Source organism: Myxine glutinosa, chromosome 12, assembly GCF_964187855.1.
Source record: "Myxine glutinosa chromosome 12, kmMyxGlut1.1, whole genome shotgun sequence".
Classification (NCBI taxonomy): Eukaryota; Metazoa; Chordata; class Myxini; order Myxiniformes; family Myxinidae; genus Myxine; species Myxine glutinosa.
The window spans coordinates 60,552,593-60,624,681 of NC_136272.1; the positions used below are offsets into that span (position 1 = coordinate 60,552,593).

Consider the following 72,089-nt stretch of genomic DNA (forward strand, 5'->3'; position numbering starts at 1 on the left):
CACCCACGGAAATGAGTGACCCAAATCAAGCTGGAGAAGATGTTCTCCAAAAGTATCCATAGTACTGTTGTTAGCAGCATGTAATCAATATTCCTGCAGATTTTTCCTTTCAGTGGCAGGCAGTGGCACAATGCTCACCTCTGACCCTGTATCCACAAGAAAACTAATTCCGCTCGTACAATACACAAATAAAAGAAGGTGACTGACGTATGGCCCAGGTGAACTCTTCGCCACTAGTTGTGGATCTCGTCATTTCCCTGCGGCCGGTACGAGCATGGTGCTCTACACTGACAATAATTAGAACCAAAGGTCACGAGGTACCAACACCTATCAGGAGTGTTCATGGAAGGTTCATCAACATCATCAATTCATCAACTTGTGGCCCTGAATGTATTTCTCACATCTCCCCTTCCTGTTCAGGCTGGAGTTCCCCAAGGCAGTGTTCTGGGCCCTGTGCTTTTTCTGGTCTTCATCAATGATCTCTCTGACTCTCTTGAAAATCCTCTCTATCTCTTTGCTGATGACTCCACTTTCTGCCACTCATTCCTCATCCCTCAGATCGGCAGTCTGCAGCCTCCTCATTCTCTGCAGACATGGACAAAATCACAGACTGGTCAAACAAGTGGAACATGTCTTTCAATCCTGACAAATCTCACACTCTTACTATGTCTCTCCGAAAAGAGCAACTGGACAACCCTCCCATCTACTTTCTGAACAATCCTCTCCATGAAGTTCTGTCACTCAAGCTTTTGGATCTCACTATCTGCCATGATCTTTCCTGGGAAAACCACATTTCCGAGCTGGCCTCCAAAGCCAGTCGCCGACTGGGCATCCTCCGTCGTGCGAAGTCCTTCCTTGGCACACCTGAGCTCCTCACCACATACAAGGCTTTCATCCGCAGCTCAATGGAATACTGCTCTCCCCTCTGGGCTGGTGCTCCTGCCTCACACCTAGCTCGTCTTCACGCTGTTGAAACCAAAGCTTTCAGAATCATTGGAATCGCCTGCGATGAAGCTAAATCTGAGGGCCTTTCACTCACTCACTGCAGGCAGGTTGGTGGTCTTTCTGTCTTCTACCGACTCCTATCCGGCCTAGCCCCCCAGCTCTATCTGTGCTCTGTCCCCCAAATATTCCTACATGTCGCACAAGATCTGCCAGTAACCCTCTCCTGGTGAAATTGCCAAAATCATGACTCTCTGCTCACCTTCACTCCTTCATTCCTCTTTACTCTCACCTCTGGAACAAACTCCCTCACTCTCTTCAATCCCACTCCTCCCTCCAGGTCTTTAAAACAGCTGTTCACCAGCATCTTTTGTCTTCCCCCATCCAAAACCTTGATCTCTTCTACCCCCGTTAATTCACCCCAAATCCACTTTTTTTTTTTTTGAAATACCGACTTTTTGCTTTCCTGGAAGTTCCAGCAGTGTCCATGTGTTTTATACTTCCCTCCCTCCCCCCACCTTTCCATGCCTCCTCCCCCAAGCCCTCTCCCTCCCACAGATCTCCCGATGTCCCTGTTCTCTGCTGTTGTACTTGTGTGCTTCCCTCTCTCTCCCCATCTTGTCTCCCGCTCCCTTTTTTGTATGTTTTGTGTGTGTGTTTTTTTGTGATTGATGTTAGCTCTTACACGAGCCTCGATCTTGTATACAAAAAAAAAGAAAAAAAAAAGAAGTTAAATCGAATGGTAGCTCAAGGTACGGCATCTCTCTGTCCCTACAAGGGGTACACAAGATGGGTATGACTGGCGTTGCACAACATAGAGCTCCAGGACGGGCTCCTAAAGGTCTGCCATTCTAGATTGTAGCTGTGTGACGTGCTGTGTTGGAGGTGTCACATTAACCTCGGCCTGTGTAACGGTGTCAATGAGATGATCAGCCAGATCCGCAGCAGCAGGTAATACCAGCTCTGCGTTAGCTGCAAGTCTCATGCAGACGTGTGGGAGTAAATGTTGCAAGAACAACTTGCCGTCACCAAGAAGCTGCTGCATATGACGCAGTAGTTGTGTGGGTCTCCAATCTCCAAAATCTTCGGTTGTAAGGAGTTGTGGAAAGCAGTGGTGCTCAGTGGTCATGTGCTTTATGTACCCTCTTTCTTGATCTATCTGTCTTGGGAGAAGTGAATTCTTGCAGAAAATTTTCTGGAAGGTTCAATTGGCTGTGCCTGGATGGGTTTGAGGGTAGAGGAGTAGCAGCTGAAACCCGAATCCTCTCCAGGTTCCTCCTGATGACTCCATCTTTGCTCTTTACTTCTTCTGGTTCCTTCTGATGACTCCAATGCAGTATTTGGTGCAGTCTTCAAAATCGTATACGGGTTGTTCATTGGAGGTTGTATTAAAATATATGTCACCTCCAGGCTCCATCGCATGTTCTGGTGACAAGGATCCAGCGATGCATTTGAACCGTGCCAACTCGGTAGTAATGTTCCAGGTGTTGAATTGCATTCTGACTTGTGTAAACCACTGCTATGGCTCACTTGGCCAGAATGGTGGCAGCTTGATCGGAATCGCTGCCCCAGACGAAGCTGGTCGAGCAACTGGGATGGGCACCGCTGGTTGGTCGTTCCCGGTGACTGGCTGCACGCTTGGAACTCCTTGCTTCTCCGTTTGGATTACGTCGTGGTCACCAATTTCGTGTTGGAGAAAAGACGTTCAGATATTCAGATTCCCAGTTAATTCTCTCTATTCAAAAAGCAGCCATAATAACCCACTCGTCCTTCCGGCTAACCCGGAACCGGAAGTCATTCGATAAACCAGAACTCAAGCACATTTACAAACAGTATAATAAAATCAAAGGTAAAATGATAACGCTGAAGCACGGTGCTACGCGCGCTTACTTGCTATCAAGGAGGAAGCGGACAACGCGGTTAAAACAAAAGTGTCTTTATTGACAAGAGGTTTACTGTAGCACTGGCGCGCTCTGGGCTGCGCGCCCGGTGGATATCCTGAGGCCACGCCTGCCCCTCGGGCGTGGCCGCCGCCCACTTGGTGCGCAGAATGATGTCACCACGCCAGTGGGCTTTCGTGTCTGCCACACGCGCCCCCCCCCAGAATTCCCGCGCACCTGGAGGGCCAGTTTGCGGGGCAAACGGATGACCCGGCCGAAGCGCCCTCTGGCGACCGGCGGCGTCCGGGGTGCAGGGACGCCAGCTGGGATGCCCCTGGCTGTACCCGGGATGGGTGCCGGACCGGGGGGCGGCGTGCCGGCGGTGCTGGGCGGTACCAGGGGTCCGCCCGCCGGGGGGCGGCCCCGGCGCGGGGGCCGAGCCACCGGCGGTGGGTGGTCCACGTCGAGGTGGGCCGGCTTGAGTCGATCCACCGAGACGCGGTCGGGAGTACCGCCGATGTCCAAGGTGAAGTATTTCACCCCGGTCTCCAGCACGCGGAAAGGCCCGTCGTACGGGGGCCGCAGTGGTGTCCGGTGGACGTCGTGCCGGACGAAGATATACTCCGCGGTGCGAAGCTCCGGGGCGACTTGTGTGGGTGGGTGTCCGTGGTGCGCCGTCGGCACCGGGGCGAACCTCCGGGCGGTCTCCTGCAGTGCGGAGCGCTCCTGCGCCGCGGACCAAGGTGCCGTGGGGTCGGGGAGGAACTCGCCCGGCACCCGCAGCGGTTGTCCAAAGACCAACTCCGCCGCAGATGCGCGTCCGGAGGCCCAGCAGGACCCAGGGGAGCCTGTCGACCCAGCCGCCGTCGAGGAGGGTGGCCCGGAGCGCGGCCTTCAATGAGCGGTTGAACCGCTCGCACAGGCCGTTGGCCTGGGGGTGGTAGGCCGTGGTTCAGTGCAGCTGGACCCCGAGCCCCCACGCGACCGTGGCCCAGAGCTCCGAGGTGAACTGGGGGCTGCGGTCGGACGAGATGTCCGAGGGGGCGCCGAACCGGGCGACCCAGGTGGCGATGAACACTTGCGCGACGTCCGCCGCCGTCGTCGCCGCCAAAGGCACGGCCTCCGGCCACTGGGTGGTGCGGTCCACCATGGTAAGGACATGGGTGAAACCCCGCGAGGGGGGCAGAGGTCCCACCAGGTCCACGTGCACGTGGTCGAACCTACGTGCCGGCACCATAAACGGGGCCAATGGGGCCTGGGTATGCCGGTGCACCTTCGCGCGCTGGCACGCGAGGCACGTCCTGGTCCAGCCGTGGACGGCCTTCCGGAGGCCATGCCAGACAAACTTGTCGGCGACCAACCTCTGGGAGGCCTTCGTGCCCGGGTGGGACAGGCCCTGGATGGCATCAAAAACCTGGCGCTGCCAGCCCGCGGGCACGATGGGGCGAGGCCGCCCGAGGGAGACGTCACACAAGAGGGCCGTGCCCGCGCCGTCGAATGGCACACCGGTGACGCGGAGGCCCGTGACGGTGGTCCGCAAGGCCTGGACACCGGGGTCGGCGGCCTGGTCCGCCGCCATCCGGGCATAGTCGATGCCAAGGTGGACCGCGTGGGCGACGGACCGGGAAAGGCAATCCGCCACCGGGTTGTCCTTTCCCGCGACGTGCCGGATGTCCGTCGTGTATTCGGACACGGCTGAGAGGTGACGCTGCTGCCGGGCCGACCACGGCTCAGTGACCTTGCCCATCGCGAAGACCAGCGGCTTGTGGTCGACGAAGGCCGTGAACACACGGCCCTCGAGCAGATGGCGGAAGTGCCTGACCGCCAGGTGAAGCCCGAGCAACTCGCAGTCGAAGGTACTGTAACGGCGTTCGGGCGGGCGAAGCTGCCGTCTGAAGAACGCCAGCGGTTGCCAAGCACCACGCACCCATTGCTCGTGCACCGCGCCCACCGCGTAGTCCGAGGCATCGGTGGTGAGGGCGATCGGTGCATCGGGCGCCGGGTGCGCGAGCATGGTGGCGTTAGCCAAGGCGAGCTTCGCGCCCGCGAACGCCGCGTCCATCTGCTTGGTCCAGGTAATGTCACCTTTGCCCGGCTTCCCTCGGAGGGCCTCGTGGAGGGGCCGCAGGAGCTGAGCAATGCGGGGCAGGAACCGATGGTAAAAGTTCACCATGCCCAGGAACTCCTGGAGCCCCTTGATCGTGCGGGGGCGCGGAAACCCCTTCACCGCCTCCACCTTGGCCGGTAGGGGGACGGCCCCGTGCCTCGTGACGCGGTGCCCCAAAAAGTCGATGTCGGCGACGCCGAACCGGCACTTAGCGGGGTTCACGATGAGGCCATGCTGGCCCAGACGTTCGAAGAGCGTGCGGAGATGGTGAAGGTGCTCTTCGCGGGACGCACTGGCGACGAGGATGTCGTCCAGGTAGACGTATATAAAATCCAAGTCGCGCAAGACGCTGTCCATAAGTCGCTGGAACGCCTGAGCCGCAATTTTCAAACCGAAGGGCATCCGAAGAAATTCGAAAAGCCCGAACGGCATGATGACCGCCGTCTTCGGGATGTCCTCCGGCCTGACGGGGACCTGATGGTAGCCGCGTATGAGGTCCACCTTCGAAAAGAAGGACATGCCCGCCAACCGGGCGGAGAAGTCCTGGATGTGGGGGACGGGGTAGCGGTCGGGGGTGGTGGCGTCGTTGAGGCGCCGGTAGTCCCCGCACGGTCGCCATCCCCCGCCGGGCTTTGGCACGATGTGAAGTGGCGACGCCCAAGCACTCTCGGAGCGCCACACGATGCCGAGCCGCTCCAGCGTAGCGAACTCCGCTTTAGCTACGGCGAGCTTCGTCGGCTCGAGGCGGCGTGCCCGGGCGTAGACCGGTGGCCCGGCGGTGGGGATGTGGTGTTCCACTCCATGCTTGACGGCCCCCGCCGAGAAGGTGGGCCGCGTGAGGGCCGGGAAACCCGCATGGAGGCGGGTTAATTCGTTCGCTGCCGGAAGTGTACAGATGAACCTGGCCTGAACCGAACCGCTCAGCAAGCCGCTCGGCGAGCCGCTCGATGAGCCGCTCAACGAGGCGGGCAGCACGCACGCGAGTGAGCTGAACGTCTCAGCCTGGACAAGCCTTCTGTGCTTTACGTCGACCAACAGGCCATTGGCACAGAGGAAGTCCACGCCGAGCAGTGCCATAGGCACGTTGGCAGTGACGAACGACCACCGGAAAACCTGCCCTCCGAACCGCAGAGAAAGGCAGCGTTTTCGGTACGTGCGAATGGACGTACCGTTGGCGGCAAGCAGCGTGGGGCCCCGGCCCGCGAACTGCTTGTCGGACGTATCGGCGGGAACGACACTCACCTGCGCTCCCGTGTCGTACAGGTAACGGCGCCCGGATAAGGTGTCCGTGATGAACAGTAGGCTGTTTGCACGGCCGGCGCTCAGTGCCACTACTGAGGGCCGGCCCGGGCGTTTCCCGACCCGCCGAATGAGCACGGCGGGCGACATTGCCGAGCCTTGTGGCCGAACTGCGCGTGGAAAAAACACCAGGTTTGTGGCGAAGGCGGCGGAGGCCGCGGTTTTCTCCGCGGCGGCTGCGGTGGGCGGGGCGTGGCGGCGGACACGAAATGCGCATCAGTCTCGAGATCCACGAGGTGTGGTGCATCAGCATCAGGGTCAGCATCAGCATCAGCATCAGCCCCGATAGCCGCGACGGCCGCGCCAAAACTCGCCTGGGTGTCCAAAGCCGCGAAGAACCTGTCGGCCTCTGCAGCGAGAGCCCGGGGTTCCATCGTCGCAGAACCAGCCAACGCGAGGCGGACTCGTGCCGGCAGCTGGCGTCGAAACAACGCCCGGAATAGAGCGTCCGGGGTTTCGTCGCCCAACAACGACAGCATATGGTCCATGCGGACCGACGGTCGCGTGTCACCGAGCTCGGGGAGGTCCAGGAGGCGGTCGGCCCGAGCGTCCACCGTGAGCCCGAACGTGGTGAGGAGGAGACGCTTGATCGCCTCGTACCTGCCGTCGGCCGGTGGGTTCCTCAGGACCGACACGACGCGGCCGGCCGTGCTGGGCCTGAGGGAAGCGACCACGTGGCAGTACCTGGTCTCGTCCACCGTGATGTCTCGAAGTCGGAACTGGGCTTCCGCCTGCAGGAACCATACTTCAGCTTGCGTCTCCCAGAACTCATGGAGTTTGATCGTAACCGCGTTGTTTGCCATTGCGATGGCGTATTCGGTCGGTCAGCGACGGCTGATCCAACGTCGGAGGGTCACCAAATGAAGCGCGGTGCTACGCGCGCTTACTTGCTACCAAGGAGGAAGCGGACAACGCGGTTAAAACAAAAGTGTCTTTATTGACAAGAGGTCACTGTAGCACTGGCGCGCTCCGGGCTGCGTGCCCAGTGTATATCCTGAGGCCACGCCTACCCCTCGGGCATGGCCGCCGCCCACTTGGTGCACGGAATGATGTCACCACGCCAGTGGGCTTTCGTGTCCGCCACACCGCCACAAGAATACCCATTCCACCCTAACCACCCATACCACACGTAACATCCCCATCGAAGTTTATAAGCAGGAGCAGGACAAGACCATAAAGACCATACACGGACATGATAATGCAAACTGTTCCGGGGGTGAAGCAAAAGGATTTGAACACGTGATCTTGTTCTCCACGCATCATTTGCTCTTGGAGCACATTAATCGTTATGGAATCCATTGATATTGATCCATGGCATTGGTGATTAGGAGGTTTTGTTGGAGCACGTTAATCGTCATGGAATCCATTGATATTGATCCATGGCATTGGTGATTAGGAGGTTTTGTTGGAGCACGTTAATCGTCATGGAATCCATCGATATTGATCCATGGCATTGGTGATTAGGAGGTTTTGTTGGAGCACGTTAATCGTCATGGAATCCATTGATATTGATCCATGGCATTGGTGATTAGGAGGTTTTGTTGGAGCACGTTAATCGTCATGAAATCCATTGATATTGATCCATGGCATTGGTGATTAGGAGGTTTTGTTGGAGCACGTTAATCGTTATGGAATCCATTGATATTGATCCATGGCATTGGTGATTAGGAGGTTTTGTTGGAGCACGTTAATCGTCATGAAATCCATTGATATTGATCCATGGCATTGGTGATTAGGAGGTTTTGTTGGAGCACGTTAATCGTTATGGAATCCATTGATATTGATCCATGGCATTGGTGATTAGGAGGTTTTGTTGGAGCACGTTAATCGTTATGGAATCCATCGATATTGATCCATGGTATTGGTGATTAGGAGGTTTTGTTGGAGCACGTTAATCGTTATGGAATCCATTGATATTGATCCATGGCATTGGTGATTAGGTTTTGTTGGAGCACGTTAATCGTCATGGAATCCATTGATATTGATCCATGGCATTGGTGATTAGGAGGTTTTGTTGGAGCACGTTAATCGTTATGGAATCCATTGATATTGATCCATGGCATTGGTGATTAGGAGGTTTTGTTGGAGCACGTTAATCGTTATGGAATCCATTGATATTGATCCATGGCATTGGTGATTAGTAGGTTTTGAAGGGCCAACCGACGTTTTCCATTTATTTACTCTTTTATATAATCAGAATGACCAGCTCAATCGTTACGAGGGATCCATGGCACTCAGATTGGCAAAGGTATTCGCCGTAACAGGCGGAAAATTCTGGGAACACGTTTGGGAAAACCGAGGCGTTATTGCCACGCCCCCAAAAGGGGCAGGCACCTGCTGCCAATGGCAACGGGCAAGCCGAACACGCCCCCACCCACCTAGCGCCGTTCAAGTTTGTTTTTACTTTTTACCTTTTGGGCCCGTGGCTGCATTATCTGCCTCGAATACAAAATGTGGCAAAGACATTTGCACATTCAGTCCGTCATTGCATGTATGATTAATACGATGAATCATTGTATATATATGTGTGTGTGTGTGTGTGTGTGTGTGTATATATATATATATATATATATGTGTGTGTGTGTGTGTGTGTGTGTGTGTATGTATATATATATATGTGTGTGTGTGTGTGTATGTATATATGTGTGTGTGTGTGTGTGTGTGTGTGTGTGTGTGTGTGTGTGTGTGTGTGTGTGTGTGTGTGTGTGTGTGTGTGTATATATATATATATGACCATGTTTGAAGTAAAAGTAAAAAAGAATTGAATTGTTGAACATCAAAAGGTTGATACAGCTCGACTGTACTCGTAAATGCGAACTTGCCATGTTTTCCCACAGCTCGACTGTACTCGTAAATGCGAACTTGCCATGTTTTCCCACAGCGCAACTGTACTTGTAAATTCACACTTGCCATGTTTTCCCACAGCTCTACTGTACTTGTAAATGCAAACTTGCCATGTTTTCCCACAGCGCTACTGTACTTGTAAATTCACACTTGCCATGTTTTCCCACAGCTCTACTGTACTTGTAAATGCAAACTTGCCATGTTTTCCCACAGCGCTACTGTACTTGTAAATTCACACTTGCCATGTTTTCCCACAGCTCGACTGTACTCGTAAATGCGAACTTGCCATGTTTTCCCACAGCGCTACTGTACTTGTAAATTCACACTTGCCATGTTTTCCCACAGCTCTACTGTACTTGTAAATGCAAACTTGCCATGTTTTCCCACAGCGCTACTGTACTTGTAAATTCACACTTGCCATGTTTTCCCACAGCTCGACTGTACTTGTAAATGCAAACTTGCCATGTTTTCCCACAGCGCTACTGTACTTGTAAATGCGAACTTGCCATGTTTTCCCACAGCTCTACTGTACTAGTAAATGCAAACTTGCCATGTTTTCCCACAGCTCGACTGTACTTGTAAATGCAAACTTGCCATGTTTTCCCACAGCGCTACTGTACTAGTAAATGCGAACTTGCCATGTTTTCCCACAGCTCTACTGTACTAGTAAATGCGAACTTGCCATGTTTTCCCACAGCGCTACTGTACTTGTAAATGCGAACTTGCCATGTTTTCCCACAGCTCTACTGTACTAGTAAATGCAAACTTGCCATGTTTTCCCACAGCGCTACTGTACTTGTAAATGCGAACTTGCCATGTTTTCCCACAGCTCTACTGTACTAGTAAATGCGAACTTGCCATGTTTTCCCACAGCTCTACTGTACTAGTAAATGCGAACTTGCCATGTTTTCCCACAGCGCTACTGTACTTGTAAATGCGAAGTTGCTATGTTTTCCCACAGCGCTACTGTACTAGTAAATGCGAACTTGCCATGTTTTCCCACAGCTCTACTGTACTAGTAAATGCGAACTTGCCATGTTTTCCCACAGCGCTACTGTACTTGTAAATGCGAACTTGCCATGTTTTCCCACAGCTCTACTGTACTAGTAAATGCAAACTTGCCATGTTTTCCCACAGCTCGACTGTACTTGTAAATGCAAACTTGCCATGTTTTCCCACAGCTCTACTGTACTAGTAAATGCAAACTTGCCATGTTTTCCCACAGCTCGACTGTACTCGTAAATGCGAACTTGCCATGTTTTCCCACAGCTCTACTGTACTAGTAAATGCAAACTTGCCATGTTTTCCCACAGCTCTACTGTACTAGTAAATGCAAACTTGCCATGTTTTCCCACAGCTCGACTGCACTTGTAAATTCACACTTGCCATGTTTTCCCACAGCTCTACTGTACTTGTAAATGCGAACTTGCCATGTTTTCCCACAGCTCTACTGTACTTGTAAATGCGAACTTGCTATGTTTCCCACAGCTCTACTGTACTTGGAAATGCAAACTTGCCATGTTTTCCCATAGCTCTACTGTACTTGTAAATGCAAACTTGGCATGTTTTCCCACAGCCCCACTGTACTTGTACATGCAAACTTGCCATGTTTTCCCACAGCCCCACTGTACTTGTAAATCCAAACTTGCCATGTTTTCCCACAGCTCTACTGTACTTCTAAATGCGAACTTGCAATGTTTTCCCACAGCTTTTCTGTACCTGTAAATTCATACTTGCCATGTTTTCCCACAGATCTACTGCACTTGTAAATGCGAACTTGCCATGTTTTCCCACAGCGCTACTGTACTTGTAAATGCAAACTTGCCATGTTTTCCCACAGCTCTACTGTACTTGTAAAGTCACACTTGCCATGTTTTCCCACAGCTCTACTGTACTTGCAAATGCAAACCTGCGATGTTTTCCCACAGCTCTACTGTACTTGTGAATGCAAACTTGCTATGTTTTCCCACAGATCTACTGTACTTGTAAATGCGAACTTGCCATGTTTTCCCACAGCACTACTGTACTTGTAAATGCAAACTTGCCATGTTTTCCCACAGCTCTACTGTACTTGTAAAGTCACACTTGCGATGTTTTCCCACAGCTCTACTGTACTTGTAAATGCAAACCTGCTATGTTTTCCCACAGCTCTACTGTACTTGTAAATGCGAACTTGCTATGTTTTCCCACAGCTCTACTGTACTTGTAAATGCAAACTTGCCATGTTTTCCCACAGCTCCACTGCACTTGTAAATTCACACTTGCTATGTTTTCCCACAGCTCTACTGTACTTGTAAATGCGAACTTGCGATGTTTTCCCTCAGCTCGACTGCACTTGTAAATGCGAACTTGCTATGTTTTCCCACAGCCCGACTGTACTTGTAAATGCGAACGTGCCATGTTTTCCCGCAGCTCTACTGTACTTGTAAATGCGAACTTGCTATGTTTTCCCGCAGCTCTACTGTACTTGTAAATGCGAACTTGCCATGTTTTCCCACAGCTCTACTGTGCTTGTAAATGCGAACTTGCTATGTTTTCCCACAGCACTACTGTACTTGTAAATGCGAAGTTGCTATGTTTTCCCACAGCTCTACTGTACTTGTAAATGCGAACTTGCCATGTTTTCCCACAGCTCTACTGTGCTTGTAAATGCGAACTTGCTATGTTTTCCCACAGCGCTACTGTACTTGTAAATGCGAACTTGCTATGTTTTCCCACAGCGCTACTGTACTTGTAAATGCGAACTTGCCATGTTTTCCCACAGCTCTACTGTACTTGTAAATGTGAACTTGCTATGTTTTCCCACAGCTCTACTGTACTTGTAAATGCGAACTTGCTATGTTTTCCCACAGCTCTACTGTACTTGTAAATTCACACTTGCCATGTTTTCCCACAACCGTACTGTACTTGTACATGCGAACTTGCCATGTTTTCCCACAGCTCTACTGTACTTGTAAATGCGAATTTGCCACGTTTTCCCACAGCTCGACTGTACTTGTAAATGCAAACTTGCCATGTTTTCCCACAGCTCGAATGTACTTGTAAATGCAAACTTGCCACGTTTTCCCACAGCTCGACTGTACTTGTAAATGCAAACTTGCCATGTTTTCCCACAGCTCTACTGTACTCGTAAATGCGAACTTGCCATGTTTTCCCACAGCTCTACTGTACCTGTAAATGCGAACTTGCTATGTTTTCCCACACCTTCACTGTACTTGTAAATGCGAACTTGCTATGTTTTCCCACAGCTCGACTGTACTTGTAAATGCGAACTTGCTATGTTTTCCCACAGCTCTACTGTACTTGTAAATGCAAACCTGCTATGTTTTCCCACAGCTCTACTGTACTTGTAGATGCAAACTTGCCATGTTTTCCCACAGCTCTACTGTACTCGTAAATGCGAACTTGACATGTTTTCCCACAGCTTCACTGTACTTGTAAATGCGAACTTGCTATGTTTTCCCACAGCTCTACTGTACTTGTAAATGCGAACTTGCCATGTTTTCCCACAGCTCCACTGCACCTGTAAATTCACACTTGCTATGTTTTCCCACAGCCCTACTGTACTTGTAAATGCGAACTTGCTATGTTTTCCCACAGCTCTACTGTACTTGTAAATGCGAACTTGCTATGTTTTCCCACAGCTCGACTGTACTTGTAAATGCGAACTTGCTATGTTTTCCAACAGCTCTTATGTACTTGTAAATGCGAACTTGCCATGTTTTCCCACAGCTCGACCGTACTTGTAAATGCGAACTTGCCATGTTTTCCCACAGCTCGACCGTACTTGTAAATGCGAACTTGCTATGTTTTCCCACAGCTCTACTGTACTTGTAAATTTACACTTGCCATGTTTTCCCACAGCTCTACTGTAATTGTAAATGCGAACTTGCTATGTTTTCCCACAGCTTTTGTGTACCTGTAAATTTACACTTGCCATGTTTTCCAACAGCTCTACTGTACCTGTAAATTTACACTTGCCATGTTTTCCCACAGCTCTACTGTACTTGTAAATGCGAACTTGCTATATTTTCCCACAGCTCTACTGTACTTGTAAATGCAAACCTGCTATGTTTTCCCACAGCTCTACTGTACTTGTAAATGCAAACCTGCTATGTTTTCCCACAGCTCTACTGTACTTGTAAATGCAAACCTGCTATGTTTTCCCACAGCTCTACTGTACTTGTAAATGCAAACTTGCTATGTTTTCCCACAGCGCTACTGTACTTGTAAATTCACACTTGCCATGTTTTCCCACAGCTCGACTGTACTCGTAAATGCGAACTTGCCATGTTTTCCCACAGCTCGACTGTACTCGTAAATGCGAACTTGCCATGTTTTCCCACAGCGCAACTGTACTTGTAAATTCACACTTGCCATGTTTTCCCACAGCTCTACTGTACTTGTAAATGCAAACTTGCCATGTTTTCCCACAGCGCTACTGTACTTGTAAATTCACACTTGCTATGTTTTCCCACAGCTCTACTGTACTTGTAAATGCAAACTTGCCATGTTTTCCCACAGCGCTACTGTACTTGTAAATTCACACTTGCCATGTTTTCCCACAGCTCTACTGTACTTGTAAATGCAAACTTGCCATGTTTTCCCACAGCGCTACTGTACTTGTAAATTCACACTTGCCATGTTTTCCCACAGCTCGACTGTACTCGTAAATGCGAACTTGCCATGTTTTCCCACAGCTCGACTGTACTTGTAAATGCAAACTTGCCATGTTTTCCCACAGCGCTACTGTACTTGTAAATGCGAACTTGCCATGTTTTCCCACAGCTCTACTGTACTAGTAAATGCAAACTTGCCATGTTTTCCCACAGCTCGACTGTACTTGTAAATGCAAACTTGCCATATTTTCCCACAGCTCGACTGTACTCGTAAATGCGAACTTGCCATGTTTTCCCACAGCTCCACTGCACTTGTAAATTCACACTTGCCATGTTTTCCCACAGCTCTACTGTACTTGTAAATGCGAACTTGCCATGTTTTCCCACAGCTCTACTGTACTTGTAAATGCGAACTTGCTATGTTTCCCACAGCTCTACTGTACTTGGAAATGCAAACTTGCCATGTTTTCCCACAGCTCTACTGTACTTGTAAATGCAAACTTGGCATGTTTTCCCACAGCCCCACTGTACTTGTACATGCAAACTTGCCATGTTTTCCCACAGCCCCACTGTACTTGTAAATCCAAACTTGCCATGTTTTCCCACAGCTCTACTGTACTTCTAAATGCGAACTTGCAATGTTTTCCCACAGCTTTTCTGTACCTGTAAATTCATACTTGCCATGTTTTCACACAGATCTACTGTACTTGTAAATGCGAACTTGCCATGTTTTCCCACAGTGCTACTGTACTTGTAAATGCAAACTTGCCATGTTTTCCCACAGCTCTACTGTACTTGTAAAGTCACACTTGCCATGTTTTCCCACAGCTCTACTGTACTTGTAAATGCAAACCTGCGATGTTTTCCCACAGCTCTACTGTACTTGTGAATGCAAACTTGCTATGTTTTCCCACAGATCTACTGTACTTGTAAATGCGAACTTGCCATGTTTTCCCACAGCACTACTGTACTTGTAAATGCAAACTTGCCATGTTTTCCCACAGCTCTACTGTACTTGTAAAGTCACACTTGCGATGTTTTCCCACAGCTCTACTGTACTTGTAAATGCAAACCTGCTATGTTTTCCCACAGCTCTACTGTACTTGTAAATGCGAACTTGCTATGTTTTCCCACAGCTCTACTGTACTTGTAAATGCAAACTTGCCATGTTTTCCCACAGCTCCACTGCACTTGTAAATTCACACTTGCTATGTTTTCCCACAGCTCTACTGTACTTGTAAATGCGAACTTGCGATGTTTTCCCTCAGCTCGACTGCACTTGTAAATGCGAACTTGCTATGTTTTCCCACAGCCCGACTGTACTTGTAAATGCGAACGTGCCATGTTTTCCCGCAGCTCTACTGTACTTGTAAATGCGAACTTGCTATGTTTTCCCGCAGCTCTACTGTACTTGTAAATGCGAACTTGCCATGTTTTCCCACAGCTCTACTGTGCTTGTAAATGCGAACTTGCTATGTTTTCCCACAGCGCTACTGTACTTGTAAATGCGAAGTTGCTATGTTTTCCCACAGCTCTACTGTACTTGTAAATGCGAACTTGCCATGTTTTCCCACAGCTCTACTGTGCTTGTAAATGCGAACTTGCTATGTTTTCCCACAGCGCTACTGTACTTGTAAATGCGAACTTGCTATGTTTTCCCACAGCGCTACTGTACTTGTAAATGCGAACTTGCCATGTTTTCCCACAGCTCTACTGTACTTGTAAATGTGAACTTGCTATGTTTTCCCACAGCTCTACTGTACTTGTAAATGCGAACTTGCTATGTTTTCCCACAGCTCTACTGTACTTGTAAATTCACACTTGCCATGTTTTCCCACAACCGTACTGTACTTGTACATGCGAACTTGCCATGTTTTCCCACAGCTCTACTGTACTTGTAAATGCGAATTTGCCACGTTTTCCCACAGCTCGACTGTACTTGTAAATGCAAACTTGCCATGTTTTCCCACAGCTCGAATGTACTTGCAAATGCAAACTTGCCACGTTTTCCCACAGCTCTACTGTACTTGTAAATGCAAACTTGGCATGTTTTCCCACAGCCCCACTGTACTTGTACATGCAAACTTGCCATGTTTTCCCACAGCCCCACTGTACTTGTAAATCCAAACTTGCCATGTTTTCCCACAGCTCTACTGTACTTCTAAATGCGAACTTGCAATGTTTTCCCACAGCTTTTCTGTACCTGTAAATTCATACTTGCCATGTTTTCCCACAGATCTACTGTACTTGTAAATGCGAACTTGCCATGTTTTCCCACAGCGCTACTGTACTTGTAAATGCAAACTTGCCATGTTTTCCCACAGCTCTACTGTACTTGTAAAGTCACACTTGCCATGTTTTCCCACAGCTCTACTGTACTTGTAAATGCAAACCTGCGATGTTTTCCCACAGCTCTACTGTACTTGTGAATGCAAACTTGCTATGTTTTCCCACAGATCTACTGTACTTGTAAATGCGAACTTGCCATGTTTTCCCACAGCACTACTGTACTTGTAAATGCAAACTTGCCATGTTTTCCCACAGCTCTACTGTACTTGTAAAGTCACACTTGCGATGTTTTCCCACAGCTCTACTGTACTTGTAAATGCAAACCTGCTATGTTTTCCCACAGCTCTACTGTACTTGTAAATGCGAACTTGCTATGTTTTCCCACAGCTCTACTGTACTTGTAAATGCAAACTTGCCATGTTTTCCCACAGCTCCACTGCACTTGTAAATTCACACTTGCTATGTTTTCCCACAGCTCTACTGTACTTGTAAATGCGAACTTGCAATGTTTTCCCTCAGCTCGACTGCACTTGTAAATGCGAACTTGCTATGTTTTCCCACAGCCCGACTGTACTTGTAAATGCGAACGTGCCATGTTTTCCCGCAGCTCTACTGTACTTGTAAATGCGAACTTGCTATGTTTTCCCGCAGCTCTACTGTACTTGTAAATGCGAACTTGCCATGTTTTCCCACAGCTCTACTGTGCTTGTAAATGCGAACTTGCTATGTTTTCCCACAGCGCTACTGTACTTGTAAATGCGAAGTTGCTATGTTTTCCCACAGCTCTACTGTACTTGTAAATGCGAACTTGCCATGTTTTCCCACAGCTCTACTGTGCTTGTAAATGCGAACTTGCTATGTTTTCCCACAGCGCTACTGTACTTGTAAATGCGAACTTGCTATGTTTTCCCACAGCGCTACTGTACTTGTAAATGCGAACTTGCCATGTTTTCCCACAGCTCTACTGTACTTGTAAATGTGAACTTGCTATGTTTTCCCACAGCTCTACTGTACTTGTAAATGCGAACTTGCTATGTTTTCCCACAGCTCTACTGTACTTGTAAATTCACACTTGCCATGTTTTCCCACAACCGTACTGTACTTGTACATGCGAACTTGCCATGTTTTCCCACAGCTCTACTGTACTTGTAAATGCGAATTTGCCACGTTTTCCCACAGCTCGACTGTACTTGTAAATGCAAACTTGCCATGTTTTCCCACAGCTCGAATGTACTTGCAAATGCAAACTTGCCACGTTTTCCCACAGCTCGACTGTACTCGTAAATGCAAGCTTGCCATGTTTTCGCACAGCTCTACTGTACTTGTAAATGCAAGCTTGCCATGTTTTCCCACAGCTCTACTGTACTTGTAAATGCGAACTTGCTATGTTTTCCCACAGCTCTACTGTACTTGTAAATGCGAACTTGCCATGTTTTCCCACAGCTCCACTGCACCTGTAAATTCACACTTGCTATGTTTTCCCACAGCCCTACTGTACTTGTAAATGCGAACTTGCTATGTTTTCCCACAGCTCTACTGTACTTGTAAATGCGAACTTGCTATGTTTTCCCACAGCTCGACCGTACTTGTAAATGCGAACTTGCTATGTTTTCCAACAGCTCTTATGTACTTGTAAATGCGAACTTGCCATGTTTTCCCACAGCTCGACCGTACTTGTAAATGCGAACTTGCTATGTTTTCCCACAGCTCGACTGTACTTGTAAATGCGAACTTGCCATGTTTTCCCACAGCTCGACCGTACTTGTAAATGCGAACTTGCTATGTTTTCCCACAGCTCTACTGTACTTGTAAATTTACACTTGCCATGTTTTCCCACAGCTCTACTGTAATTGTAAATGCGAACTTGCTATGTTTTCCCACAGCTTTTGTGTACCTGTAAATTTACACTTGCCATGTTTTCCAACAGCTCTACTGTACCTGTAAATTTACACTTGCCATGTTTTCCCACAGCTCTACTGTACTTGTAAATGCGAACTTGCTATATTTTCCCACAGCTCTACTGTACTTGTAAATTTACACTTGCCATGTTTTCCCACAGCTCTACTGTACTTGTAAATGCAAACTTGCCATGTTTTCCCACAGTCCTACTGCACTTGTAAATGCAAACCTATGTTTTCCCACAGCTCTACTGTACTTGTAAATGCAAACCTGCTATGTTTTCCCACAGCTCTACTGTACTTGTAAATGCAAACCTGCTATGTTTTCCCACAGCTCTACTGTACTTGTAAATGCAAACTTGCTATGTTTTCCCACAGCGCTACTGTACTTGTAAATGCAAGCTTGCCATGTTTTCCCACAGCTCTACTGTACTTGTAAATGCAAGCTTGCCATGTTTTCCCACAGCTCTACTGTACTTGGAAATGCGAACTTGCCATGTTTTCCCACAGCTCTACTGTACTTGGAAATGCGAACTTGCTATGTTTTCCCACAGCGCTACTGTACTTGTAAATGCAAGCTTGCCATGTTTTCCCACAGCTCTACTGTACTTGGAAATGCGAACTTGCTATGTTTTCCCACAGCTTTTGTGTACCTGTAAATTTACACTTGCCATGTTTTCCAACAGCTCTACTGTACCTGTAAATTTACACTTGCCATGTTTTCCCACAGCTCTACTGTACTTGTAAATGCGAACTTGCTATATTTTCCCACAGCTCTACTGTACTTGTAAATTTACACTTGCCATGTTTTCCCACAGCTCTACTGTACTTGTAAATGCAAACTTGCCATGTTTTCCCACAGTCCTACTGCACTTGTAAATGCAAACCTATGTTTTCCCACAGCTCTACTGTACTTGTAAATGCAAACCTGCGATGTTTTCCCACAGCTCTACTGTACTTGTAAATGCAAACCTGCTATGTTTTCCCACAGCTCTACTGTACTTGTAAATGCAAACTTGCTATGTTTTCCCACAGCGCTACTGTACTTGTAAATGCAAGCTTGCCATGTTTTCCCACAGCTCTACTGTACTTGTAAATGCAAGCTTGCCATGTTTTCCCACAGCTCTACTGTACTTGGAAATGCGAACTTGCCATGTTTTCCCACAGCTCTACTGTACTTGGAAATGCGAACTTGCCATGTTTTCCCACAGCTCTACTGTACTTGGAAATGCGAACTTGCCATGTTTTCCCACAGCTCTACTGTACTTGGAAATGCGAACTTGCCATGTTTTCCCACAGTCCTACTGCACTTGTAAATGCAAACCTATGTTTTCCCACAGCTCTACTGTACTTGTAAATGCAAACCTGCTATGTTTTCCCACAGCACATGGGGGTACAAAAGGTTGGATGACGTCATAATCAAATGAAAACACAAGTCTCGTGCCTTTGTTTTTGAACGGGAAGTATTTTAATACAAAATAGTGTTAAAAACATTAAGAACTCGGACCTTAAACGGACAGATCAGTGCAAGCGCTTTTTAATAATATTATAATATACGGAAGGCTTGGATAAAAGAACAATTGGAAGCGTTTGCTCTGCGTTACACACAGCAATCCTCTAACACATGAGTGCCTGGAAAAGGAGACGCGAACATGGAATCATAAGTCGCCATTCATGCGAAGCTGGCAGCTTTGTGACGTGCGCTTGCCAAGGAGGCGCCATTTCAGTGACTAGTGCCCATCTCCAGCCCAACAAAGGCAAACACCAGAGGGGGTTGGGGTAAACCCCCCCAAACGATGTATAGCCCGGGTTAAACCCCCCCCCCAAACGATGTGTTCAGCACACGAGGTTACCTAGCCCGGGTTAAACCCCCCCAAACGATGTGTTCAGCACACGAGGTTACCTAGCCCGGGTTAAATCCCCCCAAACGATGTGTTCAGCACACGAGGTTACCTAGCCCGGGTTAAACCCCCCCAAACGATGTGTTCAGCACACGAGGTTACCTAGCCCGAGGCAAACCCCCCCAAACGATGTGTCAGCACACGAGGTTACCTAGCCCGGGGTAACTCCCCCCCCCCCAAATGTTGTGTTGAGCACACGAGGTTACCTAGCCCGAGGCAAACCCCCCCAAACGATGTGTCAGCACACGAGGTTACCTAGCCCGGGGTAACCCCCCCCCCCCCCCCAAAATGTTGTGTTGAGCACACGAGGTTACCTAGCCCGAGGTAAACCCCCCCGAATGATGTGTTCAGCACACGAGGTTACCTAGCCCAAGATAAGCACAAAATATGTACGAAGCGTCGACGATTAAATTATTATTCCGTAGGCTGTGCCGATTATTTGCTTTGCCAATGGTTCCCACTTAACCCAGGCCCGATAACCTCTGGATAAAAGTGCGTGGACATGTCGGACAAATGTCAGACAAACTTAAACTTTGCGAACATCCACGATCCATACGAAGTACGCCATTCCGCTTAAAACGTGCGGTACCACCAATAAATAGTAACTCGTCCCAAAAATAGCTCGTAACCCCGTGCAGCGATGGGATGAATTTGTATGTGTGAACTTTATTCTGATGGGACATAGAGTGAGTGCGCCATTGTGACACTAACTTAGGTACAGTGCGCGAGACACTGGCGATGTGCAAAGCCACGCCCCCACCACCTAGTCCCCACCCACCTTGTAACGACGTTACGCCTCCTCGATTTACGCTGCACCCCCAACCACTCCTATAGGGGCATCAATCAAAGTCCCCATGTCTCCCCCAACTACGTGTGCCACAATCTCTCCTATAGGGGCATCAATCAAGGTCCCCATCTCTCCCCCAACTACGTGTGCCCCAATCTCTCCTATAGGGGCATCAATCAAAGTCCCCATCTCTCCCCCAACGACGTGTGCCCCAATCTCTCCTATAGGGGCATCAATAAAAGTCCCCATCTCTCCCCCAACCACGTGTGCCCCAATCTCTCCTATAGGGGCATCAATCAAGGTCCCCATCTCTCCCCCAACGACGTGTGCCCCAATCTCTCCTATAGGGGCATCAATAAAAGTCCCCATCTCTCCCCCAACCACGTGTGCCCCAATCTCTCCTATAGGGGCATTAATCAAAGTCCCCATCTCTCCCCCAACTACGTGTGCCCCAATCTCTCCTATAGGGGCATCAATCAAAGTCCCCATCTCTCCCCCCAACCACGTGTGCCCCAATCTCTCCTATAGGGGCATTAATCAAAGTCCCCATCTCTCCCCCCCAACCCCAGCTCCCTCCTATTGCCCAGCTTGGTCTCGCTTCACCTACCAACGTACAACACACATTCACCATGCAACAAATCGAACGAATGTTCATTGATAAAAGCTCTATGCAAATATCAAAGTTTGACAAACAAAATAAATAGCAAAATAAGTTAGACGTCGCCCTTGTAATGCCGAAGCGACATGTACGTACGACTGAATGGCTCGACATGTGATTGGCTAAAGCCTCAGTGATTCCAATCAGTGAGATTCAAAGCCGTTCGTGTTCCTTGTGCTGAGTAAAAGGATTCTTCATGGGATTGCAGTAAAAGGGCCGATGCAGCAGCTTCTTCCATGTACAAGCGACTTATTTTGTCTAAAATATATACTTTGGGTTTAACAAAAGCGATTAAATGTTTGTCTTTTCACAACACGAAGTAACAAGGTATCCTCGATGAACACCTGGAAGAGAACCTTTGCTTTCAGAATGGCAAATCAAACAGCAGCTGAACGGACGTAAAGTAAAAGGTGGAACATTTGTGTGTAAAGTAAAAGGTGGAACATTTGTGTGTAAAGTAAAAGGTGGAACATTTGTGTGTAAAGTAAAAGGTGGAACATTTGTGTGTAAAGTAAAAGGTGGAACATTTGCGTGTAAAGTAAAAGGTGGAACATTTGCGTGTAAAGTAAAAGGTGGAACATTTGTGTGTAAAGTAAAAGGTGGAACATTTGTGTGTAAAGTAAAAGGTGGAACATTTGTGTGTAAAGTAAAAGGTGGAACATTTGTGTGTAAAGTAAAAGGTGGAACTTTTGTGTGTAAAGTAAAAGGTGGAACATTTGTGTGTAAAGTAAAAGGTGGAACATTGGTGTGTAACGTAAAAGGTGGAACATTTGTGTGTAAAGTAAAAGGTGGAACGTTTGTGTGTAAAGTAAAAGGTGGAACATTTGTGTGTAAATTAAAAGGTGGAACATTGGTGTGTAACGTAAAAGGTGGAACATTTGTGTGTAACGTAAAAGGTGGAACATTGGTGTGTAACGTAAAAGGTGGAACATTTGTGTGTAACGTAAAAGGTGGAACATTTGTGTGTAACGTAAAAGGTGGAACATTGGTGTGTAACGTAAAAGGTGGAACATTTGTGTGTAACGTAAAAGGTGGAACATTTGTATGTAAAGTAAAAGGTGGAACATTTGTGTGTAAAGTAAAACGTGGACATTTGTGTGTAAAGTAAAAGGTGGAACATTTGTGTGTAAAGTAAAAGGTGGAACATTTGTGTGTAAAGTAAAAGGTGGAACATTTGTGTGTAAAGTAAAAGGTGGAACATTTGTGTGTAAAGTAAAAGGTGGAACATTTGTGTGTAAAGTAAAAGGTGGAACATTTGTGTGCAAAGTAAAAGGTGGAACATTTGTGTGTAAAGTAAAAGGTGGAACATTTGTGTGTAAAGTAAAAGGTGGAACATTTGTGTGTAAAGTAAAAGGTGGAACATTTGTGTGTAAAGTAAAAGGTGGAACATTTGTGTGTAAAGTAAAAGGTGGAACATTTGTGTGTAAAGTAAAAGGTGGAACATTTGTGTGTAAAGTAAAAGGTGGAACATTTGTGTGTAAAGTAAAAGGTGGAGCATATGTGTGTAAAGTAAAAGGTGGAACATTTATGTATAAAGTGAAAGGTGGAACATTTGTGTGTAAAGTAATAGGTGGAACATTTGTGTGTAAAGTAAAATGTGGAACATTTGTGTATAAAGTAAAAGGTGGAACATTTGTGTGTAAAGTAAAAGGTGGAACATTTGTGTGTAAAGTTAAAGGTGGAACATTTGTGTGTAAAGTAAAAGGTGGAACATTTGTATGTAAAGTAAAAGGTGGAACATTTGTGTATAAAGTAAAAGGTGGAACATTTGTGTGTAAAGTAAAAGGTTGATCATTTGTGTATAAAGTAAAAGGTGGAACATTTGTGTGTAAAGTAAAAGGTGGAACATTTGTATGTAAAGTAAAAGGTGGAACATTTGTGTGTAAAGTAAAAGGTTGATCATTTGTGTATAAAGTAAAAGGTGGAACATTTGTGTGTAAAGTAAAAGGTGGAACATTTGTATGTAAAGTAAAAGGTGGAACATTTGTATTATACTCTTAAGAAAGTTCGTTTTTGGAGGGGACTGCTTTGGTAATACTGTTCGCTCAATTTCATTCACACGTCTGCTTATCTCTTTAAATAAATACGCTGGTGATACGTTCCCTACATCCAATTCCATCACATCCCAAACGTTTACAATGTGCTGTCTGTCGGAAGAGCGAGATCAACCTGTTAAAATTCTCTCACGTCCAACAAAGAAAAATCATCCATAATAAGCTATTCGTACAAAACTATTTTTCACATTTCTCATCGTTGTGACGTAAAGGCCGGCGTGTCTGCAAGGTTCATACTCAAGGCACTCTTCTACAAACATTTTCTCCATTGGTACAATAAAATAAATTGTATTGTATTATGCATTTCCTTTGTGCCCATGTCTGGCATTGTTCATTTGCAAGGTAAGAGTAACATGCGAGGAAGGGAAGATAGAGAGAGAGACAGAGAGAGAAAGAGAGAGACAGAGAGAGAAAGACAGAGACAGAGAGAGAAAGACAGAGACAGAGAGAGAAAGACAGAGACAGAGAGAGAAAGACAGAGACAGAGAGAGAAAGACAGAGACAGAGAGAGAAAGACAGAGACAGAGAGAGAAAGACAGAGACAGAGAGAGAAAGACAGAGACAGAGAGAGAAAGACAGAGACAGAGACAGAAAGACAGAGACAGAAAGACAGAGACAGAAAGACAGAGACAGAAAGACAGACAGAGACAGAGAAAGACAGAGACAGAGAAAGACAGAGAGAGAGAGAGACACAGACACAGACACAGACACAGAGAGAGAAAGAGAAAGAGAAAGAGAAAGAGAAAGAGAGAGAGAAAGAAACAGATACAAAGAGACAGAGGAATATTAGGGGTACGGTGAAAACCATCAAGTAGTCTTAGAAACAAGTTTAGGTTTGGTGCTATCATCTGTACCACTTTTTGGAATAATGTATGTGACATTTTGGAATTTACGTGCCCACAAGCACCTGCATGATATGATCCAAGTCACTTAGCTCCTGCTTGGTACATGCCTGTGATGAACCGCCCTCAGCAAGGCACGGAGGAAAGGCCTCAGGAGTTACAGGCTTGCTGCTGATCAAGATTGTTGATGACAAAGGGTCAAAGTCATACATGGATGTGTCAATATCTGAAAATACACTGTCGAGAGTCAGGTCTGACAGGAAACCCGCCATGTCTGCAGTCACTTCCAGGCCGCAAGCCTCACTCACCCGGATGCACGGCAGGCCACTCTTTCCCTCAATACCGGGCCACAGGCCTGCCGAGAGGCTTTCGGATACTCGGGTTGGTACTACAGACCCGATTCCACGGCCAGCCGCCAACGGCGCTCTCTCGTCCGGAATCCTACCGGCTAACGCTAGACCCTCCATGCTTGCCTCAAGAACCGAAGAAGGTGTAAGAGCTGGGCTTGCCAAGAGTGGCTGTGTGTCTTCCGTGACCGCTACGTCATTGCCAAGGTCTGGCCCGCTTGGGCCCTGCGTTGCCCGCAGGGTGTTGCGTACAAGAACCGAGAGACGGAGAGAAGGGTCAGGAGATGAACGCAGGGCATGGAGCTTTGCCACGGAAAGGGCAATGACCATTTCACGGTTAAGAGATTCACCAGCTTCGCAGACAATGGTTCCATCGTCCAGCCGTGTCCAGGCATCCCCACCTCGCAACGAGTCAGGCTCTTCAAACCACAAGCCTTCCGAGGGTTCCTCACACTCGCTGAGCTTGCGCTTCACACCTTTTCCCAACATATATACAGGAACTGCAGGACACGCATACATACAATTAGCCATCTTTTCTTTTCTTTTTTTCCCAAAAAAAATTCAAAATTAAATCACAGAATATGAAATAAAACATCGTCATGCCACAACTATCTTTTGCACACTGGAGCTGCAACAACCATAAATGCATGAAAGAAACCTTCATGGGATAACCTGCGACACCAGGATCCAGCGTTATGCATTTACAGTGGACCGGTATCACAATCTACAGGATTGCGCTTGCAAGAAAAAAAAAACGACTCCAAAATAACCCTCACTACCAAGGTCGCAAACCATTGGAGACACGGAAAGAGAGCATTTCATGTCAAACCGACTACCCGAAACACAACACAGCCAGTCAAAAATAACTTACTGTGTCTGGAGACAGTGTTCTCTGATAATAGGAAACCCACGAAAACAATGACAAGCAAAACATGAGCAATCGGATTTACAAACAGGCAAATACGGCACCTTCGGATCTGCTTTCACCAACAACAAACGAGAGAACTTGTACATGGAGGTGGTAGCTGTGAAGGAAGGAAACTCAATGGAAGAACGTCAGTTAACAACGGGTTGCAAGCAGGCATGCAGGCAGGGAAGCAAGAGAAGTCTCAGCGTGGCATGCGGTAAACAGCTCCAACATTCCGGCAAAAGAGAGAGAGAGAGAGAGAGAGAGAGAGAGAGAGAGAGAGAGAGAGAGAGAGAGAGAGAGAGAGAGAGAGAGAGAGAGAGAGAGAGCACGTTGGGCCTTTTTTTTTTTTTGTTAAACACACGCATGCATGGTGGTGGCTGAAGCTCAGAGGCTGGGGCTGTGGTGGGCTCCTCGTATGCTGGCTGAGCGGCGCAGATTTATGTGCAACCTAATATGCGGCAGCGGCATGCCTTCAGCTGCTTGCCGTGGGGAGAGAGAAGAAGGAGGGAGGGATAGCTGATAGAGCGAAGGAGAAAAAAGGAAAGCAAACACAGAAAAACAAACAACTACCTTTTTATCCTAAGGAGTATAAATGGCAGCAACTTCATAAGATGGTATTTTGGATTCCCAATTTACCAAACTGATTTTGATACTTTTTATGAATGAAGTGCTGCAAATGTTTTCTCAAAACACCGATAATTCAATCACACTGATTGTGATCTGTACTCCGGACAAAACAAGAAGTGGACTCTGGATGAGGAAAAAAAAAAAAAAAAAAATCACACTAAGACAGACAAACACACCAAGCAAACTGGAATGTTGCTTGCTTATCAAATAATGGCAGCTGTACTATTTATCCTTACATTATGATCGAAGGTAACCCTCAACTGGTGGCTCCCAAAGTCAGGTACTTATCCTGCCGCCCAATACAAACGCAAGGTGTGTGCACCCATCGTGTGGTGTCGGCATCTCCATGGAACCTGTGGTAGGCAATGTAAAAGCAGAGAGGTAGAGGGGTTGCAAAAGGTAAGTCTCGTGTTGGTATGGCCAAGAGAAGGAGAAAGTGTACCGGAAAGGGACAGGGGGTGAAAGATGCCAGCAGAAGGTGGTTTTTTTCATGCACCGTGCCAATGTTCTGCACCCATGTTAATCTGTGCCTCGGTCATGCTACGAGCGAAAGACCCTCGGCAGAGGAGTGACGTCATTGCAAGAGTAATTTTGAAGTCACAGCCACAATTGAATGCGCCCTCGTCAATATAATCAATAATTTCTACCAAGACTTCTTGTCAGTTCAATAATAACCACTCCAATTCTGTTTCCTTGTATTCCTTGGGTTTTAGAACATTTTTGGTCATTACCCGGTCCTAAAGTCCTGGTGTTGGCTTAGCGGTTAGGGTGCCGGCTTGGGATCCTAGGATCCTGGGTTTGAATCCCGGTCGATCGCTGAATTAACGCCAGGGGGGTTGACTCAGCCTGTCATCCTTCCGAGGTCCGCAAATTGAGTACCAGTTCACTGGTAATTCCCCGTGTGTCGCAGGGGGCGACTAACAGGGTTGGCGGCAGGAAGGGCATCCGGCCATAAAACATTGCTTCAAAAAGGGGACCACGGTGCCCAAAAAAGGCCAACCCCTGCCCTGCGGGGAAAAATGGCCTCTAAAGGTGGTTACCCGGTCCTAAAGTGGTCATTTTTTTTTTATAACTATGGAACATGCTCTATTTTTGAGAGTTTCAAGTACATAGTACAGAGGACTCTTCTTCTTTTTGGGGGGGGGGGGGGTGGCGTTTAAGGAGATTTTGGGCAGCACTTCCTTCTCACAGATTTTAAGTGCCCATCCTGAGTTGCTCTGAAAGCATTAAAATTCAACCACAATATATGTCTGGGCTATCGTCACATCACATATATACCGGGCTGGCAGGATGGCCTAGAGGTGACCACACTCGTCTGTAAGGTGTATAGGCTGGGTTCGAATCTCGGCCTAGCTATAAACTGCCATCCCGGTGCTTCACAGGCAGGGTGATGGTGTCCCATCTGCCAGAATTAGGTGGTGGACATTCGAGATTCCATGGTATTTTTGCGAAGAGTAGGCGAGCTATTGCCGGCACCACAATAGCGACCACGAAGCACCCACTTTAGCAGGAGCATCAAAATGACCAGATTTCTCACAGAGTCTCTTGTTTTTCAGGAGAAACAAGTTTTTCACTCTGTCCCACACAGGGTGCTCACAATTCCTTGGTGTAAATGAGTAATACCCTCAAGTATGGGATTTACAGCCAAAAAGATAGTGTTTAATATGATGTTCAATTTAGGGGGGGAATGTGACCCCTGACCACTGATAAGAGCAGTTAGAATAAACCCAGTGGATGTGTGATTATATGAAAGACACCAAAGAGGTTTACCTTCATATATACCTTGATCACATTGTCCACATCATTTAATTAAAGAAAGAAAAGTTACAACTTCTCCCAGTGAGATCTCGTCTTGTGCTCATTTAGTGAAGTAATTGGTCCTGATGAAGTGTCCCACTTGATTGTGGTCACTTTAAAACCCAATCAGTAATGTCCAGCAGTGTTCACACAGTAAGGTAGCGATATTTAATTGTGTGGTCATCATACACTTGGTGGTTCAGGAGCAGGTACACATCCTTGGAATGTGCGTGCGGTTAACCTTTTAATGTAGATGGCATTTCCGCAAATTAAAAGGGTAAGACATGGTTGATTGCCATGGCGAGCAATTTCCTGAGTAGGCAAATGAAGATTAACGTAGTTGCCAAAGCAATGCGATGTCAAAAAGCATCCAAAAGACTGGAATGTAATGATCAAATTTAAACGAAAAACCAAAATAAGTATTTCACTTAAAATGCTGATGGGAAACCAGTCGGCACACAAGTTGTTCCCGACAAACTCCGCCAAAACGAGGTAAGTGCTTTGTTTGAAAGTGCTCCACTCGATGCATGTCCATAGACTTATTGATAAAGCAGAGATTTCAACAGCCTTTGGTCCCTTGTCTTAAAGCCATGTGTGACTTAATGGTGCGACAGGTGTGCACGTGCACAAATATATACATACATAGACACACACACACATACAGTACAATCAGTACACACACACACACACACACACACACACACACACACACACACACACACACACACACACACACACACACACACACACTATTTTAAACAAAGGAGCACACTGATCCTAATTATGCCGACACATCACCTCCAAAATAGGAAGTGCTCGTGTGGGACGAAAATCTTTGCAGACAGATTTAACACCCCTAGGGTCACAAATAAATGAAAGCAGAGATGTCGATCCAGATCTCGCTCTTGTTTGAGCCGATCATGAAAACATGCTGCAAAATAGTTTATTCGTGATCATACCAAGCTCGTTACTAAACGCAGATTGGTTTTATAACGATACACATGACGGCATAACTTATCACACAGAATAATTTATGCACATGATGTCAGTGTCATGTCATGGGGTCAGTGTGCTCCGTCGTCAAATTATTATTCCTGACTGGTGATCAGAAGGGCAGGGACAATGTGTTTGTGGCAGACGACATTTGTTACCAACAGGTCGTCCAGCAAGTGCTGTGGTGCGGCTCGGTCTGTGCCCTGTTGGGTTAGCGGGCTCAATCTGTGTGTGTACACACAGTCGTGGCCAAAAATATTGGCACCCTTGCACTTTTTTTCAAATAACTCCCAATTTTCTCTAAATATAAGTTGGAATTGACAAAAGTATTTGGTCTCCACAATTCTTTATTTCACTGTTAATATGACAGAACCTTTGTTTTAGATTCATAACTTAACATATACTTTTATATCAGAAAATAAAAATAAATGGCAAAATTATTGACACCCTAGACTTAATATTTGGTAGCACAGACTTAATATTTGGTAGCACAGACTTTGGACAAAATAACTACAGTCAAGCGCTTCCTATAGCCACGAATGAGCTTCCTCCACCTCTCTACTGACAGTTTGGCCCATTCTTCATGTGCAAACTGCTCCAGTTCTCCCAGATTTGAAGGGTACCTTCCCCCAACTGCTGTTTTCAGATCTCCCCACAGGTGTTCAATGGGATTTGGATCTGGACTCATTGCTGGCCACTTCAGAACAGTCCAGCGTTTTGTCTTGAACCATTCCTGGGTGCTTTTTGAAGTGTGTTTGGGGTCATTGTCCTGCTGCAAGACCCATCACCTCCGACGGAGAAATAATCGTTATGATCTCATGAGTTGATTAAGCTAATTTACGACAAATAATCCAGAAGAATTCACAGTTTCTAAACGCACGCCATTTTAAGGTATATAGAGCAGTTTGATATGTCCTTCCATGGCATGGCATTCAAATTACAAAAGAATAACAAAACACAATGATAACATTGTAACAAAGCATATCTATCTATAATTCCAGTAATCTCTGTACGTTTGTACGTCTGTACGTTTGTTTGTCTGTGACCGCTGTTTCTCGACAACCACGGGTCCGATATACTTTTAACTTGCCAGGTATATTGCTGGGGACCCGAGGATGTGCCTTTTCAAGGTTTCATATTAATCGGACAATTACTTACCGAGCTATGTCCAAAAAACGATTCAACCAATCAGAGAGCAGCGAACGATCGCGTGTGCCGAACGTGGAGGACACACTCTGCCTCGGATGGCACATTTGAGAGCGTATTCATTTATTTCACGTTTGCAAACTATGTTGGCGTTAAACTATGTTTTAAAACTAATAAAACCGAATTTGCGATTCATTCGCTTTCCTGCGCGTTTGTGCACGCGATGGCGATTTCTTTACCAAACTCCGGAAGCCGTTCGCTTTGGACCAAACCATTGCATGTAAATAGAGGGGGGGGGGGATTGTCACCGTACTCGCAAGTTGTTCGCTTTGGACCAAACCATTTCATGTAAATAGAGGGGGGGGATATAATTTTAGATATAGATATAGTACGGGCAATGCCCTAGTATTAATTAATAATAACAAGCATTCTGAGTATTGCGCTGCAATACATGTCCCCTACCGGCAGTCTGTCTTCCGGAAAACTGTTGGGGAAATTACCCAGGGTTATTTACCCACAGGTTCTGAATCGTTCCCAATCGCTAATTACCTCAGGACGGGCTCACCTGTGATTCGCACTTGGGACTTCGATTTATACACCTTGCAGACAGGTCAGCAGAAGCACGAGAAAATAAGTTGTTGATAAAGAACCTTTCGAGTCGCTAAATATCAGTAATTTATTATATTTTCCGGTTCACGATCATTGATCGGTGTATATATATGTTGCTGGGCTTGGCTCCGCCCCTCCCGAAAGCGCGCGCTGTGTCACGCTGTTGACGTCCGCAGAGGAGGCTGAGGGCGTGCGGTGCGGCTTGAGGTAAACTCTAGAATAAACAAGAGATATCCATTAAAAAAAAACATTTTCGTTTAATTAACGATATCTGCCAAACCACGTGCCCTATCGCAAATTCCAAAAGGACATTTTAGTAGACTGACGTGCTGAACAGATCTGTGAAGTTTCCCCTCGATTGGATCAAACATGAGGGAGGAGCTAGGTTTTAAAGGTTCATGCTTAAAAACGTCATAACTCTGAAACCACGTGACGCATGACGTCATGCTCGCTGAGTTTTTTGTTCGTCATGGGTATGCGATTCTACCTGCAAAGTTTGTCCTCGTTCTGTTCAGCCGTTGCAGAGAAAAAGGGGTTTTCGTGTTTTCACGAAAAACAATATGGCGGCCGAACCACGTGACCTGTGACGTCATAATTACCATTAAAATATTCTACAGACAGAGTCCCCCCTACGGTGAAAAGGTGATCTCAATCGGTCCTATTATTGCAGAGAAAATCTTTTTTAAAGGAAATTAAAACTTAAAATGGCACTGAGTTAAGGATCATCAGAATTATCAGAATTCCCAAAGTTCAAAGTGCCATAACGTTGTCAAAAATGATCGAAACGTCGTGAAGTTCGAACTTGATCTGTAACTTATCATGAGGAAACGATGTGCCAAGTTTGAAATCATTAGCATTAAGAGTTTAGAAAAAAGGTCCGGAAAACTGTTCTTTGCGTGACGGACGGACTGACTGACGTTGGGACGGCGTGCAAACCTATAGTCCTCTCTGGTGTACACCGGTAGGGGACTAATAATATTAACAACAACAACAAGCATTCTGAGTATTGCGCTGCAATACATGTCCCCTACCAAAGTTCAAAGTGCCATAACTTTATCAAGAATGATCGAATATGCAAATTTATGCAAGGTTGATGCTGGTTTTCAAACTTGGTCTGAGGTATGCTGAGACACGTGTGTCATGCCTCACCTCATTGATAAGCCCGCAAGGTCGCTCCATGGAGCAGCCTGCATGTATTGCACTGTGTGAATTATATAATTAGCAACTTACGGTCTGAGGTACTAGCGATTCAAGAGATATACATTAAAAAAAAAAAAATTCGTTTAATTAACGATATCTGCAAAACCACGTGCCCTATCGCGAATTCCAAAAGGACATTTTAGTAGACTGACATGCTGAACAGACCTGTGAAGTTTCCCCTCGATTGGATCAAAAATGAGGGAGGAGCTTGGTTTTAAAGGTTCATGCTTAAAAACGTCATAACTCTGAAACCATGTGACGCATGACGCCATGCTCACTGACTTTTTTGTTCGTCATGGGTATGCGATTGTGCCTGCAGAGTTTGGCCTCGATCTCTTCAGCCGTTGCAGAGAAAAAGCGGTTTTTGTGTTTTCACGAAACACAATATGGCGGCCGAACCACGTGACTTGTGACGTCATAATTACCATGAAAGTATTCTACAGACCGAGTCCCTCCTACGGTGAAAATTTGATCTCAATCGGTCCAATTATTGCAGAGAAATAGTTTTTTTAAAGGAAATTAAAACTTAAAATGGCACTGAGTTAAGGATCATCAGAATTATCAGAATTCCCAAAGTTCAAAGTGCCATAACTTTTTCAAAAATGATCGAAACGTCGTGAAGTTCGAAATTGATCTGTAACTTATCATGAGGAAACCATGTACCAAGTTTGAAATCATTAGCATTAAGAGTTTAGAAAAAAAAGTCCGGAAAAAGTGTTCTTTGCGTGACGGACTGACGGAGGGACGGCGTGAAAACCTATAGTCCCCTCTGGTGTACATCGGTAGGGGACTAATAATATTAGTATAATTTGGGAATAACAATAATGAATGTATTAATTGTTTTAGTGTTCCGCTCATCCCTCTCCTCCACGGCTGCAGAAACCCTCATCCACGCCTTCATCACCTCCCGTCTGGACTACTGCAATAGCCTCCTCTATGGTTCACCCTCAACAATCACCAATAAACTCCAATACATTCAGAACTCCGCTGCCCGTCTACTCACCCATTCCCGGACCCGTGACCACATCACCCCCGTCCTTTACAAGCTTCACTGGCTCCCCATCTCCCAGAGAATCCAGTACAAAATCCTCCTCTTGACCTACAAAGCCCCCCATAACCTGGCCCCATCCTACCTGGCTGACCTCTCCAGACACTCCCACCCGCAACCTCCACTCTGCCAGTACCAACCTCCTGACCCCCCCCCCCCCCAATCCGGACCAAATTCAGATCCTGGGGGGACAGGGCCTTCTCCATCGCTGCTCCCACCCTCTGGAACTCACTACGTCACACCATCAGAGACTCCTCCTCACTCACCACATTCAAAACATCACTCAAGACCCACCTGTTCAGCACTGCATTCAACATTCAACCCACAGCATTTAACCCCTGACTATCACTTCTCCTTCTCCCTCCTTTTGCTTTAAATATTTCCCTATTGATTCTTGTATTTTTGCAATTGTTGTTTTCATGTTTTGTTATGCATTATGTTTTGCACTCTGTCAAAGCGCCTTTGGGCTTCATGAAAAGCGCTATACAAAATAAATGAATTATTATTATTATTATTAATCCCCCAACCCCTGGCCCAAGCACATCTGGACTTGGTGAAAGGTAAGCTAACACTCAAGCACTACAGCAGGCAGGTATGCTACAAGGCTGTGAATGCCAATGAAAATTTGGTCCAATGGACCAACTAGTCCTTTTTAAATGCCGAGCATCAAGCAAGGAAGCAGCCTGTACCATTTATACTTTGGTATGACTTGGCTGGGATTTGAACCACCGACCGTGTTTTTCACCGTACCCCCAATGTTCCTCTCTGTCTCTGTCTATCTGTCTCTCTGTCTGTCTCTGTCTCTGTCTCTCTCTCTCTCTCTAACTCCCCACCCCTCTTCCTGTTCATCCCTTCCCGTGCTTGTTGTGTCCAATAGTTGCCCCATTGCTCCTCTGTCAATTTGCTTCCTTTTACTCTCTGTTGTCACACTCTTCCAAGAACCAAGATTTTGTATACAAACAGATAAATAAATACTTATGAATTGTGGGTTCAAAACCTTACACAAAAGAGTTTTGAATGAAGACAATCTCTCCAGCAGAGTCCATGTAAGTAAAATGAATAAAAACACCATTTTCAAAGTAGAAAAGAGTAAACAACACAAGTCCTCTTTTGAAAATATCAATGGAAGATAATGTTAGTGATGTACAAAAAGGTGATGTTTACATCAAAGAAACGGCGATCTCATTTCACTGCACACAACTCCACGCATTTGAGCAGGGTACTAAGCATTTTGTAGCAGTCAAATAACTTTCCATCATTCAGGAAAAGTCGGGTGCAAAGTAGAGGTCAACCATCTGGCATCTATATGCCTTTACCTACATTTCTTCACCTCCTTCCCAAAAGCTCTACCAGATGTAAGAGGAAATGATAGACATTGATACCTATTCAAAACCTCACCAGGATCTGCATATAACATTTTGAGTATCCTTCGACAAACTTTAGAAAAAGATTTTCATCGTCACTGACAGAGATCACTTGCATCAGTTCAACTATGGATTGTAGTGAGGCAGCCAACATCAGCTATCGTTCCAATACATGGCATCTCTTTGTTACAAGCAAACAAACAAGCTAGGCCCCTTCTATATGGTCCAGGTCATGTCGCCGAGTCGTTGACATTTATGCCATAGCTGTTTTAGTGTCAAAAAAGGAGAAACAAAATGGTGGCCAAGACGAGCCATTTGAAAGGAATTGGTGTCCATTTCCCCCTTAAACGATCTTGTGTTTCTCGTCATCATGGCGTCGTTATGTAGGTTTTCTTGGTCTGTCCTGACATTCGTACACACTGGAAGGTATGCAGTCAAAAATTGTAGTACTGTATGATACATATCACATTATTTTATGAAAAATAACTTTAGAAATATGGCGGACCAGGTAATGCCACATTTAGCCAGTTATCCCGTTTCATCGTGTTCAGTTATTACCTCCGCCACAAAGGTGGATGGAGGTTATGTTTTCACCTTGTCTGTCTGTCTGTCCGTTTGCGGATATGAGGAGCATTTAATTTTTGATGTGATTCTTCACCACTTGGAGATATGGCCAAAAACGCTACATAGCAGGATATCTCAAAAAGTTATGGATGGATTTGGACGAAACCTGTTTGACACGTTGTGTGTGTGTGACAAGGAAGAATCGATTCCATTTTGGTGAAGATCGGGATCCAGCTAGTAGAATTTTAAAAGTGATTATTCACCATTGAGTGATATGGCCAACCAGGCGCGGGTGTGCTCTTTACTGAGTGCCGTTCTAGTTCATTCATTTATTGTCTTCCAACATGGTATTTATAAATTCAATGCAGGTACCGGTACATTCAAATGTCATGACGATTGTTTTTATCTTTTACAGAAGTCTACATGTCTACCTGACTGATGGACAACCATGGAACTTGTTGCTGTATTGAAACGTAAACGGAAAGCATCTTTCCCATCTGAAAATGTCTGTGAGAAAAGGTCCCGCAGATGACAAACTATACTATGGAAGGGTACAGAAGAGGGAAAGCAACGAGTTTGACATGGCATCGTTGAACGCATACGATTAGGAGACATGTAGTCAACAGACCTTTTGCAGAAGCGAGCAGAACTGACTGACGAGGACTGGTCCGAGGGTACGTTTGTATGGCACATATCATGTTATGGGAATTTCAGCACAGAAACTAGACTTGAATGATTGCGTCAGCAATCAAATACAGATTCAGCACAAGCTGGAGATTCAGCCACTGAACAGGACCAAGCAGCAGTGAGACAATCAAGATCATCTTCCATGTTACTGACGACTCAAACCACACCTGGAGGTTAGCCTGGGCAGAGCTACATTGTGGATAAATGTGCTCATGAAAGTCAGTGGTGGCACCAATTTGGGCATCACTGCTCAGCATTTGCAGACACCTGTGCCCACTTTGGACATCAAGGGCAGCTGTCATCATACCGACGACCTGGCCAGTCTGCTGCACCTGTGTACGTGACACTTCACGTTGCATTTCCTGCACCTGCAGCCAACGATGCTCATAGGAATAGAGAGTGGGAGAGGGATAGCACACACCTCTACCACTTTAATTCCTTCTCTGTGCAGGTTTTTCCCTTCATTGGCACCAGCTCACCTGCTCACCACCCATTTGTACCTATACAGCCATCGCACAATGCACAATGCTTAGCGAGTATGCCAACTAAGGGAAGAGATTCATCGAAAGCGACGACTCACCACCATCATCATCGTCATCATCATCATCATCATGTTCTGCCAGAACCCTGAAAAAAAAATGGTATGTGAAATGTGTCTATGCTCAGCATGCCCCAGAATACTCGATCTTGCAGTAAATGATGTCATTATGTGGGTCAGTTTGGCAGGAGTTGTTGGAGACCTCTGTGCAGCAGAAGGTAAATATCACTTGGAGTGGTGGGTTTGCTTTCAGCGAGGCATTGAAAACCTCCAATGAACCAACAATGACAACCTTATTGACATTTGCTTGGGTGAGATGTGTTCTGATATGGTGCAAGAACAATCCCAGGGACATGTGTATTATATGTCATACGTGTGGCATCTGTATCAGGATATGTGTGTCACAGTAGTGGGCAAGCTATCCGTCCAAAGTATTTATCAAGAAGACAGAGCTTCTATGATGACGTGAAGAAGATCATCGGCCTCAGGTGCAGCACTGTTCATCCACTGGACTCAAAGCCATTCCTGCTGTACCCAAGTGACCTGAAGAACATGGCACTGACCACTGTAGAACATGACCACTGTAGAGGGTCCCTCTGGCAGACTCTGATAGCTCATCCACCACATCAGATGAAACATGTCCCAATGTCGCTTTACAGGACATAACGCTGCAAGAGATTGGGAATACTGCTCTGCAATTGCGCGTATATTTACAAGATGCACGGGGGCATGATGCAAGGTGGCATGGGATTGACAATGACCATGTCGCAGAGATAATACCAAACAGCCTCTGTCTGTCTTTGAGTGTTCTATTCGGAGGGAATGTCGTAGTAGAGGCATGGGATGAGCAAGAAACGACTGACGACTTACAAATTAAGATCTGCAGCATTACCCAAGATATTATCAAACAGCATCTAAGAGCAGAAAACTTGCACCGAAGCACATTGCAGCCATTCCATGTCAAATCATCAAAGAATCTGCCGTCATCTCTCAGATTTTTGTAAAACTTTGGGAACCAATTGGGACCCATGAAAAACGGCAAGAACTCAAATATTTTTGCTAACAGCCTCTTAATTAGTGAGATACAGACTAACGAACTTTGGACTAATTAGCGCAACGTCGCGAATTCAAATGGCCATATCTCTAAAAGTATAACACCTAGAGAGCTGGTTTTGGTGTCATTTTAAAGGTATTTTCATGCCCTATGAATTTGTCTGGGCAACATTTTCCTACCTCCAACCACAAAAAAGTTATCACAAAATATAAACTTCAATTGTGAATCCCCAAAAAATGTATCCTTCAAATTTCCTCAAATTCATCCCAGAGGTACCTTATGATGTCGAGAAGCTTCCACATAAATTTTGTGATGGGCACTCCAATAGTTTCTGAGATATGAGCAATAATGTACATGTACGTATGGCATATAGGTTCGAAAATCAGCATTTGTAATGTATTATACAATCAATAAGTGAGTTCAAGTACACAGTGTTCACTAACCTGACTTAGGTTCACTAACCAGTGTCACCGATTTTCTTGGTTTTGGATTTCACATATTTATCTGCAGCAAGTCTCTTTTTTGGAATAGGTGATTCTCCAATCAATCCCAAAGACTCATTCAGTGTATTCAGTTCCATTTCAGGAGAATGAAATTCAAACTCCCCTGAACTGCCTGGTATTGGTGATTCACCTCCACCATCATTGTCCTCACTACTGCTAATAGCGCTGCTGGTCACTGGTAATGGTATTTCACTCTGAGTCTCTACCACACCTGGTTGTCTTTTTGCCAGTTTTTTACGACACTGGGTACAGATTTTCTGTGCACTTTGCAGTTTGAGGCTTGGATGAGCGGCTATGGCTTTTTGGCTAACAGCTCTCAAGCCAGACGACTTTGGTTTTTCATGAGCTCCAAAGGGATTGCAGCAGGATTTCTGCTTCAAGATGAACTTTTCCTTGGCAGTCGTCATTTTTCTGCAGCTCCTTCAGAAGTGAACTGCCAATTTCTGTTGGTGGCAGGCCTAAGCATTACACTAAGCCAACTTGGACTTTCCCTGGGGATCTTAGACTGTGAAAGTTGCATCACCTCGACTTACCCACATGGGAAATCCCAGTTGGAATTCCCCAGATGAGAATTCCCCTCAGGCCCAGTTGAAAATGAAAGTATATGATACTTCAAAGCAATTGATGGTTGTTCCCTGTGTTCCCTGTCATGGCTAGGTTAGAATGATTGTATAATACATTACAAATGCTGATTTTCGAACCTATATGCCATACGTACATGTACATTATTGCTCATATCTCAGAAACTATTGGAGTGCCCATCACAAAACTTATGTGGAAGCTTCTTGACATCATAAGGTACATCTGGGATGAATTTGAGGAAATTTGAAGGATACATTTTTTTTGGATTCACGATTGAAGTTTATATTTTGTGATAACTTTTTTGTGATTGGAGGTAGGAAAATGTTGCCCAGACAAATTTATAGGGCATGAAAATACCTTTAAAATGACACCAAAACCAGCTCTCTAGGTGTTATACTTTTAGAGATATGGCCATTTGAATTCGCGACATCGCGCTAAATTAGTCCAAAGTTCGTTAACCTGTATCTCACTAATTAAGAGGCTGTTAGCAAAAATATTTGAGTTCTAGCTGTTTTTCATGGGTCCCAATTGGTTCCCAAAGTTTTACAAAAATCTGAGAGATGACGGCAGATTCTTTGATGATTTGACATGGAATGACCCATTGGTCTTTGTGTACTTGGTCACTGCATCAGGCTACTCGCTCAGAGAATTTGGTGAACCTGACTCTGCCTGCTGTGCAGGTCTGTGTTGAGCTTGTAATTTGCGGCTGCAAGAAGAAATGCAAAACTGCTACCTGCAAATGTTCAAAATCACAGAAAATATGCATCCCTGCCTGTGGAAGCGATGCAGAAGAATGCTGCAATCCTGCAGCAAATTGTTAATACACCTTGAAGTGGTACACAGAGACTCAAAAACGGGCAATATGATGGATGAGAACATTCTTACCGAGACATTTTTGCAAATGTGTGATCTATTACGTAGTTATTTTGGCATCACAGGTCATTATTTACAATTAAAACATGGTTAGATTGTAACTATGATGTTGGATTATGAATCCTTGACCCTTAAAACATATTGTTACATTTGTGGGGGTAGGGATACTTTAGTCCAGGTAGATTTGTATAGGTAGGTACTCCGAATGTCGTGTAGAAACCTTGATGTAATAAGTACTTGTGTAGACCGTGTGTTCGGATTAAGCTTGTATATTTGTCCCCATCGCGAGGGGGCGGCATGTTAACTATCGCCGACGATTCTCCCCCTTTCTTCATGTTCTGGACCTCAATGCGTACGACAGTGTGCCGAGACCTTTCTGGGGATTGTGAGAGAAATGCCAGTGGGATCCGTTCAGGTAAGCTCTCTTCAGCATCCTCATCCTCATCCTCATCCTCCTTCCACCCCCCGCCCCCCCTCCCCCCATGTGTATTGACTCCGCCACATTTGATGAACACCTTGGAGTAACGGCTTGTTCGGCTATCTGTTCCTTGGAAATATTTTAATTGCCAGGAACGCGACAATATAGAGCGACACCAAGATCAGCAAAATCGTTCAAGTAGTTACGACTCAACAACTCTTTCTTCTTCGCAATGGATCAAAATGATGGCGGCCATTTTGAATGACATCATTTATACCATATATGGTGATGTGGGACAGTGTCAACCACCCAGGTGTTGATTCTGACCATATAATCGTCACATCTGGACAGTTAGCTTGCTTGTAACGAAGAGATGCCATTTAACCAAGATTGCATAATAGGCCACCATAAAACGAGACGGACAATTCCGGCCACCTTCGGGGGCGGAGGCATAATGAATCAGAATTGGTCCTCAGTACAAAAATGCAAGAAACATATACATACACAAAAAAAACAAAAAACTAATCTGATCACCCTGATGAGTGACCACAATTGGTAAATAAATATCCCCAACCTATAATCGGGTTTTTAAAAACCCCAAACACCAAAGGTGGACGGATGTTATGTATGTGCCCCGGTCTGTCTATTTGTTTGTTTGTAAGCAGGATATCTCAAAAAGTTGGATGGATTCGGAGAAAACTTGGTGAACAGGTTGGGTGTGTGACAAGGAAGAATTGATTAGATTTTGGTGAAGATCCAGATACGAGAATTTTAAAAATGATTATTCACCATTGAGAGAACGGGTCAAAAAGGACATATAGCACGATACCTCAAAACGTTTTGGACGGATCATGGCAAAAAATGGACAAGTTGGTTGGGTCACAGGAACAAGCCCATTAGGTTCTGGTTCAGGTCCGAATCCAGATCCGCCCTGTCAGTGGATAAAAAACAAACTGTGCAGCCTGGCAAGGGTATGCGCTCTACCACGTGACGTTACTTGTTTATTAGTCCCCTAACGGTTGCACCAGAGGGGACTATAGGTTTGCTCTCCATCTATCTGTCTGTCCATATGTCTGTCTGTCCATCCCACCTGTGGTTTTCTAGACTTTTTTCCCCCATACCCTTTAACATATTCAACTGAAACTTGGTACATGGCTTTATTATGATAAGTTACAGAAGAAGTTCGAGTTTCAGGGCGTTTTATCAATATTTAAAATTTGTTGTGGCTTTACTATGCAAAATATTGGGATCGGTAGGGGACATGTATTGCCAAGCGATCTCGCTCTTGTTCTGCATTCATCTCGGGCTCCTTACTCGTTTTATTAACATTCTTCACATCTTTATCCTCTTATTTATATGGTTACGATTTGGTTTACAAATGTTTGTTTTGTCGGTGGTAGAGAAAGTCCTTTTTTGTATGCAGAGGGTAGCTGGTTCTCCAGACTGACAAGGATCAAAAGGGAGCAGACAGATAAGACATTGCACATGAGTGCATGGATGGCAGAAGGGAAGGGGATGGAAGGAGGTCAGTGAGAGTGGAGGAGAGCAGCATGGGTGGGTATGAGAGAAAGCACGAGCTGACGATGAGCAGCACTCTTGAAATACTGGAGGGAGGGACACGAGTGAGACAACTACAGTTATACAGACAAGAGAACAGAGGGTGGAACATGTGTACATGCTAAGCACCATTCTCAGGACATTTTGTTTGTCCATTGTATTCTTGACGTTGCTACTTTGACCACAGAATACGTTAAATAATAAATATATTATATAGTGTAGGTGACAGTCATGACGCAGATTTTTGGAACATGCATGTGACGTGTTTGCAGGTGGTAGGGATTGTGCACCGAGAACCATCGGGTTGTGATGTTGCTGCTGTACAACAACAAAAAAGGATGAATAATTTACGGCACATCACATAAGGCTGCAGGATAGGCCACTATGGTAGACGAGTCATACAGACTGAAATGTTTCAGAGGTCATCTTCGATCGTGGGTGCTCTGACCCATGCTCAATGAAATACCTGCTATATATCGTTTCTGGCCCCGTCTCTCAAAGGTGAGCAGTTCTTTTTAATATGTAAAAAATTCTCGTTTCCAGATCTAGATCTTCACCAAAATCAAATCAATTCGTCCTTGTCAGACACCCTACCTGTCCACCAAATTTTGTCCTTAACTGGGTTTAATTTCAAAGGGTTTGATTCCTGTGTCGGTGAAACCTTTTGTTTTCCCCTACTCCAAATCCCTTCGTTACCTGCACCACCGAAGGTGGACAGAGGTTATGTTTTTCATCCCCGTCATTTTGTTTGTTTGTCTGGGAGCAGGATATCTCTCAACGTTGCAAACGGATTTGGACGAAACTTGGTGGACAAGTTGGGTGTGTGACAAGGCAGAATCGATTCCATTTTGTACACTGTTCAGCCTGGCGGAGGTATCGAGGAACTCACATCACGTTACGCCGCTTCGCATCTCAGAGTGTGGTTGCTGTGTGTACAACAGCTTCTCCATCAAAAACGAAATTGCCACACCAGGTGGTCACCCATGCGTTCTTACATTGAATAACGGACTCTATGAACAGGCAATGGTCATAAAGACAAGGTTACCTGATGTTAAACGGCAGAAGAACAATTACATAAATAACCTCAGGATCAAAGGCAGCAGGAGCCAAGTTGTCATTGCACTCAAACCAATCCCTTGTATATCCCAGTAAAGGGAACTACAAAAACACCGATAGGTTAACACAGGTACAAATCTGTAACATGGGCATGCATCTCAAATCTCCATTCTTCTTCAATGTTACTCGTACATGTTTTTCGTTTTTGTACTTCAACATATTTATTGAATGGAAAACAACGGAGTTTTTCATTCAGCTCATGGTTGCATACATTTTACGGACGCGTACCCATGCGGACATACACCAATATATTTACTTATTACCCAACATCTAATTTACTTTAAACTTGTTCATATTTTCCTTTACTCAGGTGCTCCTAATGATTTCATCAGCACATTTTCCATATCTAATATTTTTACTCTTGTCAATACCATTCATCAGATGAATCAAACATTCACCCGTAGGCCGCAAACACATGTAGCCGGTATGATAACGCTGCACCTTCTCTGCTTTTGCTCTCGTGTGGATTTACAGAACTTTTCACATAAAGGACGTGCACGAGGAAATGTGATTGGTGGATTCGATGGAACGATTTAAAGTTAAAGTATTACATCCACTTGCAAACACAACACCATGTGAGCTCCACTCAATTCCTGCTGGCAGTTCAAAACGTAGCCAGAGTTCAGAACTAATCTATATATTATGTACGCACCTCCTCCACCACCAACACCACATTTGTTTTACTCCTCGTAAGCACCATATATTTCCATTGCTTCCATTTCCCCTCGACTCCAATCCCTTACAAAGACCCTTGACTATTCTTTTTCCTCACCTCCGAAACTCTTCCTTTCTTCTCAAATATATATCTTTTTGGACTGTATTTCACCCCCCCCCCCCACCCCCCCATATCCCACCCTGTCTTTCCACAACCGCCCGCTCCCCCCACACCCACAACGTTCCCTAGCACCTTGGCTTTCTCCTTCTTTTGCATATGTAACACAGATGTCCATCCCTTCACATGACAGTTCAACAGGAAGTACAGTAGTGTGCTTATCTGCGCACCATTTCGTAAACTTGGATTTTGTTCAAGGATACAGACATGCTCAACCTATCCGTCTAACGTACAGTATAAGGTGCTGCAAGCAATGGGATAAGCAGCCAAATGTTCTGTATACAGAGACGTTAAACAAGAAAATTCAATCCAAGGTAGTGACAGCACAGAGGTGCTAAATGTTCTGCGTCGTAATTGTATTCTCTCGCCAGTGTGTAAGGATCAGAGAGGATCGAGGGGCAAACAAAGCGTATTCCACGAAGTACATGGGATCACAAGCAATACGCACGATCCGTACCCAACCAAGCCGTCAATATGAAAGCAGGTGAGACACGTGGACATAAATGAAACGGACGATGGAGAATACAAAACGAATCATAGCATTGGGGACAAAAGACAAGTCCAGCACAAGGAAAACTTTCCCTCTTCCCAAAATGAACAGGTGCAAAATGGCATATTCGCGCACCGGACTAGACCTCCATACAACGGCGGCCCAAAGCACACGATTGCACAACGCACATTCAATTCCTGTGCCCTTTGCCTCCAAGAGTCGAAGTTCAAAACCAATTCCAAAGCTTAGCGAGGAGGCACCGCAGCAGGTGCAACATGATGGTCACAACGTTGCGAGATGTTAACGCGATAATCAACACCTGGCAAATTTACCTGCAAGCAAATGAGTTGTCAGGAAGAAAACATTCCTATAACATAGTTGCTCATGAATTAAATCTCTGATCAAAAACAATAAAATCTCTCAATTATTATTATTATTATTTTTTACAAAACTTGTGATATGGTAAAGGTTGCTCATGGATATGTTGGAGGCCTGCATCCTGGAAGTTGTGTGATCAAATTCGACCAAAGGTGGCAGCAGCAAGGTGCATGGGTTCTGATCTTCGGAAATCTGAAATTATCTGTAGAGAAGGATGATCAATGATCGTTAGTCGAACCCAGCTGGCTCAATAATGGCCTGTATGGAGGGGAGAGGGGTAAGGGGTAAGGTGCCTGCCCAAATGGGTATGGTCTACATGTAACACACCGATCCATACGACGACTCTTCATGCTTCCGGAAACTCGCGCATAAAAGGCAGAGCCGCTCAAAACTCCACTCACCGAAAGATCAAACAAAAACGAATTCTAATTCGGACCTCGAGGCTACAATGAAACAGGTGGTTTGCTTGCACATGGATGCAAGCAGAGGGTGACGTTCCGATGCCGTCGTAAAGGCAGACGTGACGTTGAAATTGGCACTATGACGGTAAGGTGATGAGCGAGACCACCTGTGGGGGTTCCTTTCCCTATTCTGCATTCACCACTTCCCCGAGGCCTCGACGCGTCACCTACCGGTGGTACGAGCGCAAGCCGAGTCGGAAACCCTCCCGAGTTCCGCCCTCGTGTGCACAAAACCTCTTCGCATTAATGCGATGAGGTGTCCAACAAAAGTGACCAAACCAGAAAGCACATTTTGATCCATCACCCACAATGTACATACATCAACAAACAATTTAAAGCAGAAGTAACAAACTCCTCCAAATGAAAATTTAAACCAAATCTTATTTTACTTCCTTAACCAATCAAAATACCTCTCAAATGTTTGCCAAATGGATTTTCTTGAAAGGGCTTTTTTGGCCAATATAACTCCGAAAGTGGCAACTGCAGGTGTAAACTAGAGTGGCGCTCGGTAGAGCGGATGCCTCCGCCAGGATGAACAGTTTACGTTTTGTATCGAATCTGGATTCGGACCTGAACCACAATCAAATTGCCTCCTTCTTGTCGCCTCAACAATTCACCCACCACATTTTCTCATAGGTCATTCACAACTTTTTCAAATAGCATGCCATTCTTGGCCCCAGGGTAGAAGCTTGGTACCCTTGGACCTCACCCCTTATAAAGGGAAGAGGAGGAGAAGATACTACATATCGGCTTTTTTGCTCCATCTCTCAATGCTGAAGAATCACTTGGAAATTAAAATAAATCCCAGATCCAGATCCGAATCTTCACCAAAACCGAATCAGTTCTTCCTCATCACACACCCAACCTGTTCACCAAGGTTCGTTTGAATCAGTCCATAACTTTTTCAAGATATCTTGTTCATAGACAAACAAACAGAAAGACAAACAGGCAGACAGTGGTGAAAACATAACCTCCGCCCACCCATCTGCGGTGGCTCAGGTAACTCCAAGGAATCGGGCCTTACAAGTTGCTTTGGATAGAAATCTGAGGTTTGGGGACTAAAGACCATTTTTTGGACTAAAGGACTATTGTTGGTTTTGTCGAACACCACTTTGGGAACAATCATCCTCATTAAACAACAGCCACATATATCATAATCACAATACACAGGGGAAATGGGGCACGAGTAGGGGGCACGACCGTTATCCCCACGCTTATTGAAAACAAACTGGGGGGTATTGCAATCGGCTCCATCCGTCTATCACGCTATGTCCGAAATGGTTGGGCAGAAATTCAACATTGATAGTTGTGATCACCATGTGGAAAGAAAATGCCTTTTTGAGCAGTTGTTCTCTGACATCGCCCCCCCCCCCCCCCCCCCCCAGAGCCATGGGACCGGGTCAAAAGGTTAAACACAAAAAAAATCACTTGCGTACAAATTCTAAAACGTGTTTTTATGAAACTTTGTACAGTGTATGCGATCAACATTGGGAGACGCATGGAATATGTAACGAGTTTTGGGGGTGACACCTGGTGCATGTTCCAGGGGTGGGGACTCGGGTAATAGGGGTCAAAACGGGGGAAATTTAAACTCAAAATTTGAAATTGGGTCATTCCTGGTGGATGTTTTAGCATCTTTCAACTTTGCTTTCGGTGGGAAGCGTGGCCATTTGTGATGGCGCACCTTCGACCTCACTCTAGTTTAAATTTTTCAGACTTTACAGGATTTATAGGGCAAGCCATTTGATGACCTTTGCACTACGTAAAAAGAACAACAATCAGACACTGCTGTCTTTTTGCCTCCATTATTGGAAGGTATACAGACAGCACAGTGCCAGACAGCTATAGGTAAAGCGAATAAGGTTTCAGGTGTATCCACAGGAGGATAAATGATAAATCAAAGGAAGTAGGTGTTAACACTGTAGAGGAGTTTAGTGAGGCCTCATCTAGAAAATTGTGTATAGTTTCGGTCACCACATCTCAGGAAGGACATGACTGTCATGGAAGAGGGGTCGGGATTCCGGGCCTAGCGAGACTCAGCTATGAGGAGCGCCTGAAGGAGGCAGGACCTCATACATTAGAAAGGAGGTGATGATGAGGGGATACGATGAAGATGTTTAAAGTGATCAAGGGGATAGACAACATAAGTGTGGTAGAATAAGGATCAAGGGTCATGGTCTTAGAGTAAAGAAGAAGAGATTTAAGAGGGTATTATAAAGGCAAGGCAATGGTCGAAGTAGTTTAGAATTGTGGTAGAATAAAGACCCCCGTCACCCCATAGTGACCATGGTAACGTGTGTGTGCCCCACTGTTGTCAGCCTGCTCCTCCACTCCCCCCGAATAAGATGTGTGTGCTTGCCCTACTGTTCTCGGCCGTGACCCTCCACCACCACCTCCCCACAATTAATTAAAGTTGATCCAACTGTTGGACTGAATTGATGTGGTGCAGGTGTACCATAGGTGTAACGGACCAAATGGCCCCCTCCTGCGTCACAGTTCCTTGTGAAATCGAGTGAAGAGGAAGAGCATGAACCCAAACACGAACACCTTAATACGAACACCTTAATACGAAGGGAGAAAAAACAGAGAGATACCAAAATATCAAATATCGTCACATCCACCACCAACGTCTTTCTCAAAATCACCACCACTCGTCACATCCACCACAAACGTCCTTTCACGAAATCACCACCACCAGTCACATCCACCATAAACGTCCTTTCTCAAAATCACCACCACTCGTCACATCCACCACCAACGTCCTTTCACGAAATCACCACCACCAGTCACATCCACCATAAACGTCCTTTCACGAAATCACCACCACCAGTCACATCCACCACAAACGTCCTTTCACGAAATCACCACCACCAGTCACATCCACCATAAACGTCCTTTCACGAAATCACCACCACCAGTCACATCCACCACAAACGTCCTTTCACGAAATCACCACCACCAGTCACATCCACCACAAACGTCCTTTTTCAAAATCACTACCACTCGTCACATCCACCACAAACGTCATTTCTCAAAATCACCACCACTCGTCACATCCACCACAAACGTCCTTTATCAAAATCACCACCACTCGTCACATCCACCACAAACGTCATTTCTCAAATTCACCACCACTCGTCACATCCACCACAAACGTCATTTCTCAAAATCACCACCACTCGTCACATCCACCACAAACGTCCTTTATCAAAATCACCACCACTCGTCACATCCACCACAAACGTCATTTCTCAAATTCACCACCACTCGTCACATCCACCACAAACGTCCTTTATCAAAATCACCACCACTCGTCACATCCACCACAAACGTCATTTCTCAAAATCACCACCACTCGTCACATCCACCACAAACGTCATTTCTCAAAATCACCACCGCTCATCACATCCACCACAAACGTCCTTTCTCAAAAACACCACCACTCATCACATTCACCACAAACGTCATTTCTCAAAATCACCACCACTCGTCACATCCACCACAAACGTCCTTTATCAAAATCACCACCACTCGTCACATCCACCACAAACGTCCTTTATCAAAATCACCACCGCTCATCACATTCACCACAAACGTCATTTCTCAAAATCACCACCACTCGTCACATCCACCACAAACGTCCTTGATCAAGATCACCACCACTCGTCACATCCACCACAAACGTCCTTTATCAAAATCACCACCACTCGTCACATCCACCACAAACGTCATTTCTCAAAATCACCACCACTCGTCACATCCACTACAAACGTCATTTCTCAAAATCATCACCACTCGTCACATCCACCACAAATGTCATTTCTCAAAATCACCACCGCTCATCACATCCACCACAAACGTCCTTTATCAAAATCACTACCACTCGTCACATCCACCACAAACGTCATTTCTCAAAATCACCACCACTCGTCACATCCACCACAAACGTCATTTCTCAAAATCACCACCACTCGTCACATCCACCACAAACGTCATTTCTCAAAATCACCACCACTCGTCACATCCACCACAAACGTCATTTATCAAAATCACTACCACTCGTCACATCCACCACAAACGTCATTTCTCAAAATCACCACCACTCGTCACATCCACCACAAACGTCCTTGATCAAAATCACCACCACTCGTCACATCCACCACAAACGTCCTTTATCAAAATCACCACCACTCGTCACATCCACCACAAACGTCATTTCTCAAAATCACCACCGCTCGTCACATCCACCACAAACGTCATTTCTCAAAATCACCACCACTCGTCACATCCACTACAAACGTCATTTCTCAAAATCATCACCACTCGTCACATCCACCACAAACGTCATTTCTCAAAATCACCACCGCTCATCACATCCACCACAAACGTCCTTTATCAAAATCACTACCACTCGTCACATCCACCACAAACGTCATTTCTCAAAATCACCACCACTCGTCACATCCACCACAAACGTCATTTCTCAAAATCACCACCACTCGTCACATCCACCACAAACGTCATTTCTCAAAATCACCACCACTCGTCACATCCACCACAAACGTCATTTCTCAAAATCACCACCACTCGTCACATCCACCCCCCCTCCCATATATGACTATAACTATAACTATAAGTATAAGCCGCAACCTTGAGAGACATATTATATGATATTATATATATATAAACACAGCAGTAATGTTGTTATTCGTAGTTACAGAAAGTAGTTAATGAATCGCGAAACCCTGAGGTGACGTGTGGACCTCGTCGAGTGAGGGGACGCGATCACCAGGAGACAGACAGACGAAGGCTCCTGAAACAGTCCGCGGCGGTTAGACTCGGACAGGCAAAGCTGTTTCCCTCCGGACCAGACTCGCTCTCATCTTCAGACCGAACGTCACACGCCGGGGTCTCATTCTGAGTCAGACGCGTGGGGATACGGACACGACCCTCACCTACCTGGCTCGCCCGCTCCGTTTCGGCGGACTTGGTCGCGGGCAGATGCTGAGAAAGCCGGTCAGGAATAAGGTGGCGAGAGCTCGGGGGGGAAAGGGAAAGGAAATTCCTGACTGGATAACGAACGTCGCTCACACTTGAGGAAGCGCCATGCGCGCGCACCGCCGACACCGCGGAGCCCGTGAAGCATTTAAAGAGCTCCCGATCTGAGGTAATTCCTCTCTTCTGACTACCTCCGCTTATTCGTCGCTCGACACCCTTTCCCTTGACGCTCCCCCCCCCCCCCTGCCCACACGTTCTTCGGCGTGTTGCGATGACGTCACTCCCCCCGGCGCGTGACGTAATTGCGCCGGCACGTTTGCCCTTATTTGGAGTTCACTTGCGGCTCGTCATCATCAAGGCCCCGCCTTTTTCCGTAAAGTCACGTCATGGGCTTCCGCCGCGCTTCCCACGCCTGACCGGCCAACTTACAGGGTATGATTGTATGAACGCACGTTTTAACATTATTCTTTCAATTCTACACTTAGTCTTCATGTAAACTTCCCTATTTACCTATACGGTGCAGTTTCTCTGTTAATCAAAATCATTATGATGCAGAAACGATAAATTGTAAAAGCTGCGTGAAGTATTATATCAATACAAGTGAATTACTTATGAAAGTGAACACGAAACACTTTTATTTGACGTCGGCAATTTAACATTATTTATTACAATTTGACAACATTAAACCCTCACGAAAACACCATTTTTAATGTACATGTTCCACGTTGGACACAAAAACCAGGCATTCTGCTGCAGTGCCAGCAAGGGGCCTGCATCTTGGAGCATTCGCTCCTTGACTGGGACGGAAAGCCTTCATCATGGACGAACGGAAAGCCTTCATCATCATGGACTGGGACGGAAAGCCTTCATCATGGACTGGGACGGAAAGCCTTCATCATGGACTGGGACGGAAAGCCTTCATCATGGACTGGGACGGAAAGCCTTCATCATGGACTGGGACGGAAAGCTTTCATCATCATGGACTGGGACGGAAAGCCTTCATCATCGTGGACTGGGACGGAAAGCCATCATCATGGACTGGGACGGAAAGCCATTATCATGGACTGGGACGGAAAGCCTTCATCATCGTGGACTGGGACGGAAAGCCATCATCATGGACTGGGACGGAAAGCCTTCATCATCGTGGACTGGGACGGAAAGCCATCATCGTGGACTGGGACGGAAAGCCTTCATCATGGACTGGGACGGAAAGCCTTCATCATGGACTGGGACGGAAAGCCTTCATCATCATGGACTGGGACAGAAAGCCTTCATCATCATGGACTGAGACGGAAAGCCTTCATCATGGACTGGGACGGAAAGCCTTCATCATCATGGACTGGGACGGAAAGCCTTCATCATCGACTGGGATGGAAAGCCTTCATCATCATGGACTGGGACGGAAAGCCTTCATCATGGACTGGGACGGAAAGCCTTCATCATCATGGACTGGGACAGAAAGCCTTCATCATAATGGACTGGGACGGAAAGCTTTCTTCATCATGGACTGGGACGGAAAGCTTTCTTCATCATAGACTGGGACGGAAAGCTTTCTTCATTATAGACTGGGACGGAAAGCCTTCATCATCATGGACTGGGATGGAAAGCCTTCATCATCATGGACTGGGACAGAAAGCTTTCTTCATCATAGACTGGGACGGAAAGCCTTCTTCATCATGGACTGGGACGGAAAGCTTTCTTCATCATAGACTGGGACGGAAAGCTTTCTTCATCATAGACTGGGACGGAAAGCTCTCTTCATCATAGACTGGGACGGAAAGCTTTGTTCATCATAGACTGGGACGGAAAGCGTTCTTCTTCATAGACTGGGACGGAAAGCTTTCTTCATCATAGACTGGGACGGAAAGCTTTATTCATCATAGACTGGGACGGAAAGCTTTCTTCATTATAGACTGGGACGGAAAGCCTTCATCATCATGGACTGGGACAGAAAGCCTTCATTATCATGGACTGGGACGGAAAGCTTTCATCATCATGGACTGGGACAGAAAGCTTTCTTCATCATCGACTGGGACGGAAAGCTTTCTTCATTATAGACTGGGACGGAAAGCTTTCTTCATCATAGACTGGGACGGAAAGCATTCTTCATCATGGACTGGGACGGAAAGCCTTCATCTTCATGGACTGGGACGGAAAGCCTTCATCTTCATGGACTGGGACGGAAAGCTTTCTTCATCATAGACTGGGACGGAAAGCTTTCTTCATCATAGACTGGGACGGAAAGCTTTCTTCATCATAGACTGGGACGGAAAGCCTTCATTATCATTGACTGGGATGGAAAGCTTTCTTCATCATAGACTGGGACGGAAAGCCTTCTTCATCATGGACTGGGACGGAAAGCTTTCTTCATCATAGACTGGGACGGAAAGCTTTCTTCATCATAGACTGGGACGGAAAGCTCTCTTCATCATAGACTGGGACGGAAAGCTTTGTTCATCATAGACTGGGACGGAAAGCGTTCTTCTTCATAGACTGGGACGGAAAGCTTTCTTCATCATAGACTGGGACGGAAAGCTTTCTTCATCATAGACTGGGACGGAAAGCTTTCTTCATTATAGACTGGGACGGAAAGCCTTCATCATCATGGACTGGGACAGAAAGCCTTCATTATCATGGACTGGGACGGAAAGCTTTCATCATCATGGACTGGGACAGAAAGCTTTCTTCATCATCGACTGGGACGGAAAGCTTTCTTCATCATAGACTGGGACGGAAAGCATTCTTCATCATGGACTGGGACGGAAAGCCTTCATCTTCATGGACTGGGACGGAAAGCCTTCATCTTCATGGACTGGGACGGAAAGCTTTCTTCAACATAGACTGGGACGGAAAGCTTTCTTCATCATGGACTGGGACGGAAAGCCTTCATCATCATGGACTGGGACGGAAAGCCTTCATTATCATTGACTGGGATGGAAAGCCTTCATCATCATGGACTGGGACGGAAAGCCTTCATCATCATGTACTGGAACGGAAAGCTTTCATCTTCATGGACTGGGACGGAAAGCTTTCTTCATCATAGACTGGGATGGAAAGCCTTCTTCATCATGGACTGGGACGGAAAGCTTTCTTCATCATAGACTGGGACTGAAAGCGTTCTTCAAATAATCATTTGAGTTCTGGAGGTTAAAGATCCCATATTTTACAAAGAAAAGCCATTGTTTGTCAGACCAACCCTGACCTAGCTGGGGTTGAGGGTAGAGGAGTAGCAGCTGAAACCAGAATCCTCTCCAGGTTCCTCCTGATGACTCCATCTTTGCTCTCTATTTCTTCTCGTTCCTTCTGATGACTCCAATTTAGTATTTAGTTTTCTGTTTCATTACGATTGTACCATATCCTGATTTGTGTGGATTCTGCTTCCCCACTGATGGATCCCTGGTAGCTTGTAAATGTTGCTGCGTTTTTTCCTTAAGGAAGAACTGCTGAAATATATCTAGCTGGGTTCTTCCCAACATCTTTGTTCCTTTCACATTTCTTTCTATTTTTTTCATATTTCTCTTTATTCATTCTAATTCTTGCTTCTTCTTTATTTCTCTTTCTTCATCTATCTGTCTTGGGAGAAGTGAATTCTTGCAGAAACGTTTCTGGAAGGTTCGCTTGGCTGTGCCTGGATGGGTTTTTTGTTTTTTTTGTTTTGTATACAAGATCGAGGCTCGTGAAAGAGCTAACATTAATCACACAAAAAGACAAACCGACACACAAAACACAAAAAACAAGGGGAGCGGCAGACAAGATGGGGAGAGAGGGGGAAGGACACAAACACAACATTTGAGAGCAGGGACATCGGGAGGACTTGGGGGGAGGTGGGAGAGGAATAAAACATATGAACACTGCAAGGACTCTGGGGTGAATTACCGGGGGTAGAAAAGCTCAAGGTTTTCGATGGGGGAAGATAAGAGATGGTGGTGAACAGCTGTTTTAAAGACCTGGAGGGAGGAGTGGGATTGAAGGGAGTGGGGGAATTTGTTCCAGAGGCGGGAGAAAAGGGGAATGAAAGAGTGAAGGTGAGCAGAGAGCCTAGACTTTGGCAGTTTAACCATAAGAGGGTTGCAGGCAGATCTTGTGCGACCTGAAGGAATATTGGGGGGACAGAGCACAGAGAGAGCTGGGGGAGCAAGGCCGGAGAGGAGTCGGTAGAAGACAGAAAGACCACCAACCTGCCTGCGGTGAGTGAGTGAAAGGCCCTCAGAGTTGACTACATCGCAGGAGATTCCAATGATTCTGAAAGCTTTGGCCTCAACAGCGTGAAGCCAAGCAAGGTGTGAGGCAGGAGCACCAGCCCAGAGGGGGGAACAGTATTTCATTGAGCTGCGGATGAAAGCCTTGTATGTGGTGAGGAGCTCAGGTGTGCCAAGGAAGGACTTCGCACGACGGAGGATGCCCAGTCGGCGACTGGCTTTGGAGGCCAGCTTGGAAATGTGGTTTTCCCAAGAAAGATCATGGCAGATAGTGAGACCCAAAAGCTTGAGCGACAGAACTTCTTGGAGAGGATTGTTGAGAAAGTAGATGGGAGGGTTGTCCAGTCGGTCCTTTCGGAGAGACATTGTAAGAGTGAGAGATTTGTCAGGATTGAAAGACATGTTCCACTTGTTTGACCAGTCTGTGATTTTGTCCAGGTCTGCAGAGAGTGAGGAGGCTGCATACTGCAGATCTGAGGGATGAGGAATGGAGCGGCAGATAGTGGAGTCATCAGCAAAGAGATAGAGAGGATTTTCCAGAGAGTCGGAGAGGTCATTGATGAAGACCAGAAATAGCACAGGGCCCAGAACACTACCTTGGAGAACTCCAGCCAGAACAGGAAGGGAAGATGAGAGAAATCCATTCAGGGCCACACGTTGCCTACGACCAGAGAGGAAATCCGCAAGCCATGAGTGGAGATTTCCCTGAATACCATAGGAGGTGAGTTTGGTGAGCAGAGCTGGGTGCCAGACCATATCGAAGGCACGTGATATGTCAAGTGAGACAGCTCTGATTTCCTGTTTGGCATTGAAGACCTCCATCCATTGTTGAGACAGCAGAAGCAACATGTCCAGAGTAGAATGACCTGGTCTGAATCCAAATTGATGATCAGAGATCAAGCCATTGGAGAAGAGGAAGGATTTGATAAGCAATGATGGATTCCATGACTTTGCTGATAATTGGGAGCAGGCTGATTGGTCTGTAGTTGCAAGGATCTGTTTTTGCACCTTTTTTGTGTAAAGCGGTAATGTTTGCTGATTTCCAAGATGCTGGCAGATGACCTTGAGCAAAAGAGAGGGTGAAAAGAACAGAGAGAGGGTGAGATAGAGCGGCAGAGCAGGATTTTAGGACCCGATGGCTGATGCCATCTGGTCCAGTTGCAGAATCAGAGTCGAGGTTTGATAAAAACTTCTCCATCTTGTCAGGAGAGAAGGACACAGAGTCCAGGAGCACTTGGGTTCGACTGGGAAAGGTGGGAACAGAGAGAGATGGGTTTGGGACACAAGATTTTGAGGCAAACACAGAGTTGAGGCATTCGGCTTTGTCACGTGCGGTGTCAACTGTGTAGCCATTTGAGGTAAAGGAGGGGATGGAGGGGGAACAAACACCAGAAACGGATTTGACCAGACGCCACCAGGATTTGGAGGAAGGAGACAGGTTTGAGAGTTCAATCTTGAGTGTGGAGAGATAGTGCTTCCTGGCACTCCTGAGGGTAGAAACACACTTGTTTCGAGCTTGGTGGAAGGAACTGAGATTGCCTTCAGTTGGATTTGCCTTCCAAGACGCAAAGACAAGTTGTTTCAGGGCAACTGCCTCACCACAAGATTCAGTGTACCATGGACGGGAGGAAGGGTAAGACAACTGAAGACGAGATGGGATAAATCTGTGCATGAGAGAGAGCAGTTTGCTTTGGAAGAATTCCCAGGAAGAATTGATGTCAGAGGCATTAGAGATGGGAGACCAGTCCAATTAATTGATGGCTGCTTGCAGACCGTGCCAGTCGGCCTGAGTGAAATGCCAGACTCGTCGGTGCTGAGGAGGCTCTCTGAGAATGGCCAGTGAGATGTCCACTTTAACAAGCACATGATCAGAAGAACCGATTGGAGCAGAAGAAGAGCAGCAGACATTTGCAGGGAAGTTAGTCATAACCAAGTCCAGAAGAGAAGATACTCCATTGACTGAGATCCGGGTCGGGAAATTGACAGATTGTGTCAGTCCCAATGAGTCGCAGAAGTCCTTTGCTGAGGACAGGGCCAACGTGTGGCCCTGTCCTTTGTTTGAGGGTAGAGGAGTAGCAGCTGAAACGTAGATCCTCTCCAGGTTCCTCCTGATGACTCCATATTTGCTCTTTCCTTCTTCTGGTTCCTTCTGATGACTCCAATGCACTATTTGGTTTTCCATTTCACTATAAACTGTCAAGCTGGTGTTTGACTGGCAGGGTGATTCATCAATGTGTGTGTCGTCCCTCGGATGGATGTTAAGCCGGGCGTCCTGTCTGCCAGGATGAGTTGTTAAACATCCCACGGTGTCCTTCGCGAAAAATAGGCGAGCCATATCCGGCACTCTGGACCCACGATGTCTTTCGCGAAGAGGAGGCGAGCCATCTTCCGCAACCTGGACAAATTACAAATTCCTGCTCCTGGTTGTATCACGGAAGCAACGACTTGAAACGTTGAAAATGTCTACCCTCCCGATCTGCAACGTGCTGAGTGTGCAGGAGGGAAGGTTTGGATCTTTCTGCCTTGCTGTTTGTGCCGATCCAGACGATCAGTGCGTATCGAGAGCCGACTCGTGCGCTGCACGGCGTGCCTTCCCGGACAAGCACAGCGTGCTCTGTTTGGGACGACAAAGGAGGAACACCATGGTGCGAACCCAACAACACAAACAGCGACACAACAGGTGCTATAAGAAGCCCACGCACTGCACATCGCAGGAAGGCGGAGCATCCCTCAAGGCCCTCTCCCCGTTGGTATTTTTGTGAAGATTAGATTGTTCTTCACGGTTCTGTTTAAATACAGACTTGGCATTTAATATGGAATATATATTTTTTCTTGACTTGGGTTTACTTTCTTAACTCAGTATATCAATCTGGTGAGTTTGTTTTACACTTTGGTGATTTATTTGTTAAAAGAACCATGTCACTGTCTGTTGCAGCAAGAAGTTAACAACAGGATTATATCACAGGTAGCTTGGCAAAATGTACGGACAGGTGCATTTGATGATTGGCTTCACAGTCGGGTATACAAGGGTTGTTGCGTTCTGTATTAGTGGAAAACAACTGCTGCACATCTCCAAAAGTTATTGCCGCTTCCTCTGGAGATGGTCCGTCAACTCGACAATGCTGTTTGTCATGGAGTGGTGGCTTTACGAAATTACGGCATGAAACAGCGTGCTATTGCTCGGCAGTATGGCATCACTCAAGGTCAAGTGTCAAAGATCCTGAAACGAAATGCTCAGAGGGGTGTCCCTACTCCAATACCGAGGCCAGGACGTCCCCGCAGAACCACAAGGAGGGATGATCGCCAGCTGCACCAGTTAGTCCGCAATGGCCATACCAAGTCAGCTAATCGGCTTAGGGCTGAGTGGCAGCAACTGACAAATGTGCCTGTATCCAGAAGGCTAGTCAACCAACGACTGGTTCAAGCAGGCTATCGTGCAAGGCGTCCCCTGAGAAAGCCACGCCTGACCAGACAACACCGCCAGCGCCAATTGCAGTGGGCCAGAGAGCACTGTCAATGGCAGCCAGGACACTGGAATCACGTGACCTTCAGTGACGAGTCTAGATTTCTGGTCTATCATCAAGATGGCCGCGTCCGAGTGCGCAGACAAGTGCATGAAACCGACAACAAAGATTGTATAGTGCCAAGAGTCCAAGCTGGAGGTGGTGGGGTGACCGTTTGGGCTGCTTTTGTTTGGGGGGCAAAACTGACCTGGTTGTTCTGAATGGAAACCTGAACCAGTTCAAGTACAGGGCCATTCTGGAAGAAACATTGCTTCCATTTGCTCGTGCAGCCTTTCGAGGAAACTTTGTCTTCCAAGATGACAATGCACGGCCTCATCGTGCTCGCATGATCCAACACTTTCTTGCTGACCGTGGTGGAGAGCATATGGAGTGGCCTGCCATGTCCCCGGATATGAATCCGATAGAGAACTTGTGGGCAGAATTAACGCGTTAAATCGACCACTTGGACCAGCAGCCGACCTCTGTGCGTGAATTGCAGCAGACTATTGTCACTGCATGGCAAGCGATTCCTGTCCAAACCTTGGCAAATCTCGTGAACAGCATGCCTCAACGTGTACGTGCCCTCCTGAATGCTCGTGGGGGTTACATGAAGTACTGAACTGTAATTTTACTGTCCGTAATCCCAGTCATAATTTAACTTTTGTTTTTGTTCAAATTTTTTTTGGCTAATGTGCAAAATAAAGAGATACTTCTGGAAAACGTACAGAAGTTTAACACAGTACTGTCCATGAATTGAGTTCGATATCAGTTTACATCACTTTCAAGGATCAATTTATTTGTTTTGAAATGTCAAATGTGGTTTTTGTTTCTTTTAAAGGTCACATTAACAAAATCTAGAATAATTTCAACATAATTCCAATGAACTTTTGGTTCTAAGACATCTTGAAAAGTAAGTTCACCCCCACAAAAAAAATATTCCATATTAAATGCCAAGTCTGTATGTTTAAACTTTCCACTGCAGTGTTTTATTCAGTGGTTATTACAACACGCTGTTTTTCTTCCTATTTAAAAGGCTCCTTTCAATTTCCTCTTCAACTCATTCCATTTCAAAAAAATATTCAATCTCTTATAATTCTTCCTCACTACATGCTCTAAATTCTCATTCATTCCACCCCTCCTCCATCGTTCTTAAACGGATCGCTAACTTAAAAATCACAATAAACCGAATTTCAAATAAATGTTCAGCTTTCATTAATCATCCACTTTCTAAACTCCCCCCCTCCCCTCCAAATCTCCCCCTTGCCCCTCCCCTCCTAAATTCCTCCCTTGCCCCTCCCCTCCAAATCTCACCCCTTGCCCCTCCCCTCCTAAACTCCCACCTTGCCCCTCCTCTCCTAAACTCCCCCCTTGCCGCTCCCCTCCAAATCTCACCCCTTGCCCCTCCCCTCCAAATCTCCCCCCTTGCCCCTCCCCTCCTAAACTCCCCCCTTGCCCCTCCCCTCCAAAACTCCCCCCTTGCCCCTCCAATTCAAAACTCCCCCCCCAACCCCTCCCCTTCAAATCTCCCCCCCCCCCAACCATCTCTCCCAAATTCTCCCTCCTCCCACCTCCTTCTCAAAGCTGCCTCCTCCCCACTTCGTCTCCCTTCTATCTCATACCTCCACCTCCCCCAACCTTCTACTTTACTCTGCCCCCCCCTCGAACAACCCCTCACTGTGCCTCATCCCATCACCATCAAACCTTTCGTCCTCCTTATCCTTCCCTTTCTTGTAACTCTTCTGTAATCTCTGACACACCATCAACTGCTCTTCTTACCTCCCCCTCTCATCCTTCATCTGACCCTACCCCTTCCCTTCCCTGTCCTGCACCCGATGCTCCCCCTCTCCTGCACCCGATGCTCATTAACGGTATGGACCTCAAACATCCGGGGCCTTCGCTCAAACCTGACTGATCTCTCCATACAGGTTGCTCTGACAATCCAGACTTGATCTGTTTAACAGAAACTTTCCTCCTTCAAGATGTCTCTGATTCCTTAATATCTCTTCCTGGTTACTCCCTCTTCCGGTATGATAGACCTGAGCCTCGTCCTGGTGGTGGGGTGGCTATCTTTATCAAAAACTCTCTTCCTCACTCTCCTTGCACTGCCCTCTCTCCACCCCACCCCCAGGAGTACTTCTGGCTACGGCTTCCTCTCCGCTCCCACCTTTTCTTCATATGTGTTCTGTGCTGTCCTCCAAACAGTGATGACTCCATTTACATGTTGCTGTCGGACAACATGGACCAACTTCTATCAACTCATCCAAACTCTCTCTTCCTCATATGTGGCGACTTCAACTGTCATCAGGCCAGCTGGCTGGGTGTGGGTTCCTCTCTCACCAGCCATGGCACCTCAGCAAAGGACTTCTGCGAATCATTGGGACTGACACAATCTGTCAATTTCCCGACCCGGATCGCAGTCAATGGAGTATCTTCTCTTCTGGACTTGGTTATGACAAACTTCCCTACAAATGTCTGCTGCTCTTCTTCTGCTCCAATCGGTTCTTCTGATCATGTGCTTGTTAAAGTGGACATCTCTCTGGCCATTCTCAGAGAGCCTCCTCAGCGCCGACGAATCTGACATTTCACTCAGGCTGACTGGCACAGTCTGCAAGCAGCCATCAATCATCTGGACTGGTCTCCCATCTCTACTGCCTCTGACATCAATTCTTCCTGGGAATTCTTCCAAAGCAAACTGCTCTCTCTCATGCACAGATTTATCCCATCTCATCTTCAGTCGTCTTACCCTTCCTCCCGTCCATGGTACACTGAATCTTGTGGTGAGGCAGTTGCCCTGAAACAACTTGCCTTTGCCTCTTGGAAGGCAAATCCAACTGAAGGCATTCTCAGTTCCTTCCACCAAGCTCGGAACAAGTGTGTGTCTACCCTCAGGAGTGCGAGGAAGCACTATCTCTCCACACTCAAGATTGAACTCTCAAACCTGTCTCCTTCCTCCAAATCCTGGTGGCATCTGGTCAAATCCGTTTCTGGTGTTTGTTTCCCATCCATCCCCCTACCTTACCTCAAATGGCTACACAGTCGACACCGCACGTGACAAAGCCGAATGCCCCAACTCTGTGTTTGCCTCAAAATCTTGTGTCGCAAACCCATCTCTCTCTCTCTCTGTTCCCACCTTTCCCAGTCGAACCCAACTGCTCCTGGACTCTGTGTCCTCTCCTGACAAGGTGGAGAAGTTTTTGTCAAACCTCGACTCTGATTCTGCAACTGGACCAGACGGCATCAGCCCACGGGTCCTAAAATCCTGCTCTGCTGCTCTATCTCACCCTCTCTCTGTTCTTTTCACCCTCTCTTTTGCTCAAGGTCATCTGCAGGCATCTTGGAAATCAGCAAACATTACCGCTTTACACAAAAAAGGTGCAAAAACAGATCCTTGCAACAACAGACCAATCAACCTGCTTCCAATTATCAGCAAAGTCATGGAATCCATCATTGCTTCGGATATCAAATCCTTCCTCTTCTCCAATGGCTTGATCTCTGATCATCAATTTGGATTCAGACCAGGTCATTCTACTCTGGACATGTTGCTTCTGCTGTCTCAACAATGGATGGAGGTCCTCAATGCCAAACAGGAAATCACAGCTGTCTCACTTGACATATCACATGCCTTCGATACAGTCTGGCACCCAGCTCTGCTCACCAAACTCTCCTCCTATGGTATCCATGGAAATCTTCACTCATGGCTTGCGGACTTCCTCTCTGGTCGTCGGCAACGTGTGGCCCTGAATGGATTTCTCTCATCGCCCCCTTCCTGTTCTGGCTGGAGTTCCCCAAGGCAGTGTTCTGGGCCCTGTGCTATTTCTGGTCTTCATCAATGATCTCTCCGACTCTGGAAAATCCTCTCTATCTCTTTGCTGATGACTCCACTATCTGCCGCTCCATTCCTCATCCCTCAGATCGGCAGTCTGCAGCCTCCTCACTCTCTGCAGACCTGGACAAAATCACAGACTGGTCAAACAAGTGGAACATGTCTTTCAATCCTGACAAATCTCACACTCTAACTATGTCTCTCCGAAAAGACCGACTGGAAAACCCTCCCATCTACTTTCTCAACAATCCTCTCCAAGAAGTTCTGTCGCTCAAGCTTTTGGGTCTCACTATCTGCCATGACCTTTCTTGGGAAAACCACATTTCCAAGCTGGCCTCCAAAGCCAGTCGCCGACTGGGCATCCTCCGTCGTGCGAAGTCCTTCCTTGGCACACCTGAGCTCCTCACCACATACAAGGCTTTCATCCGCAGCTCAATGGAATACTGTTCCCCCTTCTGGGCCGGTGCTCCTGCCTCACACCTAGCTCGGCTTCACGGTTGAAACCAAAGCTTTCAGAATCATTGGAATCTCCTGCGATGAAGCTAACTCCGAGGGCCTTTCACTCACTCACTGCAGGCAGGTTGGTGGTCTTTCTGTCTGCTACCAACTCCTCTCCGGCCTTGCTCCCCCAGCTCTCTCTGTGCTCTGTCCCCCCAATATTCCTTCAGGTCGCACAAGATCTGCCAGCAACCCTCTTATGGTTAAACTGCCAAAATCTAGGCTCTCTGCTCACCTTCACTCTTTCATTCCCCTTTTCTCCCACCTCTGGAACAAACTCCCCCGCTCCCTTCAATCCCACTCCTCCCTCCAGGTGTTTAAAACAGCTGTTCACCACCATCTCTTATCTTTCCGCAATCCAAAACCTGGATCTTTTCTACCCCCGCTAATTCACCCCAGATACACTTTTTTTGAAATTCCAACTTCTTTCCTGGAAGTCCTTGCAGTGTTCATATGTTTTATACCTCTCCCACCTCCCCCTCCCACATTTCTCCTGATGTCCCTGCTCTCAAATGTTGTGTTTGTGTCCTTCCCCCTCTCTCCCCATCTTGTCTTCCGCTCCCCTTATTTTTTGTGTTTTATGTGTCGGTTTGACTTTTTGTGTGATTATTGTTAGCTCTTTCACGAGCCTCGATCTTGTATTAAAAAAAAAAAAATCAAAATAAAAAATCAGGGAACCAAACAGGTCTGACCTGCGAAGGGGAGGAGTCTTATCCATGCCCAAGGGCACTGGAAGCGGGAGGCAAGTGCAGTCTCCTAGAAAATTGTGCAAGAGTGATAAAAAGGGAAAAAAACAAAATTCTCAAATAAGTAATTAAAGCAGAGAAAGGTACTCTCTTACTCTGTCTCTCTCTGTCTCTCTCTCTCTCTCTCTCTGGTAAAGTAGTTTTGCCTCTGTTTCTCTGTCTGTGAGCAGGATATCTCAAGAAGTTGTGGATGGATTCTGACAAAACTTAATGGACAGGTTGCATCTGTGACAAGAACGAATCGTTTCTACTGGAGCTTTCTGATGTAGAATGACGAGTGTGATACATCAAAATGATCGTTATGATCCTAGTTCATTCGGCTAATTAACTACAAAAAATCCAGAAGATTTCCATTTTTTTTTCTAAAAACGTGTGGCATGTTAAGGTGTATAGAGCAGTTTAATCGGTCCTTTCATGGCATGGCATTCCAATTACAAAAGAATCGCCCCGGGTGAGCTGACGGTCATCTCTTGAGGTTGAAGTTAAGACCTTTGCTGAATTTGTGGGACCCCTGAGAAACCTCCTGATCCCATGTGAGAGCCCCTGATACGGAATCGAAAAATAGGACCACCAGACCTGCAGCTTATCTGGGCCCTGGTCTGATGCTGTAACCCAAATTTGGTACCTTTCTGACTGTTGGATCTGGCGAAGATTTTTGAACGAATTTACGCAACCACCATTTTGATACACTTTGTCATGTGATCAGCATTGCCTCCAAAATTTAACAACAGGACACTCTCCTAATGTTGCCACCCAAATTTGGTAGCATTCTGACTGGTGGGTCTGGAGAAGAAGATTTTTGAAGAAATTTACTATGTCCACCATTTGACCTCCTTCCCGGTGTGTACCCCGATTTAGAATAGGTACACCGTATCCCTGCGTGTCGTAAGAGGCGACTGAGAGTTGGCGTCAGGAAGGGCATCCGGCCATAAAAACATTGCCTCAAACAAGGAACCATGATTGTCATGGGGCCCGCAAGGCTAACCCCCGCTCCAGCGGGGAAAATGGCCTTAAAACGATCATTCATTCATTTCATTTTCACCATTTGACCTCCTTAAAGTCACGTGACCAGAATGAACTTTGCAATCTCTGTTATCAGTCAGGAGTGGAACCTTGCTGCCAAATTTCAGCCGGATCGGCTGCGACATTTTGGCCAGAGAAGTCGAAATTGGAGACGGATGGACAGAAGGTACACAACGACAATACCTTGTCTGGAATGCCAATTCCAGAAAAAGCTAAAATCTAAGACCAGGTGATCCTGTGGGCCATCGAGTAGAAGGACTGTATCGTGTTACAGAGCAATGAGTTGGTAAATAAGGGACGAGTAGGGATCCGAATTTTCAGAGGATAACTTCACCCACTCCTTCCGCCCCAGGGAGTCCCCATGATCCGAAATTGGAAAATCGAAGCCTGAGCAATAATTGTGCGGGCCGTTTGCGGGTTGTACGGGTTGTAGAAAGGCTGTGTCGGATTTCAGAGTAATTGTTTGGTAAATAAGGGACAAGTAGGGATCCGAAGTTTCATGGGGTAACCCCCACTGTGAGCCCCAATGATCCGAAATGGAAAGATCGAAGCCTGAGCTTTGTGTGGGATATTGTCTTGTATTGATGTGTCAAGTTTCAGAACAATCAGCCAGCTGATAATGGAGGAGTAGCAAAAAGAACAAAAAGTAAACGGATCGACGGACAACCGGACGGACAGAAGGATGGACAGACATCCGGACATCACGACCCATTTTATTTATAAGTTCATCTCTTCGAGAATCATTGCGAATTTGATGAAAAGGCATCATTTTGATGAAAAGGCATCACTTTTGCTCAAAAGGCGTCACTTTTGGTGAAAAGACATCAGTTGTAGGGAAATGGTGGTTCTAAAACACACCCAATTTTACAATGAAGTGAAGAGGAAAAAAGAGAAAACAAAAACAACCCCCCCCCCCCCCCCCCCCCATAATCCTTTAAAAATCCGTCTATTTATCCCATCCCCAACTAAGCCATTAACAAAGGTTAAATCCTCAATAGACCCAAACCCTTTGTTGACTCTAAAACACTCATACCCCTCCTATTTCTCTCATATTTTCTTTTAACTCGTATAGAGAGCCAATTAATGTTTGACTATGTTTTATTTTAGGGAATAACTTAATTTTCTTATGGCATTCATCATCATCGAGTATATTGATAAACAGTATTGTCGCGTCTACCCTGTAGTGAAGACCTCAGGGTGACATATGATCAAAACCAGCTTTATTTTCGAGGCGTTTACCCAATTGATGGTGGTACCTTCTGCACGTGCGGGAGGGGGTGTGTGGGGGGGGGGGGGGGTGAATGGTAGTGAGGCCCGTACCTGCATGGACAGGTGCAGCACGGAGGGGTTATCCAATCCCCACGATAAATAAACGTACAAAACTGGCAATCAACAATACAAAAAATGAAATGCGAGGATCTCGCGAGATCTCGGAGACGGTGGGAGGGATTTTCGAAGCTCCACACGGTCACCACGTTTTTCGAAGTTAAGTCTGTTCACAATTGTATTTTGTCGAAACTGTATTTATCTTTCGGCGTGTGAAGTTATTGTGTGCAACTTTGGTTGTTTCTCGGTGTTTATCTTTCATAAATTGATCGTCTGTTTGCCGTGTCGCGAGCAAGGCCTTTGCCGCGTCGCGAACGATTTGAAATCGAAGTTAAGTGATTGTTCCCATTTGTATTTTCGTTAAAACTGTATTTATTTATGGTGTTGTACGTATATTGTGTCCCGACGAAGATTTTTCGGTGCAAATCTTTCATACCTGTATTGAAAATCGTGTTAATTCGTGTCGTGTCTTGAGGCCTTGTACAGTGTGCACTGTACAACCTTGAGGCTTTGTTTTTCTCTCAGTGGTCCGTCGTTTGTGATCCAATAACTTTCGTTCTCTGTATTCCCAGTCTTTTCACCCATAGCCTACTTCCTTGTGTAAATCTCAACTCAAAAAAAACAACAAAAAAAACAAAAAAACAACAACATTTCCTTCTCTGTTCTCATTCGTTTATTCATTCTTATTCGTTCGTTCGTTCTTCGACCACGTGTTTCTCCCCCATTTCCCCAGATAGTTTTCACTCATTAACCTTCAATGTTTACACTTTCCCCTCAAGTTATGTATTCCGTCATATTTTATAACACCTTTTTCTTCTTCTTCTTTAAAAGGCTGCTTTCGACTTGCTCACCAAATCAATTCATCCCAAAAAAAATATCCATCTCCTATAGTGCCTTTTTTCTACATTCCCTAAACTCTCCTGCACTCCATCCTCCATCCAGCGTCCTTAAACGTATTTTTAACTCGAAGGTCACAAGAAAATCATTTTGCAATAAATGTTCGTTTCCCATAAATCGTACACTTTCAAAAATCCAATCTCACCCCTCCCCTCCAAATCTTCCCCATAACCCCTCCCCTCCAAATCTTCCCCATCACCCCTCCCCTCCAAATCTTCCCCATCACCCATCCCTTTCAAATCTCCCCCCTTGCCCCCTCCCTCCTAAACTACCCCCTCACCCCTCCCCGCCAAGACGCCCCCTCGCCCCTCCCCTCCTAGACTCCTGCCTCACCCTCCAAATCTCCCCCATATCCCATCCCTTTCAAATCCCTCCCCTTGTCCCTTCCCTCCCAAACTCCCCCCTCACCCCTCCCCTTCAAATCTCCCCACCCTCATTGCTTCTCAATTTCCCCCCTCTCACTCCCCCTCCTCAAAGCGTCCTCCCCGCTTCTTCCCCCTTCAAACTCTCACCTCCATCTCCCCCAACCTTCTGCCTCGCTCTTCCCCCTCCTCAATTAACACCTCATTGTGGCTCACCCAATCACCATCAAACCTTTTGTCCGCCCCATCCTTCCCTTTCTCCGAGCTATTCTGAAATCTCTGACACACCTTCAACAGCTCTCCCTACCTCTTCCACCTCTTCCACATCTTACCCTACCCCTCCTCCCCCCTGTTCTGTATCTGATGCTCCCCCTTCCTCTTCATTAACGGTATGGACCTCAAACATCCGGGGCCTTCGTTCAAACTTAACCGATCTCTCCATACAGGTTGCTTCTGTCAAACCAGACGTGATCTGCTTAACAGAAACTTTCCTCCTTTATGATGTCTCTGATTCCATAGTATCTCTCCCGGGCTACTCCCTCCTCCGGTATGATAGACCTGAGCCTCGTCCTGGAGGCGGGGTTGCTATCTTTATCAAAAACTCTCTTCCTCACTCGCCCTGCACTGCACTCTCTCCACCTCACCCCCAGGAATACCTCTGGCTACGGCTTCCCCTTCGCTCCCACCTCTTGTTCATATGTGTGTTGTACCGTCCACCAAACAGTGATGACTCCATCTACATCTCGCTGTCTGATGATATGGACCAACTTCTATCTACTCATCCCAACTCTCTCTTCCTCATATGTGGTGATTTCAACTGTCATCATGCCAGTTGGCTGGGTGTGGGTACCTCTCTCACCAGCCATGGCTCCTCAGCAAAGGACTTCTGCGACTCACTGGGACTGACACAATCTGTCAATTTCCCGACCCGGATCTCAGTCAACGGAACATCTTCTCTTCTGGACTTGGTTATGACTAACTTCCCTGAAAATGTCTGCTGCTCTTCTTCTGCTCCGATCGGATCATCTGATCATGTCCTTGTTAAAGTGGACATCTCTCTGACCATCCTCAGGGAGCCTGCTCAGCGTCGACGAGTCTGGCATTTCACTCAGGCCAACTGGCACGGTCTTCAAGCAGCCATCAATCATCTGGACTGGTCTCCCATCTCTACCACCTCTGACATCAACTCATCCTGGGAATTCTTCCAAAGTAAATTGCTCTCTCTCATGCACAGATTTATCCCATCTCGTCTTCAGTTGTCATACCCTTCCTCCCGTCCATGGTACACGGAATCTTGTGGTGAGGCTGTTGCCCAGAAACAACTTGCCTTCGTCTCCTGGAAAGCAAATCCAACGGAAGGAAATCTCATTTCCTTTCACAAAGCCCGAAACAAGTGTGTGTCCACCCTCAGGAGAGCCAGGAAACAATATCTCTCCGTTCTCAAGACCGAACTCTCTTATCTGTCTCCCTCTTCCAAATCCTGGTGGCATCTGGTCAAATCCGTTTCTGGTGTTTGTTCCCCCTCCATCCCCTCCCTTACCTCAAACGGCTACACAGCTGACTCCGCACGTGAAAAAGCTGAATGCCTCAACTCTGTGTTTGCCTCTAAATCTTGTGTCCCAAACCCATCCCTCTCTGTACCCACCATACCCAGTCGTACCCTGCTGCTCCTGGACTCCGTGTCCTTTCCTCCTGACAAGGTGGAAAAGTTTCTGTCAACCCTCGACTCTGATTCTGCAACTGGACCCGACGGCATCAGCCCACGGGTCCTAAAATCCTGCTCTGCTGCTCTATCTCACCCTCTCTCTGTTCTCTTCACCCTCTCTTTTGCTCAAGGTCAACTGCCATCTGCTTGGAAATCAGCCAACATCACCGCTTTGCACAAAAAAGGTGCAAAAACAGATCCTAGCAACTACAGACCAATCAGCCTTCTCCCAATTATCAGCAAAGTCATGGAATCCATCATTGCTTCGGATATGAAATCTTTCCTCTTCTCCAATGGCTTGATCTCTGATCATCAATTTGGTTTCAGACCAGGTCACTCTACTCTGGACATGCTGCTTCTGCTGTCTCAACAATGGATGGAGGTCCTCAATGCCAAACAGGAAATTAGAGCTGTCTCCCTCGACATATCACGTGCCTTCGACACGGTCTGGCACCCCGCTCTGCTCACCAAACTCTCCTCCTTTGGTATCCATGGAAATCTCCACGCATGGCTGGCGGACTTCCTCTCTAGTCGTCGTCAACGTGTGGCCCTGAATGGGTTTCTCTCATCTCCTCTTCCTGTTCAGGCTGGAGTTCCCCAAGGCAGTGTTCTGGGCCCCGTGCTTTTTCTGGTCTTCATCAATGATCTCTCTGACTCTCTCGAAAATCCTCTCTATCTCTTTGCTGATGACTCCACTCTCTGCCGCTCCATTCCTCTTCCCTCAGATCGGCAGTCTGCTGCCTCCTCACTCTCTGAAGACCTGGACAAAATCACAGACTGGTCAAACAAGTGGAACATGTCTTTCAATCCTGACAAATCTCACACTCTTACTATGTCTCTCCGAAAAGATCGACTGGACAAGCCTCCCATCTACTTTCTCAACAATCCTCTCCAAGAAGTTCTGTCGCTCAAGATTTTGGGTCTCACTATCTGCCATGATCTTTCTTGGGAAAACCACATTTCCAAGCTGGCCTCCAAAGCCAGTCGCCGACTGGGCATCCTCCGTCGTGCGAAGTCCTTCCTCGGCACACCTGAGCTCCTCACCACATACAAGGCTTTCATCCGCAGCTCAATGGAATACTGTTCTCCCCTATGGGCCGGTGCTCCTGCCTCACACCTAGCTCGGCTTCACGCTGTTGAAACCAAAGCTTTCAGAATTATTGGAATCTCCCGCGATGAAGCTATCTCCGAGGGCCTTTCACTCACTCACCGCAGGCAGGTAGGTGGTCTTTCTGTCTTCTACCGACTCCTCTCCGGCCTTGCACCCCCAGCTCTCTCTGTGCTCTGTCCCCCAAATATTCCTACAGGTCGCACAAGATCTGCCAGCAACCCTCTGATGGTTAAACTGCCGAAATCTCGGCTCTCTGCTCACCTTCACTCTTTCATTCCTCTTTTCTCCCGCCTCTGGAACAAACTCCCTCACTCCCTTCAATCCCACTCCTCCCTCCAGGTCTTTAAAACAGCTGTTCACCACCATCTCTTATCTTCCCCCATCCAAAACCTTGATCTTTTCTACCCCCGCTAATTCACCCCAGATCCACCTTGTTTGAAATTCCAACTTCTTTCCTGGAAGTCCTGGCAGTGTCCATATGTTTTATACCTCTCCCACCGCCCCCTTCCCATGCCCCCCCCCCCAAAGCCCTCGCCCTCTCTCAGATCTCTCGATGTCTCCATGTCTCTCGGTCCCTGCTCTCAAATGTTGTGTTTGTGTCCTTCCCCCTCTCTCCCCATCTTGTCTACCGCTCCCGATGTTATATGTTTTATGTGTCGGTTTGTCTTTGTGTGTGATTAATGTTCGCTCTTTCACGAGCCTCGATCTTGTATACAAAAAAAAAAAAAAAAAAAAAAAAAAAAAATGCAACAAATAATGAATTTAATGAAAATAAATGCCAGGACAACAAAGAAATGTACGGTAAAATCGAATTCCTATATTGGGGAACCCTCCCCACGGACTCGTATACAACACAAGGGGATGATGAAAGCAAAAATAAATGTGTAGTGTGGTGCATTTGCTGATACTCCGCCTGGCGTCCTTGACCTAACTCGGAACCACCGCGCGGGAAATGCACAACATGGCGCGCAGTTGTGCCCAGAGCAGCCTCCGACCCACGGCCAAACTCCCCCCTCCTCCGATCGTCCCACGCTCCCAAAGCTCCGATGGTCCTCTCAGGTGCTGTTACGTGTTCCTCCCCGACCTTCTGGTTTCGGTATACCCCCGAACCCCAAGAGGGGTCATGGCAGAAAGAATAGTTATTCAGTTTCAAAATCCATCACGAATGAAACCATTCATGAAACCATCAAATCAATAAGGAAACCACACCCTTGGTTGTCAATGAACAAATAATATATTAAAAGCACACAAGAAGAACCATATAACAATGGTGGCAATCAATCAACCATAATCTGCACATTGGTCAATCGGTAAAGCCGAATAAATATCTTGAGCTTTACCCACCAGAACACTTTGCACTAATATGGTCCAGGACTCCTCAGGCCAGTTTAGCAGTTGAGCCACCTTCTCAAAGTGTGAAAAAACATTGCCTACCTCCTTTTCACTGAAGGGTGGAACCAGCCTCACATGTCTGCCAACATCCCATGTGTTCTGACTAGGTGTTGAACCAGTCGGCATGGATGGTACCTCTCCCCGTTCTTTCATTACAACCAGCTTCTTGAGTCTAATTTCCTGCAGAAGCGCCATTTCACGGTCCTTTAACTCCCTTTCGGCTTCTCGGCCAATCCTTCATTAGGGAGCTGCCATAACTCTGGAAGCCTCCATAATAATATCGATTGCGGCCACCACCACTACTACTCCGTGGTCCTCCTCTGTAGCCCCCTCGACACCTAGGAAATGCCTTCCCTACTGTGATGGTCCGACCCTCCAAGTCCTTGCTATTCAGATCCTTTTCTGCAACTCTGGCGTCCTTTGAGTTTTCAAACGTGACAAAGCCAAACCCTCTTGACTTTCGTGTCTCCCTGTCTTTTATCAGCAGCACTTCCAAAAGCGGTCCATATTTGCTGAAGGCAGACTCCAGAACATCTTCCTTTGTTTTGAAGTTCAGTCCCCCTACAAAGAGCTTGCTAATATTGCCTCCATCCCTGACGTGCGTGTGCTGACACTTAGTTTCAGGGTATTTCCTCTTCTCTTCAGGGCGCTTCATACTAGGCTTTTCAACAAACATCGGGTTACCAGAAATTTGACCACCGGCCAAATCATTCCTGATAACAAAAGATACTCCTTCTACAGGAAGAGTGGTTTGTAAACCGACGGTGACCAGTCCTGACACCAAATCGGACTCCAAATAGATGCCATGAAGTGGAGCACTAACACAGCCACCAATCCCCTGTAAACGAACACGATCACCAGTTGCCGTCTCCTCTGACAATGGCAAGATGCCTTCAAACATTAAAGATTGATGTGCTCCTGTGTCCATCAATACCCTAACAGGTCTCCGGTTAGTCGAGGCTCCATACAGTGACACAACCCCCTCTGAAATAAATGGTTGGTAACCCTTTTGAGGGCGATTTCTCACAATGGCCATTGCATTTGGAGTTGTACTAGTCGAACTCCGCTCTTGATTTTCCCTTTTCAGGGCATAACATTGGGACATCAAATGTCCAGGTTTCTTGCAAAAAGCCCAAGTAGGCCCGGAGGAAAAACTCGTAGTCTGCCTCGGCCCCCCCTGGAGGATACATCTGCCTTGGAAATGTTGTTTTCTGATTTCTCGACGTCGTGGTATCAGTGGTCCTCATATTCATCTCGAGGCCGCCCCCATGAATTTTCGTTCTCCGTCCCTGATGTACCATAGCTCCCCTGGCTAGGTCTAGGCGAGAAGTTAGGCTTGTGGAACCCCATCCTGTGGGTTAAGGCATAGTCATCTGCCATGGTTGCTGCCTCATACAACTTTGGTACTTTCCATTCCTCCAGATGAACTTTAATGTCCTCGTGGACACACTGTTGGAATTCCTACACCAGGATCAATTGTCGCAATAGTTTGAAGTCTTTCCCAACCCCTTTGGAATCACACCGCCGATCAAACATGGTTTCTTTCATTCTGGCAAGTTCCACATGGGTCTCACTCTCCCTCTTCCTGGCATTCCGGAATTTTTGTCGGTAAGCTTCCGGGACCAATTCATAGGCTTTGAGAATGTTTTTCTTCAATACCTCATAATCTGCACATTGGTCAATCGGTAAAGCCGAATAAATATCTTGAGCTTTACCCACCAGAACACTTTGCACTAATATGGTCCAGGACTCCTCAGGCCAGTTTAGCAGTTGAGCCACCTTCTCAAAGTGTGAAAAAAAATTGCCTACCTCCTTTTCATTGAAGGGTGGAACCAGCCTCACATGTCTGCCAACATCCCATGTGTTCTGACAAGGTGTTGAACCAGTCGGCATGGATGGTACCTCTCCCCGTTCTTTCATTACAACCAGCTTCTTGAGTCTAATTTCCTGCTGAAGCGCCATTTCACGGTCCTTTAACTCCCTGTCAGCTTTTCTCTCCTCTGCTTCGAGTTCCCTTGCAGCTCTCCTTTCCTCTGCTTTTTTCTCTTTTAACCTTTCCTGGAGTTCTCATTCCTGTGTTGCTCTTTTTTCCTGGAGTTCTCTTTCCACTCTCCTTTCTTCTGCTTGTTTCTCTTCTAACCTTTCCTGGAGTTCTCTATCCTGTTCTGCTCTTTCCTTTTCTGCTTTCCTTTCCTCTGCTTTTAACTTTTCCTGGAGTTCTTGTTCCACTCTCCTTTCCTCTGCTTTTCTTTCTTCGTGTTCTCTTGCAGCTCTCCTTTCCTCTGCTTTTTC

At 46.4% G+C, this 72,089-nt stretch overlaps 1 protein-coding gene across 1 annotated transcript; it reads right to left on the reverse strand.

The window, feature by feature from the left end:
• Window positions 1–22,630: 22,630 nt before the first annotated feature.
• On the reverse strand, window positions 22,631–49,421 carry LOC137437449 (SERTA domain-containing protein 1). The gene is made up of 2 exons (XM_068131787.2): window positions 49,170–49,421; window positions 22,631–24,967 (listed from the first exon to the last, which is right to left on the reverse strand). Exon 2 carries the CDS (start codon window positions 24,954–24,956, stop codon window positions 24,168–24,170), a length of 789 nt encoding a protein of 262 aa, XP_067987888.1. The 5' UTR covers window positions 24,957–24,967; window positions 49,170–49,421; the 3' UTR covers window positions 22,631–24,167.
• Between the last annotated feature and the right edge of the window lie 22,668 nt (window positions 49,422–72,089).

What these genes read in the sequence shown, in the direction of transcription:
- LOC137437449 (XM_068131787.2), bottom strand. Translation starts at nt 24,956, where the DNA reads ATGTTGGGAAAAGGTGTGAAGCGCAAGCTCAGCGAGTGTGAGGAACCC.